Genomic DNA, 72,089 nt, shown 5'->3' with positions numbered 1-72,089 from the left:
TTTTCACTCACACCCAGTCAGACTAACTGGTGCACCCATGAGGTGGATACTGGTGACAATCTGCCTGTGAAGAATAAGATCTACAGGCAACCTGACCATGTCAGGGATTGTATAAAGGCTGAGGTGCAAAAGATGTTGGAGCTTGGAGTGATTGAGCCATCAGAGAGCCCATGGGCTAGCCCAGTGGTCCTTGTGCCAAAACCTCATACCAAAGATGGGAAGAGAGAAATGAGGTTTTGTGTGGACTACAGAGGTCTCAATGCTGTCACTAGGACAGATGCTCATCCCATCCCAAGAGCAGATGAGCTCATTGATAAATTGGCTTCTGCCAAGTTTCTGAGCACATTTGATTTGACAGCTGGCTACTGGCAAATCAGACTAGCTGAAGAGTCAAAAGCCAAAACAGCATTCTCTACCCCTAGTGGACATTATCAGTTTGTGGTAATGCCCTTTGGTTTGAAGAATGCACCTGCCACTTTCCAAAGGTTGGTGAACCAAGTCCTTGCTGGGTTGGATGACTTTTGCGCAGCATATCTAGATGATATTGCTGTCTTTAGCTCCACCTGGGAGGATCACCTGATCCACCTGAAGAAGGTTCTGGAGGCCCTGCAAAAGGCAGGCCTGACTATCAAGGCTACTAAGTGCCAGATAGGGCAGAGCAAGGTTGTGTACTTGGGCCACCTAGTAGGTGGGGGTCAAGTTCAACCACTGGAGAGCAAGATCCAGACCATACAGGACTGGACTCCTCCAACTACCCAGACACAAGTCAGAGCCTTCTTGGGCCTGACTGGGTATTACAGAAAATTTGTAAAGAACTATGGGTCCATTGTGACACCATTGAATGACTTGACATCCAAGAAGATGCCCAAAAAGGTTCAGTGGACAGTTAGCTGTCAAAAGGCATTTGATGACCTGAAGAAGGCCATGTGCTCTGCACCTATCCTGAAGAGTCCTGACTACTCCAAACAGTTCATTGTACAGACAGATGCTTCTGAGTTGGGGGTGGGAGCTGTGCTTTCACAACTTAATCAAGATGGTCAAGACCAGCCCATTGCTTTTATTAGCAGAAGGCTGACCCCCAGGGAGAAACGTTGGTCAGCTATTGAGAGGGAGGCCTTTGCTGTGGTTTGGGCCCTGAAGAAGTTGAGGCCATACTTGTTTGGTACTCACTTCCTAATTCAGACAGACCATAAGCCCCTCTTGTGGCTAAATCAGATGAAGGGTGAAAATCCCAAACTGCTCAGGTGGTCCATTTCCCTACAGGGGATGGACTTTACAGTGGAGCACCGCCCAGGGACTGACCATGGTAATGCAGATGGTCTCTCCAGGTACTTCCACTTAGAACATGAAGACTTATCTGGTCAAGGTTAAGTTTAATGTCCCTGCGTTTGGGGGGGGGTTATGTAGGAGAGTAGGGTCTGCTATCCTATGGTCACCCCAATTTTTGCTTTTTGCTTCACTGGTTTTCGACTTACTGAGGCTGTGGGCCTGCTAATCAGACCCCCAGCCTGCTGTTCTCTCTCTAAATTTATAATACATGTGCTATAGGTACATACCACAATTGGAAATGGACTCCTTGTCAGCCCCTGTACCATGCACTATAGGTGCCCAGGGCATAGGTGCCACCAAGGCCTACCAGGGGCTGAAGCATAGCTTTTGCCACCCCTGGCTGGTTCTTAAATTGACACAACTGGCTGATCACTCAGCTGGGGCAAGTGGGTGTAATCACCCCTTGCTTAGATATAGTATACCTATATCTAAACCTATATCTGGACACATATATAACCTGTAAGCCACTCCTATGGAAGGCCTCATCAATCCTGGAGGCAGAGTGCGTGGTTTTATGTGAGATGGTGCTCTGGCATGAGCTGAGCCTGTCTGCAGCTGTCGGGAACAACTCCCTAAGCTGATCCGGGATAATGCCATACCATATACTCTTAAGCGCCTTATAATCCTCGCGGTTATATAGCAACTTTGGTTTGGCTTTATCAAAACATGTCGTGTAAGGTGTCATACGAATTGGAATACTACCCCCTCGCCAGTTCTGGCGACGGGGGTAGCATTCCACCCTTCTAGAGGGAGAAGACATGTTACTTTACTGAAACGCGGTTGATTTAAAATGAGCCTCAGATCCACAAAATGGATGCCCCTGCCACAGACACGGGTCTGACCTCCTGCTGCTGACCGAAACCCGGCAGAGGAGGCCTGGACAAAGAGTTTCCTGTCACAGGGCGGTGTCAAACCACCCCAGACAGGAGATAGTGGATTGGAGTAGGGAGGTTTCAAAGAAACCAGACACTGCCTGGGGAGCACAAGGCTGCCCCTTGCAGGATCCGGCCAAACCGGTTCTGGGGCCTCCCAGCCCCTGTCCCAGCGCAGCCAGGATCAAAGGAGAGGGGTGTAACCACCCCCTTCCTGGGTCCCACCCATAGGAGGGGACCTAGCAGGATGTCCAACCCCCGAGATTCGAATAAGAGGGGGAGCAGTCCCAACGGACCTCAGATCATCCTGAAGAAACATAAGAAACGAAATCTGGACCCTTCGACTTTCTACACGACGTGAGAAGACTGAAGAATCTCCCTTGTGGTCAAGGAGTGACCACCCTGTGCAAACAGGCACCATCCAGCCCTCGACCCTTGCTTTGTTGCAGTTCCCGCCGGAACTCGAGCGACAGAGATCGACGAGATCAAGCTTGCCTGCCTTCTACCTGCCCGATCCACAGTCCCTGCAGAGCTGAGACCCGTGGAGGCGACCGGAAGCGTGGGGCACGCCATCTTGAAAAGGCCACGAGACGCTGACCGTGCGGCCCACGAGTGACCCTCGAAGCTGTACACCGGGGTTTGAGAAGCCCCAGCCCCGAGCTCCACTTGCACCAAAGCTCACCCCTCCACACTCGACGAGTGCTGCGTGGGGCCCTTCTGCTTGTGTGCGCTCGACGCGTTGGCCCGGTCACTTGCCAGCTGGCTTGTGGCCCCTGTGCCGACGAACTTTGAAATCCGACTTGCTTTTCTGGTTGCTCCAGATCTGCACCAGCTCCTGTGAAAAGGAGCACCCACTCTGACCCTCCTGGTTCGAGTGATAAGCAATCTCCCGGTTCCGCGTGGATTGCTTTTGCCAAGTGCTGTTTGCTGCAATCTTGAAGCCGACGGTGCTGACGGCGAGAGCCTACGTGGGACAGATCGTGACCTGCTCCTGGACGTCGCAGATGCCCCAGAGCCCACGTGACAGCGGAGAGAAGCCTATCGACAACCGCCTGATTGCGCCCGACATTGCCTGGTTCCGTCCTGGTTCCACCCTGGTCACTGCTGAGTGACCCAGACTCTGTCCCCTCTGCTTTCAGGTACTTTTCTACTTCGATCCACCCTTGGATCGCACCGGACACTTCTGCTTCACAGCGCCTGCAGCTGCAACAGCTCCAAGCACCAAGAACCTGCGTGACAGAACCCGACGCCACTTCGACCCTGTGCACCCACGGCCTGTGGGTGAGGTAACTTTGCAACGCCGGTGTCTTTACACTGGTACACACCTCTAGGGTCTGTGTCTAAAGTTTTGTGTTCCTAGGTTCAGCGGAAGTATCTTTTAATTCACTTTAATTGACTTTTACGCACCATTGACAGTGCATTGGTGCGCGCTGCACTTTCCGTGCTGCACCCGTCTCCTGTGGGCTACTCCCGACTTCTTCATTGCTTGTCCTGACTGCTCCCAGCGAATCTTTAGGCCCTAGGCCTAACCATTGTTCGATAAGTGTTACTTATACCACTTTTTTAATATATGGTCTGAGTGGCCACCCGCCCTCATCCATAAACGTGCAACTTTATATGTGTAACAGTGCTTTTGATTTAACGCTTGTGCCCCTTTCCTCATAAAGAGTACTGGGGAGTAATTTAGAAATAAATACATATATTTTTATAATATATACTTGTGTGGTGTCCTTTCATTTGATTACAGGATTGTATGTGGTAAAACAGCTCGCTTAACACGACCTCTTAAGTTAAGCCTTTAAGGCTGCTTAGTCCATGCTACCACTAGGATAGCTTGTCTACAAGGTTGACTTACAACCTGACATCTTTGGGGTTTGTTTGGACTGATACCCAGTGGTTCCAGAATTGGAAACACTACATATCAGGCCAACTTCTCACATCTCCTCCCTCAGCAGCTCCCCTGGTCCCTTTGCCCTGGTCTCATCCCTCAGCAGCTTCCCTGATCTCTTTGCCCTGGTCTCGTCCCTCAGCAGCTGCCCTGGTCTCTTTGCCCTGGTCTTGTCCCTCAGCAGCTGCCCTGGCCTCTTTGCCTTGGTCTTGTCCCAGCAGCTGCCCTGGTCTCGTCCCTCAGCAGCTGCCCTGGTCTCTTTGCCCTGGTCTAGTCCCTCAGCAGCTGCCTTGGTCTCGGCCTTCAGCAGCTGCCGTGGTCTCTTTGCCCTGGTCTTGTCCCTCAGCAGCTGCCATGGCCTCTTTGTCTTGGTCGTGTCCCAGCAGCCTTGGCCTCTTTGCCCTGGTCTCATCCCTCATCAGCTGCCCTGGTCTCTTTACCCTGGTCTCATCCCTCAGCAGCTGCCCTGACCTCTTTGCCCTGGTCTCATTCCTTTAGCAGCTGCCCTGGTCTCTGTGCCCTGGTCTCGGCCCTCATCAGCTGCCATGGTCTCTTAGCCCTGGTCTCCTCCCTCAGCAGCTGCCCTGGTCTCTTTGCCCTGGTCTTGCCCCTCAGCAGCTGCCCTGGCCTCTTTGCCTTGGTCTTGTCCCAGCAGCTGCCCTGGTCTCTTTGCCCTGGTCTCGTCCCTCAGCAACTGCCCTGGTCTCTTTGCCCTGGTCTTGTCCCTCAGCAGCTGCCCTGGCCTCTTTGCCCTGGTCTCATCCCTGAGCAGCTCCCCTGGTCTCTTTGCCCTGCTCCTGTCCCCCAGCAGATGCCCTCGCCTCTTTGCCCTTGTCTCATCCCTCAGCAGCTGCCCTGGTCTCGTCCCGCAGCAGCTGCCCTGGTCTCCTTGCCCTGGTCTCATCCCTCAGCAGCTGCCCTGGTCTCGTTCCCCAGCAGCTGCCCTGCTCTCTTTGCCCTGGTCTTGTCCCCCAGCAGCTGCCCTGGTCTCGTCCCCCAGCAGCTGCCCTGGTCTCGTCCACAGCAGCTGCCCTGGTCTCTTTGCCCTGGTCTTGTCCTCCAGCAGCTGCCCTGGCCTCTTTGCCCTGGTCTCATCCCTCAGCAGCTTCCCTGGTCTCATCCCACAGCAGCTGCCTTGGCCTCTTTGCCCTGGTCTCATCCCTCAGCAGCTGCCCTGATCTCGTCCCACAGCAGCTGCCCTGGCCACTTTGCCCTGGTCTCCTTCCTCAGCAGCTCCCCTGGTCTCTTTGCCCTGGTCTCATCCCTCAGCAGCTGCCCTGGTCTAGGCCTTCAGCAGCTGCTGTGGTCTCTTTGCCCTGGTCTTGTCCCTCAGCCGCTGCCCTGGTCTCGGCCTTCAGCAGCTGCCGTGGTCTCTTTGCCCTGGTATCATCCCTCAGCAGCTCCCCTGGCCTCTTTGCCCTGGTCTCATCCCTCAGCAGCTGCCCTGGTCTCGTCCCACAGCAGCTGCCCTGGCCACTTTGCCCTGGTGTCCTCCCTCAGCAGCTCCCCTGGTCTCTTTGCCCTGGTCTTGGCCCCCTGCAGCTGCCCTCGTCTCTATGCCCTGGTCTTGTCCCTCAGCAGCTGCCCTGGTCTCTTTGCTCTGGTCTCGTCCCTCAGCAGCTCCCATGGTCTCTTTACCCTGGTCTTGTCCCTCAGCAGCTGCCCTGGTCTCCTTGCCCTGGTGTCATCCCTCAGCTGCTGCCCTGGTCTCATCCCCCAGCAGCTGCCCTGTTCTCTTTGCCCTGGTCTTGTCCCCCAGCAGCTGCCCTGGTCTCGTCCCCCAGCAGCTGCCCTGGTCTCGTCCCACAGCAGCTGCCCTGTCCTCTTTGCCCTGGTCTCCTCCCTCAGCAGCTCCCCTGGTCTCTTTGCCCTGGTCTCATCCCACAGCAGCTGCCTTGGCCTCTTTGCCCTGGTCTCATCCCTCAGCAGCTGCCCTGATCTCGTCCCACAGCAGCTGCCCTGGCCACTTTGCCCTGGTCTCCTTCCTCAGCAGCTCCCCTGGTCTCTTTGCCCTGGTCTCGTCCCACAGCAGCTGCCCTGGTCTCGACCCTCAGCAGCTGCCCTGGTCTCTTTGCCCTGGTCTCGACCCACAGCCGCTGCCCTGATCTCTTTGCCCTGGTCTTGTCCCTCAGCAGCTGCCCTGGCCTCTTTGCCATGGTCTTGTCCCAGGAGCTGCCCTGGCCTCTTTGCCCTGGTCTCATGCCTCAGCAGCTACCCCGGTCTCTTTGCCCTGGTCTTGTCCCTCAGCAGCTGCCCTGGTCTCGGCCTTCAGCAGCTGCTGTGGTCTCTTTGCCCTGGTCTCGTCCCTCAGCAGCTGCCCTGGACTCTTTGCCCTGGTCTTGTCCCTCATCAGCTGCCCTGGTCTCTTTGCCCTGGTCTCGTCCCTCATCAGCTGCCCTGGTCTCTTTGCCCTGGTCTCGTCCCTCATCAGCTGCCCTGGTCTCTTTGCCCTGGTCTTGTCCCTCATCAGCTGCCCTGGTCTCTTTGCCCTGGTCTTGTCCCTCATCAGCTGCCCTGGTCTCTTTGCCCTGGGCTCGTCCCTCATCAGCTGCCCTGGTCTCTTTGCCCTGGTCTTATCCCTCTGCAGCTGCCCTGGTCTCGGCCTTCAGCAGCTGCAGTGGTCTCTTTGCCCTGGTCTTGTCCCTCAGCAGCTGCCCTGGCCTCTTTGCCTTGGTCTTGTCCCAGCAGCCTGGCCTCTTTGCCCTGGTCTCATCCCTCAGCAGCTGCCCTGGTCTCTTTACCCTGGTCTCGCCCCTCAGCAGCTGCCCTGGCCTCTTTGCCCTGGTCTCATCCCTCAGCAGCTGCCTTGGTCTCTGTGCTCTGGTCTCGTCCCACATCAGCGGCCCTGGTCTCTTAAACCCTGATCTCGTCCCTCAGCAGCTGCCCTGGTCTCTGTGCCCTGGTCTCCTCCCACATCAGCTGCCCTGGTCTCTGTGCCCTGGTCTCGTCCCACATCAGCTGCCCTGGTCTCGTCTAAGTGAGCTGTGTGGCACAGTGATCAGGTTACCCATGTCCAATCAGAACCCCTTAAACTTAAGGGAAGCGTCCGCTGCAACAAACACAGTGACAGCGGAAATGCTTGAATGAATCTGACCCCTGTGATCACATGGGGCTGCACCAAGCCAAATTTGCATATGGCTGGACTCTGTGTGCAGTGGCATAGGATATAAAAAACAATGGAGTGGAATGCGCCCCCGAGCAGTCACCAGTGGCCTGGATCAAACCTTCACACTGTGCTCTGATTATCCAGGCAGCAGAATCCTGTAATGACCCCTCCTAGGGGAAAGCCTCGCTCAATTTCTGCCTAATAAGCTGCGAGCGTGGCTAATTAGGGCGCTTTTGCCCTGGTCTCGTCCCTCTGCAGCGGCCTTGGCCACTTTACCCTGGTCTCCTCCCTCAGCAGCTCCCCTGGCCTCTTTGCACTGGTCTCATCCCTCAGCAGCTGCCCTTGTCTCGTCCCACAGCAGCTGCCCTGGTCTCTTTGCCCTGGTCTTGTCCCCCTGCAGCTGCCCTCGTCTCTATGCCCTGGTCTTGTCCCTCAGCAGCTGCCCTGGTCTCTTTGCTCTGGTCTCGTCCCTCAGCAGCTCCCATGGTCTCTTTACCCTGGTCTTGTCCCTCAGCAGCTGCCCTGGTCTCCTTGCCCTGGTGTCATCCCTCAGCTGCTGCCCCGGTCTCATCCCCCAGCAGCTGCCCTGTCCTCTTTGCCCTGGTCTCCTCCCTCAGCAGCTCCCCTGGTCTCTTTGCCCTGGTCTCATCCCACAGCAACTGCCTTGGCCTCTTTGCCCTGGTCTCATCCCTCAGCAGCTGCCCTGACCACTTTGCCCTGGTCTCCTTCCTCAGCAGCTCCCCTGGTCTCTTTGCCCTGGTCTCGTCCCACAGCAGCTGCCCTGGTCTCGACCCTCAGCAGCTGCCCTGGTCTCATTGCCCTGGTCTCGTCCCTCAGCAGCTGCCCTGGTCTCATTGCCCTGGTCTCGTCCCTCAGCAGCTGCCCTGGTCTCATTGCCCTGGTCTCGTCCCTCAGCAGCTGCCCTGGTCTCTTTGCCCTGGTCTCGACCCACAGCCGCTGCCATGATCTCTTTGCCCTGGTCTTGTCCCTCACCAGCTGCCCTGGTTTCTTTGCCCTGGTCTTGTCCCTCAGCAGCTGCCCTGGCCTCTTTGCCATGGTCTTGTCCCAGCAGCTGCCCTGGCCTCTTTGCCCTGGTCTCATGCCTCAGCAGCTACCCCGGTCTCTTTGCCCTGGTCTTGTCCCTCAGCAGCTGCCCTGGTCTCGGCCTTCAGCACCTGCTGTGGTCTCTTTGCCCTGGTCTCGTCCCTCAGCAGCTACCCTGGTCTCTTTGCCCTGGTCTCGTCCCTCAGCAGCTGCCCTGGTCTCTTTGCCCTGGTCTCGACCCACAGCCGCTGCCCTGATCTCTTTGCCCTGGTCTTGTCCCTCAGCAGCTGCCCTGGCCTCTTTGCCTTGGTCTTGTCCCAGCAGCTGCCCTGCCCTCTTTGCCCTGGTCTCGTCCCTCAGCAGCTGCCCTGGTCTCTTTGCCCTGGTCTTGTCCCTCAGCAGCTGCCCTGGCCTCTTTGCCCTGGTCTCCTTCCTCAGCAGCTCCCCTGGTCTCTTTGCCCTGGTCTCGTCCCACAGCAGCTGCCCTGGTCTCGACCCTCAGCAGCTGCCCTGGTCTCATTGCCCTGGTCTCGTCCCTCAGCAGCTGCCCTGGTCTCATTGCCCTGGTCTTGCCCTCAGCAGCTGCCCTGGTCTCTTTGCCCTGGTCTCGACCCACAGCCGCTGCCCTGATCTCTTTGCCCCGGTCTTGTCCCTCACCAGCTGCCCTGGTTTCTTTGCCCTGGTCTTGTCCCTCAGCAGCTGCCCTGGCCTCTTTGCCATGGTCTTGTCCCAGCAGCTGCCCTGGCCTCTTTGCCCTGGTCTCATGCCTCAGCAGCTGCCCTGGTCTCTTTGCCCTGGTCTTGTCCCTCAGCAGCTGCCCTGGTCTCGGCCTTCAGCAGCTGCTGTGGTCTCTTTGCCCTGGTCTCGTCCCTCAGCAGCTACCCTCGTCTCTTTGCCCTGGTCTCGTCCCTCAGCAGCTGCCCTGGTCTCTTTGCCCTGGTCTCGACCCACAGCCGCTGCCCTGATCTCTTTGCCCTGGTCTTGTCCCTCAGCAGCTGCCCTGGCCTCTTTGCCTTGGTCTTGTCCCAGCAGCTGCCCTGCCCTCTTTGCCCTGGCCTCGTCCCTCAGCAGCTGCCCTGGTCTCTTTGCCCTGGTCTTGTCCCTCAGCAGCTGCCCTGGCCTCTTTGCCCTGGTCTTGTCCCAGCAGCCCTGGCCTCTTTGCCCTGGTCTTGTCCCTCATCAGCTGCCCTGGTCTCTTTGCCCTGATCTTGTCCCTCATCAGCTGCCCTGGTCTCTTTGCCCTGGTCTTATCCCTCAGCAGCTGCCCTGGTCTCTTTTCCCATGGTCTCGTCCCTCATCAGCTGCCCTGGTCTCTTTGCCCTGGTCTTGTCCCTCATCAGCTGCCCTGGTCTCTTTGCCCTGGGCTCGTCCCTCATCAGCTACCCTGATCTCTTCGCCCTGGTCTTGTCCCTCTGCAGCTGCCCTGGTCTCGGCCTTCAGCAGCTGCAGTGGTCTCTTTGCCCTGGTCTTGTCCCTCAGCAGCTGCCCTGGCCTATTTGCCTTGGTCTTGTCTCAGCAGCCTGGCCTCTTTGCCCTGGTCTCATCCCTCAGCAGCTGCCCTGGTCTCTGTGCTCTGGTCTCGTCCCACATCAGTGGCCCTGATTTCTTAAACCCTGATCTCATCCCTCAGCAGCTTCCCTGGTCTCTTTACCCTGGTCTCATCCCTCAGCAGCTGCCCTGGCCTCTTTGCCCTGGTCTCATTCCTTTAGCAGCTGCCCTGGTCTCTGTGCCCTTGTCTCGTCCCTCATCATCTGCCCTGGTCTCTTTGCCCTGGTCTCCTCCCTCAGCAGCTGCCCTGGTCTCTTTGCCCTGGTCTCGTCCCTCAGCAACTGCCCTGGTCTCTTTGCCCTGGTCTCATCCCTCAGCAGCTGCCCTGGTCTAGGCCTTCAGCAGCTGCTGTGGTTTCTTTGACCTGGTCTTGTCCCTCAGCAGCTGCCCTGGTCTCGGCCTTCAGCAGCTGCCGTCGTCTCTTTGCCCTGGTATCATCCCTCAGCAGCTCCCCATGTCTCTTTGCCCTGGTCTCGTCCCTCAGCAGCTGCCCTGGCCTATTTCCCCATGTCTTGTCCCAGCAGCTTCCCTGTCTCTTTGCCCTAGTCTCATCCCTCAGCAGCTGCCCTGGTCTCTTTGCCCTGGTCTTGCCCCTCAGCAGCTTCCCTGGCCTCTTTGCCTTGGTCTTGTCCCAGCAGCTGCCCTGGTCTCTTTGCCCTGGTCTCGTCCCCAGCAGCTGCCCTGGTCTCGGCCTTCAGCAGCTGCCCCGGTCTCGTCCCACAGCAGCTGCCCTGGCCTCTTTGCCCTGGTCTCCTCCCTCAGCAGCTCCCCTGGTCCCTTTGCACTGGTCTCATCCCACAGCAGCTGCCCTGGCCTCTTTGCCCTGGTCTCATCCCTCAGCAGCTGCCATGGTCTCGTCCCACAGCAGCTTCCCTGATATCTTTGCCCTGGTCTCGTCCATCAGCAGCTGCCCTGGTCTCTTTGCCCTGGTCTTGTCCCTCAGCAGCTGCCCTGGCCTCTTTGCATTGGTCTTGTCCCAGCAGCTGCCCTGGTCTCGTCCCTCAGCAGCTGCCCTGGTCTCTTTACCCTGGTCTAGTCCCTCAGCAGCTGCCTTGGTCTCGGCCTTCAGCAGCTGCCGTGGTCTCTTTTCCCTGATCTTGTCCCTCAGCAGCTGCCATTGCCTCTTTGTCTTGGTCTTTTCCCAGCAGCCTTGGCCTCTTTGCCCTGGTCTCATCCCTCATCAGCTGCCCTGGTCTCTTTACCCTGGTCTCATCCCTCAGCAGCTGCCCTGACCTCTTTGCCCTGGTCTCATTCCTTTAGCAGCTGCCCTGGTCTCTGTGCCCTGGTCTCGTCCCTCATCAGCTGCCCTGGTCTCTTTGCCCTGGTCTCATCCCTGAGCAGCTGCTCTGGGCTCGTCCCACAGCAGCTTCCCTGGCCACTTTGCCCTGGTCTCCTCCCTCAGCAGCTCCCCTGGTCTCTTTGCCCTGGTCCTGTCCCCCAGCAGATGCCCTCGCCTCTTTGCCCTTGTCTCATCCCTCAGCAGCTGCCCTGGTCTTGTTCCCCAGCAGCTGCCCTGGTCTCCTTGCCCTGGTCTTGTCCCCCAGCAGCTGCCCCGGTCTCGTCCACCAGCAGCTGCCCTGGTCTTGTCCACAGCAGCTGCCCTGGCCTCTTTGCCCTGGTCTCCTCCCTCAGCAGCTCCTCTGTTCTCTTTGCCCTGGTCTCACCCCACAGCAGCTGCCCTGGCCACTTTGCCCTGGTCTCCTCCCTCAGCAACTGCCCTGGTCTAGGCCTTCAGCAGCTGCTGTGGTCTCTTTGCCCTGGTCTTGTCCCTCAGCCGCTGCCCTGGTCTCGGCCTTCAGCAGCTGCCGTGGTCTCTTTGCCCTGGTATCATCCCTCAGCAGCTCCCCATGTCTCTTTGCCCTGGTCTCGTCCCTCAGCAGCGGCCCTGGCCTCTTTGCCCTGGTCTCATCCCTCAGCAGCTGCCCTGGTCTCGTCCCACAGCAGCTGCCCTGGCCACTTTGCCCTGGTCTCCTCCCTCAGCAGCTCCCCTGGCCTCTTTGCCCTGGTCTTGTCCCCCTGCAGCTGCCCTCGTCTCTATGCCCTGGTCTTGTCCCTCAGCAGCTGCCCTGGTCTCTTTGCTCTGGTCTCGTCCCTCAGCAGCTCCCATGGTCTCTTTACCCTGGTCTTGTCCCTCAGCTGCTGCCCTGGTCTCCTTGCCCTGGTGTCATCCCTCAGCTGCTGCCCCGGTCTCGTCCCCCAGCAGCTGCCCTGTTCTCTTTGCCCTGGTCTTGTCCCCCAGCAGCTGCCCTGGTCTCGTCCCCCAGCAGCTAGCCCTGGTCTCGTCCCACAGCAGCTGCCCTGTCCTCTTTGCCCTGGTCTCCTCCCTCAGCAGGTCCTCGGTCTCTTTGCCCTGGTCTCATCCCGCAGCAGCTGCCTTGGCCTCTTTGCCCTGGTCTCATCCCTCAGCAGCTGCCCTGGTCTCATCCCACAGCAGCTGCCTTGGCCTCTTTGCCCTGGTCTCCTCCCTCAGCAGCTCCCCTGGTCTCTTTGCCCTGGTCTCATCCCACAGCAACTGCCTTGGCCTCTTTGCCCTGGTCTCATCCCTCAGCAGCTGCCCTGATCTCGTCCCACAGCAGCTGCCCTGGCCACTTTGCCCTGGTCTCCTTCCTCAGCAGCTCCCCTGGTCTCTTTGCCCTGGTCTCGTCCCACAGCAGCTGCCCTGGTCTCTTTGCCCTGGTCTCGTCCCTCAGCAGCTGCCCTGGTCTCTTTGCCCTGGTCTCGACCCACAGCCGCTGCCCTGATCTCTTTGCCCTGGTCTCGTCCCTCACCAGCTGCCCTGGTTTCTTTGCCCTGGTCTTGTCCCTCAGCAGCTGCCCTGGCCTCTTTGCCATGGTCTTGTCCCAGCAGCTGCCCTGGCCTCTTTGCCCTGGTCTCATGCCTCAGCAGCTACCCCGGTCTCTTTGCCCTGGTCTTGTCCCTCAGCAGCTGCCCTGGTCTCGGCCTTCAGCAGCTGCTGTGGTCTCTTTTCCCTGGTCTCGTCCCTCAGCAGCTACCCTGGTCTCTTTGCCCTGGTCTCGTCCCTCAGCAGCTGCCCTGGTCTCTTTGCCCTGGTCTCGACCCACAGCCGCTGCCCTGATCTCTTTGCCCTGGTCTTGTCCCTCAGCAGCTGCCCTGGCCTCTTTGCCTTGGTCTTGTCCCAGCAGCTGCCCTGCCCTCTTTGCCCTGGTCTCGTCCCTCAGCAGCTGCCCTGGTCTCTTTGCCCTGGTCTTGTCCCTCAGCAGCTGCCCTGGCCTCTTTGCCCTGGTCTTGTCCCAGCAGCCCTGGCCTCTTTGCCCTGGTCTTGTCCCTCATCAGCTGCCCTGGTCTCTTTGCCCTGGTCTTGTCCCTCATCAGCTGCCCTGGTCTCTTTGCCCTGGTCGTATCCCTCAGCAGCTGCCCTGGTCTCTTTTCCCATGGTCTCGTCCCTCATCAGCTGCCCTGGTCTCTTTGCCCTGGTCTTGTCCCTCATCAGCTGCCCTGGTCTCTTTGCCCTGGGCTCGTCCCTCATCAGCTGCCCTGGTCTCTTTGCCCTGGTCTTGTCCCTCTGCAGCTGCCCTGGTCTCGGCCTTCAGCAGCTGCAGTGGTCTCTTTGCCCTGGTCTTGTCCCTCAGCAGCTGCCCTGGCCTATTTGCCTTGGTCTTGTCTCAGCAGCCTGGCCTCTTTGCCCTGGTCTCATCCCTCAGCAGCTGCCCTGGGCTCTGTGCTCTGGTCTCGTCCCACATCAGTGGCCCTGATTTCTTAAACCCTGATGTCGTCCCTCAGCAGCTTCCCTGGTCTCTTTACCCTGGTCTCATCCCTCAGCAGCTGCCCTGGCCTCTTTGCCCTGGTCTCATTCCTTTAGCAGCTGCCCTGGTCTCTGTGCCCTGGTCTCGTCCCTCATCATCTGCCCTGGTCTCTTTGCCCTGGTCTCCTCCCTCAGCAGCTGCCCTGGTCTCTTTGCCCTGGTCTCGTCCCTCAGCAACTGCCCTGGTCTCTTTGCCCTGGTCTCATCCCTCAGCAGCTGCCCTGGTCTAGGCCTTCAGCAGCTGCTGTGGTCTCTTTGACCTGGTCTTGTCCCTCAGCAGCTGCCCTGGTCTCGGCCTTCAGCAGCTGCCGTGGTCTCTTTGCCCTGGTATCATCCCTCAGCAGCTCCCCATGTCTCTTTGCCCTGGTATCATCCCTCAGCAGCTCCCCATGTCTCTTTGCCCTAGTCTCATCCCTCAGCAGCTGCCCTGGTCGCGTCCCACAGCAGCTTCCCTGGCCTCTTTGCCTTGGTCTTGTCCCAGCAGCTGCCCTGGTCTCTTTGCCCTGGTCTCGTCCCCAGAAGCTGCCCTGGTCTCGGCCTTCAGCAGCTGCCCCAGTCTCGTCCCACAGCAGCTGCCCTGGCCTCTTTGCCCTGGTCTCCTCCCTCAGCAGCTCCCCTGGTCCCTTTGCACTGGTCTCATCCCACAGCAGCTGCCCTGGCCTCTTTGCCCTGGTCTCATCCCTCAGCAGCTGCCCTGGTCTCGTCCCACAGCAGCTTCCCTGATCTCTTTGCCCTGGTCTCGTCCCTCAGCAGCTGCCCTGGTCTCTTTGCCCTGGTCTTGTCCCTCAGCAGCTGCCCTGGCCTCTTTGCATTGGTCTTGTCCCAGCAGCTGCCCTGGTCTCGTCCCTCAGCAGCTGCCCTGGTCTCTTTACCCTGGTCTAGTCCCTCAGCAGCTGCCTTGGTCTCGGCCTTCAGCAGCTGCCGTGGTCTCTTTTCCCTGATCTTGTCCCTCAGCAGCTGCCATTGCCTCTTTGTCTTGGTCTTTTCCCAGCAGCCTTGGCCTCTTTGCCCTGGTCTCATCCCTCATCAGCTGCCCTGGTCTCTTTACCCTGGTCTCATCCCTCAGTAGCTGCCCTGACCTCTTTGCCCTGGTCTCATTCCTTTAGCAGCTGCCCTGGTCTCTGTGCCCTGGTCTCGTCCCTCATCAGCTGCCCTGGTCTCTTTGCCCTGGTCTCATCCCTGAGCAGCTGCTCTGGGCTCGTCCCACAGCAGCTTCCCTGGCCACTTTGCCCTGGTCTCCTCCCTCAGCAGCTCCCCTGGTCTCTTTGCCCTGGTCCTGTCCCCCAGCAGATGCCCTCGCCTCTTTGCCCTTGTCTCATCCCTCAGCAGCTGCCCTGGTCTCGTTCCCCAGCAGCTGCCCTGGTCTCCTTGCCCTGGTCTTGTCCCCCAGCAGCTGCCCCGGTCTCGTCCACCAGCAGCTGCTCTGGTCTCGTCCACAGCAGCTGCCCTGGTCTCTTTGCCCTGGTCTTGTCCTCCAGCAGCTGCCCTGGTCTCGTCCCACAGCAGCTGCCCTGGCCTCTTTGCCCTGGTCTCCTCCCTCAGCAGCTCCTCTGTTCTCTTTGCCCTGGTCTCATCCCACAGCAGCTGCCCTGGCCACTTTGCCCTGGTCTCCTCCCTCAGCAGCTCCTCTGTTCTCTTTGCCCTGGTCTCGTCCCACAGCAGCTGCCCTGGCCACTTTGCCCTGGTCTCCTCCCTCAGCAGCTCCCCTGGCCTCTTTGCCCTGGTCTTGTCACTCTGCAGCTGCCCTCGTCTCTATGCCCTGGTCTTGTCCCTCAGCAGCTGCCCTGGTCTCTTTGCTCTGGTCTCGTCCCTCAGCAGCTCCCATGGTCTCTTTACCCTGGTCTTGTCCCTCAGCTGCTGCCCTGGTCTCCTTGCCCTGGTGTCATCCCTCAGCTGCTGCCCCGGTCTCGTCCCCCAGCAGCTGCCCTGTTCTCTTTGCCCTGGTCTTGTCCCCCAGCAGCTGCCCTGGTCTCGTCCCCCAGCAGCTGCCCTGGTCTCGTCCCACAGCAGCTGCCCTGTCCTCTTTGCCCTGGTCTCCTCCCTCAGCAGGTCCTTGGTCTCTTTGCCCTGGTCTCATCCCACAGCAGCTGCCTTGGCCTCTTTGCCCTGGTCTCATCCCTCAGCAGCTGCCCTGATCTCGTCCCACAGCAGCTGCCCTGGCCACTTTGCCCTGGTCTCCTTCCTCAGCAGCTCCCCTGGTCTCTTTGCCCTGGTCTCGACCCTCAGCAGCTGCCCTGGTCTCTTTGTCCTGGTCTCGTCCCTCAGCAGCTGCCCTGGTCTCTTTGCCCTGGTCTCGCCCCACAGCCGTTGCCCTGATCTCTTTCCCCTGGTCTCGTCCCTCACCAGCTGCCCTGGTCTCTTTGCCCTGGTCTTTTCCCTCAGCAGCTGCCCTGGCCTCTTTGCCATGGTCTTGTCCCTCAGCCGCTGCCCTGATCTCTTTGCCCTGGTCTCGTCCCTCAGCAGCTGCCCTGGCCTCTTTGCCATGGTCTTGTCCCAGCAGCTGCCCTGGCCTCTTCGCCCTGGTCTCATGCCTCAGCAGCTACCCCGGTCTCTTTGCCCTGGTCTTGTCCCTCAGCAGCTGCCCTGGTCTCGGCCTTCAGCAGCTGCTGTGGTCTCTTTGCCCTGGTCTCGTCCCTCAGCAGCTACCCTGGTCTCTTTGCCCTGGTCTCGTCCCTCAGCAGCTGCCCTGGTCTCTTTGCCCTGGTCTCGACCCACAGCCTCTGCCCTGATCTCTTTGCCCTGGTCTTGTCCCTCAGCAGCTGCACTGGCCTCTTTGCCTTGGTCTTGTCCCAGCAGCTGCCCTGGCCTCTTTACCCTGCTCTCGTCCCTCAGCAGCTGCCCTGGTCTCTTTGCCCTGGTCTTGTCCCTCAGCAGCTGCCCTGGCCTCTTTGCCCTGGTCTTGTCCCAGCAGCCCTGGCCTCTTTGCCCTGGTCTTGTCCCTCATCAGCTGCCCTGCTCTCTTTGCCCTGGTCTTGTCCCTCATCAGCTGCCCTGGTCTCTTTGCCCTGGTCTCGTCCCTCATCAGCTGCCCTGGTCTCTTTGCCCTGGTCTTGTCCCTCATCAGCTGCCCTGGTCTCTTTGCCCTGGTCTTGTCCCTCATCAGCTGCCCTGGTCTCTTTGCCCTGGGCTCGTCCCTCATCAGCTGCCCTGGTCTCTTTGCCCTGGTCTCGACCCACAGCCGCTGCCCTGATCTCTTTGCCCTGGTCTCATCCCTCACCAGCTGCCCTGGTTTCTTTGCCCTGGTCTTGTCCCTCAGCAGCTGCCCTGGCCTCTTTGCCATGGTCTTGTCCCAGCAGCTGCCCTGGCCTCTTTGCCCTGGTCTCATGCCTCAGCAGCTACCCCGGTCTCTTTGCCCTGGTCTTGTCCCTCAGCAGCTGCCCTGGTCTCGGCCTTCAGCAGCTGCTGTGGTCTCTTTGCCCTGGTCTCGTCCCTCAGCAGCTACCCTGGTCTCTTTGCCCTGGTCTCGTCCCTCAGCAGCTGCCCTGGTCTCTTTGCCTTGGTCTCGACCCACAGCCGCTGCCCTGATCTCTTTGCCCTGGTCTTGTCCTTCAGCAGCTGCCCTGGCCTCTTTGCCTTGGTCTTGTCCCAGCAGCTGCCCTGCCCTCTTTGCCCTGGTGTCGTCCCTCAGCAGCTGCCCTGGTCTCTTTGCCCTGGTCTTGTCCCTCAGCAGCTGCCCTGGCCTCTTTGCCCTGGTGTTGTCCCAGCAGCCCTGGCCTCTTTGCCCTGGTCTTGTCCCTTATCAGCTGCCCTGGTCTCTTTGCCCTGGTCTTGTCCCTCATCAGCTGCCCTGGTCTCTTTGCCCTGGTCTTATCCCTCAGCAGCTGCCCTGGTCTCTTTGCCCTGGTCTCGTCCCTCATCAGCTGCCCTGGTCTCTTTGCCCTGGTCTTGTCCCTCATCAGCTGCCCTGGTCTCTTTGCCCTGGGCTCATTCCTCATCAGCTGCCCTGGTCTCTTTGCCCTGGTCTTGTCCCTCTGCAGCTGCCCTGGTCTCGGCCTTCAGCAGCTGCAGTGGTCTCTTTGCCCTGGTCTTGTCCCTCAGTAGCTGCCCTGGCCTCTTTGCCTTGGTCTTGTCCCAGCAGCCTGGCCTCTTTGCCCTGGTCTCATCCCTCAGCAGCTGCCCTGGTCTCTTTACCCTGGTCTCGCCCCTCAGCAGCTGCCCTGGCCTCTTTGCCCTGGTCTCATCCCTCAGCAGCTGCCCTGGTCTCTGTGCTCTGGTCTCGTCCCACATCAGCGGCCCTGGTCTCTTAAACCCTTATCACGTCCCTCAGCAGCTGCCCTGGTCTCTGTGCCCTGTTCTCGTCCCACATCAGCTGCCCTGGTCTCTGTGCCCTGGTCTCGTCTAAGTGAGCTGTGTGGCACAGTGATAAGGTTACCCATGTCTAATCAGAACCCCTTAAACTTAAGGGGAGCGTCCGCTGCAACAAACACAGTGACAGCGGAAATGCTTGAATGAATCTGACCCCTGTGATCACATGGGGCTGGACCAAGCCAAATTTGCTATGGCTGGACTCTGTGTGCTGTGGCATAGGATATAAAAAACAATGGAGTGGAATGCGCCCCCGAGCAGTCACCAGTGGCCTGGATCAAACCTTCACACTGTGCTCTGATTATCCAGGCAGCAGAATCCTGTAATGACCCCTCCTAGGGGAAAGCCTCGCTCAATTTCTGCCTAATAAGCTGCGAGCGTGGCTAATTAGGGCGCTAATTAACGCCAGGCTTCAGCACAGCAATGCTGTTCATATGGCACTGCCCAGGAGGGCACAGAGGCCGCGTTCGCGCAATGTGCCAGCATTCATTATAGATGGAATGCAAAGATGCTATTCAGCCAGGCCTAAGGATCCATGCAGGCGGGGGTGATGAGCTCAGACCGGGGGAGGGCGCAGCGCTACCCTAGCGCTTGGGGAGATATGCAGCGCTGTAGGAGCGCTTGAGCAATAGAATGTAATCCTAGCTATGCAACGCTACAGTAGCTGTTGGACTTGGCCCTTCTGGCAGGTTCACCCCTAAACCTTTTGCTTTTAATTGTGACTTGGTGTTAGTGATTTTTGGCTTCTGCTCACTTTACCACTGTGTCCCAGGGTAAAGTGCGTGCGCGTGAAGGTTGGCCTGCCCTCCCATAGGAATGCATGGGGAATGTATGTGTCCATGTTAGTTCCTGATGTGTGGGGAGTGCAGGGTTGAGTTTGGTATGTGCGGACTCATGTGATTAAATGCTGCACGATGATGTGTGCGGCGTTATGGTACCTAGTGTGGAAGTGCCACTTCTAGAAGTTGGCATGTCTGTGTCATAAATGTGAATTGACTGTCTGGCTTGTGATTGGTTGGAGCTGGCTGGTGTGCGTGGATCCAGGAGTCGGGATGGGTCTTCAGGTGGTGAGTGGAGAGATCTGCATGATTAATGTGAGGAAGGAGTGCACCTGGGACTTGAATAGGGCTGGGCTTTCCCCACACAATCTGGCTCCGCCCCCTGTGGTGCGACTGATGACCCTAGCCTGACTAGTGAATGGTGAGAGGGGCTGAGAACACCAGAGTGCTCCAAAACCAGCTGCGACTGGTTTTCCCCCCACCTTGCAGACACAGACAACGGATTTAAGTGTATAAAAAGGGGCTGGGACCCCATGTAAAATGTCTTTCCGATCCTAACTTGAGGAGGGCCTGCTTCTGCTGCTGTGTGCCAGGAGAAACCCATATTGAAAAGGTTGGGTGTAAAACAGAAATTTCATGCAGTCTTCCACCCCCAATCTGCAGGCCTAGTAGAACGACATAACGCCACACTGAAACTTACGCTAGCGAAGATAGTTGCCACCGCAGGACTGAAATGGCCAGACGCCCTCCCACTGGCGTTGCTATCAATGCGCTCCACTCCTACCAAACACCACCTGACTCCATACGAAGTTGTCTTTGGCCGACCCATGAATATCTGGGCCGCGCCGAAGCCAACATCCATCCATGATGTCCCGGACATCCTAATGTCTGATTATCTGCATAAATTAACAAAAACGCTAACTGTTATCCACCAACAGGTGCAGGAAGCCATACCAGACGCATCCAGGTGGCCCGGACATGACATCCAGCCCGGCGAATTTGTCCTGATCCGAAACTTTCAGAGAACGAAGAGTCTGGAACCCAGGTGGACGGGCCCCTGGCAAGTCTTGATCACCACCCGGACACTCCGAGTGGAAGGGAAAAAGAATTGGCGGCATGCACATCATTGCAAAAGGATATCACCAACCTGGGAAACAAACGAAGACGTGGACACCCAAGAAGAGCTCTTGAACAAAGACAGACCAGCCCTGAGTTGCTACCCTGACACAGAGACACTCGAATTGGCAGAATTTCCAGATCCCACTGTGCCATCCAAAAAAGGGTACAACTTGCGGCGAAAGGATTTATTTATTTATTTATGCAATTTTTAAAGCGCTGCAATTACCCATGGGTGTCTCGTCGCTATGAGCTAGGACTAGTGCCAGTATTTTAGAGATCTAGTGCAGTATTTTTATGTTTGCTGTTGCTGATTAAGTCATTGAGAAAATAACCATGTCTTTAGTTGCTTTCTAAAGATGATCAATGTAGGACTAGATTTTATATTAAGAGGAAGGGAGTTCCATAGCTTTGCAGCTGCAATGATAAAGCGTCTATCTCCCCAGTTAACTTTCCTTGTTCTGGGGATTTGAATCAGGTGAGCAGTGTTAGAACGTAGCGTTCTGGGGGCTGGTAGAGGCTTGAAGGAGTTTCTGAGAAATTTGGGTCCTATGTTGTTTACTGCCTTATACACAATGCATAAGGACTTAAACTTAGTACAACTCCTAACCGGAAGCCAGTGCAGTTGAGCCAGGTGATTGGAAACAGAGGTAAATTATGGAATGCCCAGTAGAACTCTAGCTGAGGTGTTTTGAATCATTTGAAGTTTGGAGATAACCTTCTCTTGCGCATTGAGGAAAAGGGCATTGCAATAGTCAGTGCGAGAAAACACCAATGTTGAAATTAGGGTTTTGCCTGTAGTGGTGGGAAGATATGGCAGAAGTTTCTTAATTTTTCGCAAGATGTTAAATGATGATGAAACTACAGAGTTCACGTGGTGATGAAAAAGGAGTTTATCATCAAATATTACTCCTAAGTTTCTGACTTTGCTGACCGGTTCAGGTGGAGTGCCCATTTCCTCCGGCCACCATAAGGGAGACCAAACAGGCTGAACCTTACCGAACAACATTACTTCGGTCTTTGAAGAGTTCAGTTTAAGACAATTGGAAGCCATCCAACTGCTGATGGCCCGCATGCCGTCCTTGAAATTGGCCACTATGGTGGAACCTTTTTTATGTATGGATAATACCAACTGGGTGTCGTCAGCATATGTGGTTAGGTTGATATTGTATGCTTTTATTACCCTCGCTAAGTCCGAAACATAGATGTTAAAGAGGGTCGGACTTAGCGAGGAACCCTGTGGGACACCGCAGGGGAGGGTGAACGTCGGAGAGGTGAATGAGCCCAGCTTAACTGCCTGTTTGCGATCGGCCAAGAAGGATGCAATGAGATCCCTGGCCTTGTGTTTGATACCGATGGCCTCGACACGGCCGATCAGAGTAGAGTGATCGACCGTGTCGAAAGCCGCCGATAGATCCAGCAGAATCAAAACAGCCTGTCCATCGTTGTCCATTATTGTTCTTATTTCATCAGCGGCCTTGATCAGAGCAGTTTCTGTCCCATGACCTTGTCGGAAGCCGAACTGTGTGTCATCTAGTAGGTCATTACTTTGAATATAGTCAGACAGTTGTTCGTTCATGACGGATTCAAAGATCTTAGCTGGAAATGGCAAGGATGCAATAGGACGGTAGCTGGAGGAAATAGATGGATCAAGCAATGGTTTTTTTAGGAGCGGTTTGATTATGGTGAGAGCGCCTCGACCAAGCAGACCACTAGCTAAGTCAAAAATCTCAGAGAGGTAACTAACACTACAAAGGTTACCGGGAGAGAAGCTAGACGAGGTATGTGGTCCTGCCAGTCATCGAGCCTCTTGAAGGTGATGGAAGCTCCCGGCATGAAGGTGATGGAAGCAACCGGACATCCGAAGATCCACCGTAAAGACCCCAAGACTGAAACGCTGCATAGCACAAAGACAATTGCCCTCTTCATTGCTTTTCTCTTCTGCCTCCTTCTCATGGCCACCTTCTGGGTCGTGGAAGAAAGCATACCCGCCCATGAGACTTTGATACCCACTGTACAACCCACCACCAAGATAGAACACTATCTCATTTCATTTTCACCCCAGCTCCGAGAAAGATGCAAGGAGTTCTGGAACAATTCATTCGTACATTTGCTGCACCAACACAACCTTGCTGCCAATGCCACAAACTGCTGTATCTGTGGGCTGCTACCACATGCAACTGAGCATTCTATCCCCTTCATCCCTTCGCCTTTCTCCATTCATGGGTCCTGCCTCGCCTAGCTGATACTCTTGCAAGAGAGTTACAAGGACAATGCAACATCTGGCGAAACTATTTCACACTTCTACAATGGGTTCTGGCTGAACAAAACCGGAAAAACCTCTGCTCCCTTTTGCCCTTTGACATCCAACACCACCTTTCAAATGAACATCCCTGCAAAGGAACGAATCGAAATGCAGGTGTTCAACAATCCAGCCAGACCCACCTTCTCCTACCTCCGGAAGCGAACTGCCGCCACACTAACTGTGGCCCTATCTGTGGTGAACGTTTCAGGCCTTGTCTGCATTAAAGGCCATGGGACGAAATCAGTGGGTCACAGCTCCTGCCACATCACAAAGACTTTGGGCACAACTGATCCTCCCTCTTTTGTTGCCTCCCCGAATATGTACTTCATCTGTGGGACCAAAGCCTACACCTGGCTCCCAAAGGGCTGGGAAGGCACCTGCTACATCTCTTTTGTCATTCCTCCTACATATGTGGCACCAGCAAACCATCACAGGCAAAAGCGAGAAAAGGACATTGAGCAAGCAGACTCCACTGCATCACAGTTCCTCAATGCAGTAAAGGGACTTGTTCCATTTTGGGGTCCAATGGCAAACAGCCGTGCCATCCGACATCTGACCCAGGCAGTCGAAACAACTATGAACATCACAGCCGGCATCCTCACGAACAACACAGCCGAGCTTCAGGCGGTCCGCCTGGTGGCTCTCCAGAACCGCCTTGTTCTAGACGTGGTTCTAGCGGATCGTGGAGAGGCATGCCGCATCATCGGAACTAGCTGCTTCACTTTCATACCAGACAACTCAACCTCAGTCTAGAAGGCGATCGAACACCTCCACAGACTTTCCTCAGAGGTTCATCAAGAACAAGAAAGATGGTCGCTTGGGAGCTGGTTCTGGAGTACTTTAAAAGACTGGGGTTGGAAGTTACTAATGATCCTACTAGTGCCGGTTTTGATAATATGTGGTTGCTGCCTGGGTACACAATGCCTACCACCTCTATGCTCTCTTTTTGCAAACTGTATCTGCCCTAAGACTTTGGACTTTGAAACAGAACGTATGAAAGCTTTATATGAATTAGAGATACATAATATGATGGGGATCGATATAGAATGACAATCTGGCTAAATAATGTTCATAGGGCGGACTGTGGAAAACTAGTTTGCAGCGTGAACATTACCAGCGCCATCTTGTCCCTTCCTAGGTCTGTATGAGCATGTAAACGGCAGCCATTTTAGACACTATGGCCTCTCCACGCATTTCCAGTCGCCTGCACGTCTCCCTGACCTCGCTAGCATCCCCCGCACCCTGACAGCCCCCAAACTCGCTTGCCTGGGCCATAAACGCACCTTCGGCGCGACCCTGCCTCGGAGCCACATCCCGTGCCGAACCCACATACACTTTCATCCTTTTCATGCACGCAGGCCCTTTGATAACCCCTTCCTCCATGCCCGATTGTCTGAGCTGATCCCAGGCCATCACCTAACCCTGCGGATGCAGTTTATTGCCCCCTACAGTAGAAACTCGCCTCTCTTCAAAGGAGCTGAGATTAATCAATGTCTCCACCCCACAAGATCCGATCAATTGCACACATTTCTATTCCCGGCGGAATGTCCAGCTGCGCAATAGCCATCACCTGCTGAAATTAGGGTGGGGACTTCTACAGTAGATATGTGTGGGAACGGGCCTGAAGCGGGGATTCCGAGGATGTCTTTCCGAAACATCAAAGTATTAACAAGAATGTGTTATATGCAATAAAGCAATAAACCTGTGTATAAAAGGCCAGGCCACAGAGATGCGGGTAGAGCACCTCGAGACGATACCCTGTTTGTCCGATCTGACGTGTTCTGCTCCGGAGAGAATTAAAACCTGTTTCCTGCTTTCCAATTACCAGCGCCTGCCTCTTTATTTGATAATCATCGGATGGTTTAGAGGCGACTAACGCCAAGCAGTGATAGAAAAGGTTATTCAGACACTGCTCTTTTACACAGGGTGGGGGAAGAACCAGTCACAGCTGGTCTGGGAGCACCCTTGATGTGCTCAGCCCCTCACTGCGTGGTCTGATTAGGTGCACTCTAGTAGCCAGGAGCTGGCTGGAACCCTTAAACAATGTTGCCATACCAGCCTGCCAGCCTGCCCATAGCTAGAATGAGGGAAGCTCCTGGAACCTTCCAGAATAGGGGAGGGACCAACTGCCATTTCAACTGCCAACTGACACTATATAAGGAAAAGGAGGGAAACTTTCTAGTCAGTTGGGGCATCACTGACCTGGGGAACCCACACAGGAGTTTAGGCGGGAGGGCCTAGTGAGGAATTTATGCTACTGGGAGTGACAGGATTTAGGTGCTGCCTCTTAAGCTGGGTGAGGTGTCCTAAGCTTGCCCCCTGATCTGGCCCAGTGGTAGGGAACCCCAGGGTCCATCTGCAGTGACTGAGGAAAAACCCTTCAAGCCTTCAACTCATCACCCCCCCCCCCCCCCCCCCCCCCAGTAACTTCAAGTAACCAGCAACCAAGGGCCAGAGCCATCCAAGCGCCAAGAAGACTGCTTTCTGGGATCAGGTACTGGACTGTGCTGCCCTGCGCATCCCCTGCCTACAATTGGGCTGACCTGTATTCCCCTGACTAAACTGTGGGCGAAGCGCTGTGAAGTAAATGCCCCTGTCAAGCGCTGTGAAGTAATTGCCCCTGTCAAGTGCTGTGAAGTAATTGACTCTGCCAAGCGCTGTGAAGTAATTGACTCTGCCAAGCGCTGTGAAGTAATTGACACTGCGAAGCGCTGTGAAGTAATTGCTCCCATCCTGCTTGCCCTGAGCTAACTGTGGCCTCGAGACTCTAGCGCTGAAGTCCTACTGGGAGGCACTGGCATTTTAAAGCGCTTCTCCCCCTCAGGAATCATCCGGTCAGCGAGGCGCTGCATCTGCCCTAAGCGCTCACCTGCTGTCTGAGAGCGCTGCGATCGCCTGACGCTGTCTGCCCCTGGCCTGAAGCCAGCTTGTTGTCTCCGTCACGTGACGAGGGCGATCGGCCTCGTCATCTGCCGCGCCCCGTCTCCCGGTATCGTGAGTGGTCCTGCGGCCCAGCCCACACTGCTCCTGCCTTGCCCGATACCACGGGCCCCGTTGACACGGCCCGGCGGCTGGAGAGAGCTGCATTTCCCTACAGAGGGGGCGCTGAGCCTGAGAGCCCCCTCCGCTTGCCGCCCCAAACGCGGGCCCAGCTCGCCAGCTTCGCCCCGGCGCCAGGGCTTCAGAACTGCCCCCGCGTCGCACAGGGCCGGAGCTTCTTGCCCCTCAAAAGCGGATACTTCGCAAGGGCCCCTGAGGGCCAAAGAACACAAGGTAACCCCCTGGGGAGGAGGGCGGTAGGCCGAGGGAGGCCCGAGGTCGCCACTCCCCCGGGGTTAACTGAGACTGGGCCCTGTTGGCCCCCCTTCGATTGTGCCTCAAGAATATGGAGGTTGAAGCCTGAAATGTTTATAGTGCACCGTATTTACAAGCCTGTACTGTTCAGAGAGCACGTATTTACAAGCCTGAAATGTTTGTAGTGCACCGTATTTACAAGCCTGTAAAGTTCAGAGAGCACGTATTTACAAGCCTGAAATGTTCATAGTGCACCATATTTACAAGCCTGAATAGAGAGGGAGATTCACTTCACTGTACTGAATTTTCTTGCAGAGGTGGGCTTCCATAGAATTCTGATGATCTAATCTAGGTCGCAAGCCGACCCACAGTTACAAGAAGAAAGGCGTGTCACAAATAACTAAAGGTTGTGTTCTTTGGAGTTCCTTGTTGGACTGATGAGTACTTGCCGATATGTTTTATTACCTTGAAGGAAAAGCATCCATGAGAGGTTTGATGTGATATGTAAACGCATTACTATAGTCGCTTCCTGTAGGATCCTCCAGGTTACTACAGTTACCCCGTTGCCTGTCAGAAAGGTTGATACGACAGGCGGGGACAACTAGTGTTTCACTGCTAGATGAGCTGTATATGATTTTAATGAAATGTTTACCCATTTATGGGAAATGTAACCTGAATGCGATTCATGAAATGTCTCAATGAAATACTGTTATGTTATGTTATGTTATATAATTTGTAAAGCGCTCAGCTGCCTCAGCAAAGTGGCGTCCCGGCGCTATTGGACAGAATAACACAACCAGATGGAAATACCAGACAAAGCTAAAGGAACAGATTAAACTAGTGGGAACAAAAAAGTTTTGATAGCTCTTCTGAAAGGCAGTAAATCCGGTATGGCACAGATATCAACGGGTAAAGTGTTCCAAAGACTCGCTGCCAGGACACCAAAGGAGCGGCCACCAACTCTGGCCTTCCTGAAGCGAGGAACACAGGCCAGAAATTGACCCGTCGAACGTAAAACTCTAGAAGGAATGTAGTAGGAAATCGCTGTGCAAGAATGGGGGGAGATGAAGCCTTTAAGATCTTAAAAACCAGGCACAAGGCTTTGAACTTGATCCTCTGCCCAACGGGCAGCCAATGTAGGTCATAGATTATACGCCTGGCGGAACAGAATTTAGGCAGGCCTACCAGCATTCTGGCAGCCGCGTTTGGCACACGCTGGAGGCGTGTAAGTTCAGCTTGGTTAACGCCCAGAAGAAGCGAGCTGGCGTAATCCAATCTAGAGAGCACCGTAGCTTGGACGATGAGTTGCCTGGTGGGGGCATCAAAAAATTAAAAAATGGGTCTAAGGCTCTGAAGAACACCAAACCAGGGACCGGCAACTCTTTTAGTATGAGGGATAAAAGACAAGTTGGAATCAAGCCAGACCCCAAGGTTCTTTACCTCTGTCACAGGAATGGGGGCTTGGCCTAGCTCCGGTGGCCTCCAACGGTCTCCCCAGAGATGAACCTGTTTGCCCAGAATTAAGAGCTCTGTCTTCGTTGCATTAAGTTGGAGACAGTTGTCCGTCATCCAACTTGCCACCTCCTTTAGGGCAGTCTGGAATTTAGGGGCATCGACCGCAGAGTCCCCATTTAGTGCAACCGCTAGCTGGGTGTCTTCAGCGTACGACACCATAGTTAGACCCCATCTCTTAGCGACAGCAGCTAGCGGTTGCACATACAGGTTAAAAAGGGTTGGGCTGAGTGCCGAACCTTGCGGGACCCCTTGGGAGATGTTGCGGGGGGCAGATTCAAATGGAGGGGTGGATACTTTGAAGGTACGCCCTGGTAGAAAGGAGCGAAACCATTCAAATGCTGTATTCTCCACACCGGCCTCTCTCAGACGTTGAAGAAGGATGGAGTGGGAGACAGTGTCGAAAGCGGCACTGAGATCCAAAAGGATCAGTGCCGCCGTCTGTCCTGAGTCCAACATCCTCCTCAAGTGCTCCACCATCGCCAACAGGGCAGTCTCCGTGCTATGGCCTGCGCGGAAACCATTCTGAGATGGATCTAGGATGCCTGAGTTTTGAAGATGGCAAGACAAGATTTTGTTGACGTGTGCCTCCGCAAGTTTGGATACCCATGGGAGGAGAGAGATGGGACGGTAGTGTTCAGGTTTTGATGGGTCCAGGGTGGGCTTCTTTAAAATGGAATGACCGTAGCCTGCTTCCATTTACTGGGAACAGTCCCGGACTCAAAGGATAACCCAATAAAATCGTACACAAGGGGAAAGCAAATCTCAGCGGATTCTTTAAATTGTATAGGTCTTAGTGGATCCGCCGGCGAGCCCGATTTGACTTTCGTAGCAAGAGATTTAAACTCTTCCTGAGAAGGCTTACGTAGTGACGAAAGAGACCTTGAGGTCACAAGAGTGCATCCTAGGTTATTAGCAGGCATAGTTTGAGGGGGGAATGTTCAATAGATTGCCTCGACTTTCTCCACAAAGAAAGCCGCTAGCTCTTCACAATGGGTCAGGGAGCGTTTTTCCATTGCCGCAGTTTCCTTGCTAGTAAGATCTTTACAAACCTTAAAGATGAGTTTTATGGGGTTAGGGCTGTTCTTAAACTCCAAGGAGTAAAATGTGGCTTGGGCTTTGCAAATGGCTCGATGGTATAACTTAATACTAGCCAGATAGATCTGCTTGAGGTCAGGATCGTATGCCTTACGCCAGGCTCTTTCAGCCCGTTTACATGCAGTCTTAAGAAGCCTGAGGGAATCATCATACCACGGACTAGAGGGGCCAGACCGGACTTTACTCCATCCCGCAGGGATTAAGGTGTCCAGGGCTTGGGTCAACCACTCACAGAAGTGGTCATATCCCAGAGAAACATCTTTAGGGGGGTCCGGTGGATGTAGTGACAGAAGCTGATGGAAGTCGACCAGTCTCAATTTCCTCCAGGGGCGCTTAAAAACCGCCGGAGTAGAGCTCTTAAAAGGAGAAATATTCGACATAAGCCGAACTTCGATCAGGTGATGATCTGTCCAGGCCATGGGTTTGGGTGGAACGTGATAGCATTATGGAGATTCCTCAGAAAGGGATCTAGAATATGTCGGCCCACATGAGTCTGATGGTTGATAAGCTGATGAAGTTGTAAGGCCTCAAGATCTGCGAGGAAACTACTGACAGCAGAGGAAAGGGGAGTATCCAGGTGGAGATTGAGGTACTGAAGAGTTAATAATGCAACGCTCTATTTGAAAGTATATATAAAAGATCTTGATTCTTTCAAATACAACTACTGGTGTGGTCTCCATTATTGCGCCACTGTGTAGAAAATTAGAAATATTGATGTACATAAGCAACGTTCATTTCCCTCTTCCCACTCCTCTCCATGCGCGCACCATGAATACCGTAAAGCATTGACTGCATCCCTCTGCCAGAAAAGGCCTGTACCCATGTGTACATGACAGCCATTTTAGGCACCCTGGCCTTTTGCCCGCCTAAGATTAGAATCACCGGCTTCCCTTCTGCGTGTATTTGAAACCCCCCCCCCTCTCTCTCACATGCATAAACCATGAAACCCTCTCCCTCTGCGCGACCCTGCCCTGAAAGGCAGCCCTTCTGCTTGACCCACGCAAACCCCCCCCCATTCCCTCTTGAAGAGGCATCCTTCGCCTTAGCTGACATAGCCCTCCCCAGCTGCACCTGACTGCCCCCGCTCTCTCATGTACGGGTCATAAGATCTCTCTCTCTCTATGCGACTCTGTCCCTGTGTCCACCCTGGCTCCCCCTCCCTTCTCCTCACATGGGCAAGTCATAAACCTTCTTCTTCTGCAAGACCCTGTCCTTGGGAGTCACGGCCGCGCCTGACCAGCACCTCCTCTCCTTTCATGAATAACCCCTCTGTTAGTAAACCCTCCCTCCGCGATTGACTGTCCACACATGTCTGAGGTCATCGCCTAAGCCAGGAGATGCTGTTTACTGCTTATTGTATGGAGTCACTCCTCTTCAAAGGACCCACTATTGATCCTGGCCACCCCACCCCCGGGGCTATGATCAGGCGCACACATCCTAAACAGTTGACGGAACACTCAGCTGCGTGATTGCCCTCCCCTCTTATCAACAGGTCAAGGGTCCCTATTGTGAACACATGTGGGGTAGGATTGACACGAGGATTATGGGGATGTCTTTTCCTTGTTTCACAATATCGTGATTGTAATGCCAAGTGTTTTGTAAAGTATAAAAGACGGAGTCTCAGCTCACTTGTTAGAGCACCTCCCGATGACATCTTGTTTCGTGTCTGAAATGACAGGCTCTCCTCATGAGAAATAAACTCTGTTCTTGTGATTCCTGCTCCCAGCGCCCGTCTCTTTATTTGGTAACTATTCAGAATGGGAACTAAGAGGCGACTTGCGCCAGCAGCCTGGGCATCGATACTAATATGGGCTCCTGTTCCACAATTGGCGTCCCAACGCGGGGTCCATCAGTGACATAAGGTCCAGTAAGAGAGATCCAGACGATGAGGTGAACATCTAAATGATCGGAGTATACCTGCCTTGAGAGGGCCCTCGCCCGGCTGCCGATTGAATGAACTTCACCGATTCTGAACGGACCTCTCTCGAGTGACCTACTGTCCTGACTGGAATCCCACAGGACTGCTGCGGTAAAATCATGGAGTAAGAGAACGATCGGGCGCTGGAAGGAGGAAGGCGAAGAACTGCCCACACGGTCCGGTCAGGGTAAGGTCGCGTAAATGCGACAAATTGTGAAATGATTGTTTTGGATAATACTAGTATTACGCTTTGTTGAACCCTCTGGAGATTCACCGTCTGCAAACGGAGAAACAACAGGCTCTCTCTTTGCAAACAGTGAAGGATAGGTAACGCAGACTTTTGTCCCCGTTGTAATCCGTCGTGCCTATCTTCCTCCCCCACTGTTTCCCGAACTGTCGTTCGTGGATTATTGTCTGGAGATTCTTTGTCTACAAACAGGGAAGAACAAGGTCTCTCTTTGCAGGTAGAGAAAGAGTGGGTAACGCAAACCTTTTCGCACCCACTTATTCTCCCCACTGATTGTTTGATTGACCGTACATTAAGTGTTCGGTATTGGTTCTTTTGAGGTATTCACCGCCTGCAAACAACGGAGAATAGAAATATTCTGTCTAGTCTTTGCCCGCCGTGATAAGATAGGTAGTGCAGACTTTTGTCCCCGTTGTAACCCGTCATGCCTATCTTCTCCCCACTGGTTGGTAGCCTGTTTAGCCCGGACCGCTTATTAGAGATGAACCATCCAGCTCCACTGGAGGGCACACCTAATAAGGACATGTTCATTAAGTGTGGACTAGTCGCTATAGCTTATAATAGGTTATGGCATAAAAATACAAGAAAAAGAGTTGAGCGAAATCAGTAGGCCACTGATGAGTTATCAACTTCGCTAAAAATAAAATAAGAAACGTTAGAAATAACCTGCAATAAGAAACATAAAAATGGCGAGGGAAGACAAGCTTGACACCAAGGCAGCCACGAGGTAGCTAGGTTCCGTTGCCTATTCCTGCCCCAAACATGTCTGCCTCATTGCCCACCACGCCCAAATAACGGTCACATGAAATAGATACAAAATCAATAGGTACCTACCCCCATTCCGGAAGCTCCCGAAGTGCAACAGGTCCGCGGTTACGCCCATCCGGAAGGCGAGGCCTCGAGGCATGCGAGGCTCGCCTGGCCGCGGTCAGAAGGAGAGGCTGTTGGGCAGGCGGCCCAAAGAATAATAAGGACCTCTCCATTTCTCCTCTCTTCTGCTGCCCTGCAGGCCACGGGGGGGGGATGTCTTGCCTCAGCCACCGACCCCCCCCCCCATCTTCAATAGCCGGCACGGCCAATACCGAAGCGGTGGAGCCGGGGAACGGCGCGGGGTCCCTGGAAGGGGGAGGCGGCGCAAACGAGCCTCCCCCACCTCCCTCCAGGTGGAGGCTTCCAGCGGCACCCCAACGCTCTTTGCTTAAAGAGGGTCCACATCGAAAAGCGGTCTTTTTGCCCGGGACGAGCGCACGCCCCATGCCTTCTCTCCTCAACTTTGAAAATTCTATGAGAGCCGGGGGGCCCCCCCGACCCCTCTGCATGGGCGCCCCCGTCCCCCTCACTGGGACCTGCGACATCGACGCACTCCTGCCGGCGCCAGCCTCAGTTTGGAAAAGGCTAAAACACAGCCAAGGTACAGACTTGTTCAGTTCCGGGGGAACACCAGAATGACCCGGTAGGAAAATTGTTGTTGCCCTCCCCACTCTTTGACTGATGTTAGACTGTTACCACATTGCGCAAAACTTTTTGAACTACCAACGGAAGGTTCTGGTCCAACCACGAGTCGTTGGAGACATTCTGACTATGCTGGAACCTGCCTGACCTCGCCCAAAATGGCGCCGATACACGAAACAAAACTTTCAAACTCCCTGTTCACCCGGATTGCTCGAATCTTGATGCTCTGAGATACGTGTGCATTTTTGGACAATGAAAGTCGATAAGATGGATAGTGATTATGTGCTTAGAGAAGAAAGCAATACGGATATTGATCATATGTTTGGACAATGAACTGACTTAGGGTGGTACTAATTTTGATTTGGAAAATGAATTGGTGTAATTTAGACAGTGAATGAGCATTTGGATAATGAATTAATGAATCAATTGAAAAACTGAATTCTTGACATGCATCATGCTTGCTCTGTAGGGAAGTTTAATACGATTTTATTGCACTGCTGCACTTTATACAATGAACTGCCACCAACTTCGTTCTTCTTATGTACAGTTCCAACCTGCTCCGTGGCCGGTCCACTGGGTTGTAGGCCTGTATTTATACATCAACACTTTTTATTAAAAGTATTTTGAAAAAGAAAGCATAGTTGTAGCGGTTGCATTAATGAGTTTTGGATGTTTTGCTACTGTGAGCGAAGTAATAAGTATGATGAAAACTGAAGGTTAAAAAGGACCAGATATTTAGCAGCTACATTATGTGTCACAGGCAGCCGGAAAAGTGTTTTAGACGCCCTTAAAACGACACCACAGAAATGCCACCTGACCGCCACCCTTGCACCCAACAAAAGGGGTTGCGACCAAGTAACTCATGTAGATGCGCGGATCATCAATGATTATCTATCTGACATTACTGGTCCCTCTGGGCTTAAACGCGGAGATGGTAAAGAAATGCAGTACGTGGAGATAGGTCGAGTATGTGGTAGGTAAAAACATTTTCGGACTACTGCATGCTGATGTGCTTTGAATGCTGCCCCCCACCCCTTCTTTCTCCTCCCTTCTGCAGGTCACGTCAGAACGTCGGCTGAAGTGTGGGAGAGCGATGGTCGAACCACCGACGAAAAGGGAAGGAGGGAATATGTGCATAGTCCTTATGACGATAAGTTTTTTAAAAAGACGTAGACTTAAACATGACTGTTCCTCCTTAGAACATAGCGACTGGGAGGATGGACTGACATAGAAACTTGACGGGTACTGTATGACGAAAATTGACTAGAAATAACACGTTAGATAATGTAACTAGACGTTTGACTAGGTAGGGAAAGGACAAAGAAAAGTGTGTGGGTAAGGGTTACCACGGCACCACCCGTCTGGGAAGTTAGAAATGTTGCTGATGTTCAAAATGCACTGCCCCCTTTCTCACACTCTTATAGATATAGCCAAGCTGTCCGACTGTTCTCCCGATCAATACTTGCCGTTGCCTCAGCCTGGAGAACTTCCCACCAAAGGAAGAAACTGAAAAATGGTTTAAGATCCAACCATGGGTAAATAGCGCGACCAGGTTAATTTCTGATCGACTAACCGAGGTGTAAGTATTGGCAATTGAGAACGCTCGCAGAGATAACAAGCGAGAGGGAAAAGGAGGGAAGGGTAAAAAGAGCTAAGCACGTAGATAAATAGGATAGTAAAGATACGTAGGATAAAAATAGATCTTGTTGGCCAACTATTGTTTTCTGTTTTGTCGTGAATGTCTTATATATATGTAATACATGTACTGTCTTCCTTCGTCTGAGTTTGTGTGTGTGTACTGTAGGGATTTATGTCCTCCCTCTGTTTGCGTCTCTCCGTTACCTGACCCCCCCCCCTGTTGTTCTGTGTTGTGAACGCACTAAATGACCCATTTTTGTACACGTCTCCCTCTTTCTCTATCTTTCTCCCTTTTTCCTATATCTGTCTGTCTCTGTCTCTGTCTGTCTGTCTCTATCTCTCTCTCTACATGTCATACGTGTACCAAATGGCTCGTTTAGATTGCGGACGACTCTCACTCTCTATGAGAGTCTCCCTATTTCCTCTTCCTTTTTATGGTAAAACCGTGCCTCGCTGGCACCAGTCTGATTGGATACTTATTGAACGCGAAGGTGTTCAGCGAAATTGACCGAAACTAAAATGATCGTATCTCGCCATATTACTACCTCTCCTTTCTGCAAAATGAATGAACTCGAATTGGCTGAGAAGGAAAGGACAGGTAAGACGACTAAGGTCCCCCAATCTGGCCATTTATAGGGGAACTGTATGTCAATGGCACCTTATTTCTGTTCATCAGAGACGAACGCCAACGTCTAGATTGACCCCCAATGCCCAGATGACCCCACCCCCTTTTGCACCCAAGCGCGAGCGCCCGAAGCATCCCCGCCCCATTTGATAGACCCCAGCTGCTGTCCCGGATATAAACATGATGACCATGAGTAACTGTCGTCCCTCGAGAAAACCCTGTTTTACCTGACTCTCGATGATGGCACCCCCGCCCTGTTTGAAAAGGTTAGCCAGCCTTGAAGGGAAATGCTCCGAAATGTTGAATATGATGAAATGCACAGTTGATGGGAATCTTATTTATCCTCACTTGAGTTATAAATAGGACGATGAATAAACTTGGCATGAACTCAGTAGGAATGCCGACATATGCACTGCTTGGTAATAGACCTCTGACTGTGACCGATGAGCGTATCTCCCAAATGCGTAGGATTGAGGGAGGAATTCACATGCATAGATGTCTTCTTCTGCCAGTTCTCTAAAAAATTTGTTTTGTACTTATTCAAAGATTCACGATCACCGGAGGAGAAGGGTCGGACGTGACGTACAGCCTGGCTGCAGATCTTGGGACACGTGTGACCTTGACCAAAGGTGGAGCTGCAGAGCCACTAGATACGGGACGAGACAGCAATTCCAAACGTGGAAAATGAAACTTGACGGGCTGCCCTGAAGCCCTCCGCCTGCTAACCCACGTGTGCCTGGAGTCTCCGTTCCCCTTCTTTGGGCCCGATTGATGGGCCTGCCTGCTTGTTATGCTTTGCTCCCTTGGTCCCTTTTGTGTGTCCCAGGAACTCTGACCCAACTCCGCTCTCCCTCTCTCTCCTATCGACTATTTGAACCACACACGCCCTCTTTTCCACGTGACTTATTGCCAAAAGGAAGAACTGCATTCAAGTGGGAATAGGGTGTTGCCACGGAAATATAGGTGCCGAGCGTAAGGTGCCGCTAAACGGATTGTTTAGGGAACAGGACTGTGGTCTAACAGCAGAGGACTGACCGCACCCTGCAACGCGTAAGGATAGAACCGAGCTGGACCTATAGCTCCACCGCCGGTGCTCAACAGCGCCAACGAAAGTACACGGACTAGAGCCTACCAGTGATGGCTCACTACTAAAAGACACTGTGACGAAGAGATCTTGTGTATTGAACTGAATTCCACTGTCAAACTACTTGGTCAAAATGTTCATTGGTCACATTTTTTAAGTCAGAAACATTTATGCTATGTAGTGTTTTGAAATGATAGGAACTCGACAAATGCAATCTCCTATGTACTGCATTCTGCCAAACACATCAACTGTCCATGATTATGTGCCATATGCTAGTATTGACAAATGCTAATTCTGCGACCGCGCCTGTTTATATGTACCCTCATCGACTACGAAAATGAACTTTTGCTATGTAAAAAGGGGCGACTGTAGAAAATTAGAAATATTGATGTACATAAGCAACGTTCATTTCCCTCTTCCCACTCCTCTCCCTGCGCGCACCATGAATACCGTAAAGCATTGACTTCATCCCTCTGCCAGCAAAGGCCTGTACCCATGTGTACATGACAGCCATTTTAGGCACCCTGGCCTTTTGCCCGCCTAAGATTAGAATCACCGGCTTCCCTTCTGCGTGTATTTGAAACCCCCCCCCCTCTCTCTCACATGCATAAACCATGAAACCCTCTCCCTCTGCGCGACCCTGCCCTGAAAGGCAGCCCTTCTGCTTGACCCACGCAAACCCCCCCCCATTCCCTCTTGAAGAGGCATCCTTCGCCTTAGCTGACATAGCCCTCCCCAGCTGCACCTGACTGCCCCCGCTCTCTCATGTACGGGTCATAAGATCTCTCTCTCTCTATGCGACTCTGTCCCTGTGTCCACCCTGGCTCCCCCTCCCTTCTCCTCACATGGGCAAGTCATAAACCTTCTTCTTCTGCAAGACCCTGTCCTTGGGAGTCACGGCCGCGCCTGACCAGCACCTCCTCTCCTTTCATGAATGACCCCTCTGTTAGTAAACCCTCCCTCCGCGATTGACTGTCCACACATGTCTGAGGTCATCGCCTAAGCCAGGAGATGCTGTTTACTGCTTATTGTATGGAGTCACTCCTCTTCAAAGGACCCACTATTGATCCTGGCCACCCCACCCCCGGGGCTATGATCAGGCGCACACATCCTAAACAGTTGACGGAACACTCAGCTGCGTGATTGCCCTCCCCTCTTATCAACAGGTCAAGGGTCCCTATTGTGAACACATGTGGGGTAGGATTGACACGAGGATTATGGGGATGTCTTTTCCTTGTTTCACAATATCGTGATTGTAATGCCAAGTGTTTTGTAAAGTATAAAAGACGGAGTCTCAGCTCACTTGTTAGAGCACCTCCCGATGACATCTTGTTTCGTGTCTGAAATGACAGGCTCTCCTCATGAGAAATAAACTCTGTTCTTGTGATTCCTGCTCCCAGCGCCCGTCTCTTTATTTGGTAACTATTCAGAATGGGAACTAAGAGGCGACTTGCGCCAGCAGCCTGGGCATCGATACTAATATGGGCTCCTGTTCCACAATTGTGTCTTACATTGGATGTGTGCGTTAAGTAGCTGCTTTAAACACAAGCCCCTGGCTGCCTTGCTGCTCGCGCCATGCTACCCCCTTGAGAGCTGGTGACCCCAGGTCTCACAATGCTTATACCAGGCACACACACCACCAGCCGTCATTTCACGCTTCCACCAGGCACACCACCGCCAGCTGTCATTTCACGCTTCCTCCAGGCACACACACCACCAGCCATCAGTGCACTCTTCCACCAGGCAGACACACCACCAGCCGTCAGTGCACCCTTCCTTCGGGCACACAACACCACCAGCTGTCAGTGCACCCTTTCACCAGGCACACACACCACCAGCTGTCAGTGCACGCTTCCACCAGGCACACGCACCACCAGCCATCAGTGCATGCTTCCACCGGGCACACACACCACCAGCCATCAGCGCATGGTTCCAACAGGCACACACACCACCAGTCGTTAGTGCACGCTTCCACCAGGCACACACACCACCAGCTGTCAGTGCACACTTTCACCAGGCACACACACTACCAGCCGTAACACACTACCAGCCGTTGGTGCACGCTTCCACCAGGCACACACCACCAGCCAACAGTGCACGTGCTCACCAGGCACACACACAGCACCAGCGGTCGGTGCATGCTTTTACGGGGCACTCGCACCACCAGTAGTCAGTGCATGCTTTCACCAGGCACACACACCACCAGCCGTCAGTGCACGCTTACACCAGGCACACACACACAGCCAGCCTTCAGTGCACGATTCCACCGGGCACACACACCACCAGCCGTCAGTGCACGCTTCCACCAGGCACACATACCAATAGCCATCAGTGCACGCTTCCACCAGGCACACACACCACCAGCCGTCAGTGCATGCTTCCATCAGGCGCACACACCACCAGCCGTCATTTCACGCTTCCACCAGACACACACACCACCAACCATCAGTGCATGCTTTCACCAGGCAGACACACCACCAGCCATCAGTGCACCCTTGCACCGGGCCGACACACCACCAGCCATCAGTGCACGCTTCCACCAGGCACACACGCCACCAGCCATCAGTGCACGCTTCCACCAGGAACACACACCACTAGCCATCAGTGCATGCTTCCACCGGGCACACACACCACCAGCTGTTAGTGCACGCTTCCACTATGCACACACACCACCAGCCATCAGTGCATGCTTCCACCAGGCACACACACCACCAGCCGTCAGCGCATGGCTCCAACAGAAACACATAACACCAGTCGTTAGTGCGCGCTTCCACCAGGCACACACACCACCAACTGTCAGTGCACACTTTCACCAGACACACACACTACCAGCCGTCACACACTACCAGCCGTTGGTGCATGCTTCCACCAGGCACATGTCGTAAATAATATTTACCAGAACATTTTTCTATACATTAAATATCAATATGGATAGCTCATAAAATGAGAGGCAGAGTCCGTGGTGTCTGAGTTCAAAAGGGCTTTATATCAATGGATCGAGCCAGGGGAGAATCGGGTTCCATCACCACTAAGGTTCAGGAAGGGATATCTAACGTTTTATTCACAGAGTACAATATATATAGTCAAACCTTACATTGAGTTCAATCAAAGAAAAGGCGGATCGCTCCAGGCGGAGCAAGAGAGAGATAAGAGCACATGAGCGTAACAGAGGTGTGAAAAGAGGTGTTCACTAGATGTGTCAGAGGTGTGTCATAGGTGGGTGGGTGCATAGAGGGGGCCTGCATGGGCAGCTGGAACCTTTAGCCTACTTATGCGCGCAAAACTGGTCATGACGTGACATTGACGTGTAACCGAGGAGAGCTGGGGGGCGCTGACTTCTAGCACTAGTAGGAGAGTCTAGGATGTCAGAGCGACCTGTACTTTTGGCATTATCTGGTATCTTATGTTTGGAGTACATGTTGCTTGACTTAAAGGCCGCCAGGGCAAAGGCTGCTCATCACTGAAGGCTGGTGTACGCATATATTTCTTTATGTATTGCGTGGGGCGATGGATCTTCTATGGAAACTGGTTCAGTAAATCACTTGCATGGAGACAGAAAGACTGGGCTCTATCTTCTGCAGGCAGGATATGTTTATCCTGTTCGTTAGCTAGGAATGTGGATCCGCGGAGCTGAACAGATAACTTGTAGGCAAAATACTGTCTTGGCAGGCAGGCGGGCTAGGCCGGGCACCTCTCGGCTGGAAAGAAGTGGGGGATAGGTCCGGGATGCATACCTAAACTGCAGCTTTCAGAGTCAGAAGAGGCTCGGAGCCTGAATTCAGGGCCTGGCTCGACTGGGCCACAAAACGGGTGCATCTTTAAACGTGCACCATGTAAAGACGTTGGCAACATAGGCCTAAGAGCCAAATTAACATTGCTTTCATGGAGGACTGAATAACTGACATGTTAACGTTGGACGCAAATGCAAATGCGTCTTCATTTTTTGGCCATGGAGGGAAAATGCATGGATGTCATGCACATATACTACACGTTGGGGTACACGTAGGGGACACATAGACCATTAAAATTCCATTTTCCTCATTCCCTCCTTGTCCCCTACGTTCCCTTCAGGAAACTTCAATATTCATGAGACCATCTATATGCTCATGCAGCATCATTTGTTCGTCCTTTGTCATTCGTGGACGTGAACGTGGACGGGGAATACAGGCAGTGGAGCATAAGCCGCAAATCGCTGGACCACATTGTAAACAGAGACAGCAACTGAATATGATCAATAGTATTATTCCTAGGAATGACAGTACTTTCCATCCCCATGCTGATATTACACTCCAGAGCCAACCGGACCAAGTCCATGTGCCTGGATTCTGGTGTATCTCGTGAGCTATCTTATGGAGTCTTGTTATTGCTGCATACACGGATGGTGCGTTATTAGGAATAAACACACAACAACTGGATCCGATGACTCTACAAGCTCCACCCCTATCTGCCAGGATGACGTCAAGAACAAGGCGGTTCTGAAGAACAACAAGTCTCATAGCAGACTGTTCCTCGGTCAGGTTACCTAGAGCAGAAGTAGTCTCATTCACTACTGCTTCCAAAGTTCTTGTTAATCTACGTATTAATTTACTGTTTTGAATAGGACCTATGAACCAGAAATATCCTTTAATGAAATCTGTAAATTGTTCCCAAGCTGTCTCAGTCTGATCGACAATTGGGGATTCGATTTTTCTCTTATGTCTAACATGTACTAGTCTGGAATCTCGATGATAATGGGATGGAGCTAGGAAAACAGGTGGCAATAGAAATGCTATATAACACGTTCCACCCCAGTCTAAGGGCAGACGTACATAGGCTGTCTGACCACAAATAAAATATGAATGACGGGAAGCTTGGAAAGTAGACTTTCCTTTATCATTGAACTCGATCACAGTAGTACAATCACTGTGTCCTAAAGGTACTGATCCTTGTTTACTAACGCATAATTCACCTTTTACTGGTAGAACTGATATAAATGGCGGTCCTGCTCTTTTCTCTGACTGGACATTTAAAATCATAAAATTAAGGGACGCATTTCCTTGTTGGTACACCTCATTTTCTAGATCTGATCCTTTCCTCTGGGGAAAACCATCTATGTCTGGATAACATGCTTCATTCATTACTTTATTCAAATTGCCATATATCCATTCATCCTTGTTAACTACGGAATGTCTATCTAGAGATATCATTAAAGCAAACCATGCTCCGCACGAACCATTGTGCGAAAACGGAAAAGGAAGGAGAGGCAGAACTCCCTTCATTTTCTGATAAGGGGGGAGTCGGCCACATACCCAGCAATTCGTTACATTGCTGGCCTGATGAGAATGATGTAACATACGAATAAAAGTATTATTTCGCAGTGCTAGTCGATATGACAATTCATGGGGTGGCAGGTCACTGAAGGTGTGCTCTACAGTGTCATTGAAGGGAGAATGTATGTGGGAACCAAGAGGAGGAAAGAAAACATGTAGCGTCATGCTTATACATATAATCGACACACTAAAGAAAAACAATATGATTAGAGTTATTACACATCTGCCGGGTAGGGATTTGCAGTATTGTACTTGTTTGGCTCTCTGTCTATCTCTCTGTCTATTTGGGTCTACTGTCTTATACATGTCAGGAACCTGTCTAACCGCTTCACCCGAGGGGGAATTAAACAATTAAACTGTCTGACTTACTAGACCGCAATTTTAACTTATACTCCTGATGCGGAGTTTTCTCTAGCAAAGGGGGCTTAATGTCAATGTTCTTGTTCTTGGAACAGTTCTAAGAGTTCTCAGAGTCTTTTATTGGACCAAATCCATGGAATCTCTTCACATGATGGGCATGGAGCCATCCTTTCCTCAATCTTCACTGCCGTCCTTGTTGTTAGTAACACGAGTTTGGGCGCACGCCAGCGGGGCTCCAGAGGGCTTGAACGGTCGAAGTTGCGGACCAACACCAGGTCTCCGGGAACGATTGCATGCGTTTTCACCTGGGTGTTGTCCGGGAAGGCAGCTGCAACCTGTGAACGACAAGATAGGAGTGCAGACATCAAGGAAGCCAGGTAATCTGTCAGCATATTACTGTCGACATCAGTTATACGTTTAGGCATGGGCGTACCCTACATGTTTGGCGGTCTCCCAAAAATGACCTCATAGGGAGACAATCCTGTTCTGGAATGAGCTACCATTCGCATGTAAAAGAGGGCAACCGGCAAGGCTACCATCCAATCCACGCCTTTTTCTGCACAGACCTTCGCTAACCTAGTCTTGAGAGTCTGATTGTGTCGCTCTACAAGACCTGCTGCTTCGGGGTGTCGTACACAATGGAACTTCCATTGGTACCCTAACAGAAGTGATACCTGTTTCATCAGCTCAGAAGAGAATGGCTGACCGTTGTCGGAGTATACGACACGGGGCAAGCCGTATCGCGGGAAGAATTCACGAACCAACTGCCTGGCAGTGGTTACAGCAGTGTAATCTGGGACTGGGTACGCTTCTGTCCATCTGGAAAGTGCACATACAATAACGAGGACGTATTTGTATCCTCGACATCTGTCCATCTGAATATAATCCATCTGGAGGACTTCGAAAGGGTGGTCAGGAGGATGAAATCCACCTTGTTCCACGGGAATACCTTTGCCTGGATTGAACTGGCAACAGATCATACAGGTGCGTACTTTCTGTTTTGCTGCTGCACGCAGATGCTTGTTAAACCAAATGTTCTGTATGCTTTCTAGCATAGCTTTTTCTGCTAAATGTGCCGGACTATGTGCTGTATTTATGATAACTTGAACCATTGAATCTGGTAGGAACCATGTAGTTTTGCCTTTTGTCATCCAACCCTGGTCTGTCTGGACCCCTCCTTGTTCAGTCCATTTCTTTATTTCGTCTGAAGTGGCATGTGTCTGTATGTCGAGTACATCTTGTGAGGGATCCCTAACTGTCATGCAATTCGTCAGTGGCTGTACTTCAGTCTTTGTCATGTCGGTTGGAATATCTGTTTGCATCTGAGCTGTTAGTTTTGCTGTTCGATCTGCCAGGTCGTTACCCTGAGAAATAATGTCGGTGACTTTCGTATGTGCTTTGCACTTCATGATGGCTATGGCTGTAGGCAAATGTATTGCATCTAACAGGGCTTGAATGAGGGGACCATGCTGAATCTTGGCTCCGTGAGAGGTCAGAAAACCTCTCTCTTGCCAGAGGACTCCGAAGTCGTGTACGACTCCGAATGCATACTGTGAATCTGTGTATATATTTACTTTCATGTTCTTGGCTCGTATGCATGCTCGTGTCAGAGCGATGAGCTCTGCTGCTTGGGCTGACAAGGTGTCAATTCGATGTGTCTCTATGACTTCGGTATCAGTAGTCACTGCATATGCGGCCACTAACTCTCCTGTGCTTGTTCTCATGCATGAACCGTCTACATAGAGTGTCAGGTCTGAGTCTGGTAGTGCAATGTCTGTCAAGTCTTGTCTTGGCTTGGTGACGGTATTAACCACTTCCACACAGTCGTGTGGTACAAGGTCTGTTGTGCTCGAGGGCAAGAGTGTAGCAGGATTTAAGGTACTACATCGTCTGATCTCTATGTGTGGCTGGAATAATGTCAGTTCATAACCTGTCAGTCTGGCTATAGTCAGGTGTTGAGTCTGTGTTCGGTTCAAGAGAACTTCCACTGCGTGTGGGACCTGTACTGTCAAAGGATGGCTTAACACAATAGAGTCGCTTTGTCTGATTGCAAGTGCTGTCGCTGCAACTGATTTCAGGCACGCAGGCAGAGCCTGGGCCACTGGATCGAATGTACTAGAAAAATAAGCACAAGGCTTGTGTTTTCCTGCTTGATCTTGTGTAAGGACAGATAATGCTGTGCCATCACGTTCAGTAACAAAAAGTGTAAAAGGCTTGCTGTAACAGGGAGTCGCTACAACTGGTGCTTGACATAGTGCTTTTTTCAATTCGTCAAATGCAAGTGTATGTTCCTGAGTCCATGGGAGGACAGTCGAAGTCGCTGCCTCCTGTGTTGTCAACTGTATGAGTGGTTTAGCAAGATATGCATACTGGGGAATCCATTGTCTGCAGTAAGAAGTGAGGCCAATAAAAGCTCGTACCTCCTTTTGTGTCTTGGGCTGTGGAAGGTGTGCAATCAACTGGATGCAGTCTGGTGTAAGCTGTCTCCCCCACTTGGACAGCAAGGGACCAAGGTAAACAACTTGCTGGACACAGAATTGTAACTTTGAAGGCGATACCTTATGTCCCTTTTCTGCCAGGAAGTATAAGACTGTTAGTGATGCACGTTCACAATCTTTTTCTGTTCGTGCAGTGATCAAAAGATCATCAACGTATTGGAGCAGGGCAGTGTCAGTAGGCATGTGAATACTGTCAAGTTGTCTCTTTAATGCTTGGCTGTAAATACTAGGACTTTCTGTGAACCCTTTAGGAGCCCTCGTAAATTTGAAGCTTCGTCCATTTAAACTGAATCCGAATAAGTACTGGCTCTCCGGATGTATTGGGACACTAAAGAAGGCGTTCTTGAGATCGATTACAGTGAAGAACGTCGCTTCAGAATCAATTGCGGTCAACAATGAGGAAAGTCTGGGACTACTGGGTACTGTGGTATTATGCACTTATTTAATTCTCGAAGGTCGATCACTAATCTGTAGACTGGAGGTGCATTCGGGTCAGTTCGTTTAAGAATAGGGATAATAGGCGAATTACATACATTGGAGTCAGTTTCTACAACCACTCCTTGTGCAATAAGCTCGTCAACAATTTTCAATAATGCTACTACGGCATCAGGTGGTAACTTGTATTGTTGGATTCGTGGCAGTACAACTCCTTGTCTGAGAGTAACACGGTGTGGCGTGATGTGCATGCAACCTACGTCAGTCGGACCTTGTGCCCATAAATGCTGTGGTACATTCTGGAGTCTGGGATCAAAATCTCTCAACACATAATGTCCTTTAAAATCACGTAAAAACAATCTCACTCCTTACGGAGAACAACAAATCACCGCTCCTAGTACTTTCAATGTCTTTATACCAAGCAAGTTCTCTGGGCATGACTTAGTAAGTAACAAGTCTGTAGTACGGGACAATGGACCAACTTCTAGGGAAACTGGCTTTGACACTTCGTTAACAATAGGCTGTCCTGAAAAACCAAGGGCAACGTTCTGTGAGCCTGAAAGGGGTGCCCCTGGAACCTCGTCATGACTGATGGTAGTCCTGCTTGCCCCTGTGTCAATCAGAAATTTACTGTCTTTTCCCAATACACGACTATGTACATAGGGACCCTCTTGATCTACAGGAATCTCAATAAGGGGCAAGCCAACCTCCCTCTCTAGGCTATTTCATGAGTACTGTTGGTATTCTGGGTAGTCTGACTGGGCGTACTGGTACATTTGCTGAGTGACCTGTTGTGTAGCAGCTATAGGTTGAGGCACTGCTACTGTCTGTTGCGAATTCTGTGACTGTTGGGTGTTCTGCGTGTTGTTATCCTGTCTAGGAAGACGCGGTTTTGTCTTGCCTGTAGCTATGTTATGTTTCAGGACTGCACACTCATTCACATAGTGACCTGGCTGTTTGCAGTAATTGCAATTTCCCTTAACAGGTGCCGTGCCCATTTTATGGCCATCTGCCGGTACTGATTGAGCCACTAGCACTTTCATTTTCGTGTCTTTCAAACGTCTCCTTTCATGTTCCTGTTCCTCTCTAATTCTGTTCTGATGGTATTATAACATTTGCAACATTTGGGAAGGGCTATTTGCTTGCCAAGTACTCTCAACCTTCAGTACTCTATTCTTGATCGGGGGTGATGAGTTCTCTACTAATTTGCTTACAAAAAGATGTGGGTATGATTCACTACTTGGCATAAGGCCACTGTTAATAGAAAAGCATTTCTCGAATCTGGAACAAAAATCACTAGTATCTTCATCTGGTTTCTGTTTACAGGCCGAAATAGCATCCCAATCCTCCTTTTTAGTAATCAATAATCTTGGCAGGACCTGTATCAGGAGTTCAGGTAATCCTTTAGCTAGATCCCCAAGACCTGTACCAGGGAGCCTCCCTTTATCCTCTGTTTCCAATAATGCCCAATTAATCTTTTTCTCCCCCAATTCCCAGTCTTTTTCTTTAAGCTTTTCATAAATACCAGCAGGTAACAGTACTTTGAGTAGCTTAATAATATCAGCGTACGTGTAATCCCCTATGCGGAGAATGTCCTTTAATTCACGATGGAATCCCCCTGGGTCCTTATCATGACAGGGCAGCATCTTTTTCATTTCCAATATTTCCATTTTCGTTAGGGGTGTGTAAACAAATACTCGTTTGTAGCGTTCTCAGTAGCTTGGAACAGATTTTCGAGAGAAAACCGTTCTTTTATAAGGGGTCCCTTCTTGTGGTAATCAAGACACATGGGCCTGTCGAATGGTCTTGCTCTACCTACATAAGCAATTCTATCGGGATTCTTGGTGTCATCCTCCTCTGAGGTTGTATCTTCTTTCTCTTCGGCCTCTTTCTGATGTATTTTTAAAATCTCTTTTCGTATTTTCCTATACATGCAGTCTGTCTTTCCCACTGTATCATGTTTACAGGCAGATATGTTGTCACTCCAATCAATCATACTTCTAGTTGCTCCTTTTCCTGGCTGGTCTTGTTCCCTGATCAGACAATTTATAAAAAAACGTAGAATCATGTTTTTGACCTCTACCTTTCTATGTTTCATGGCGTTCTCTATACTCTCTGATCCTTCCCCCGTTCGAATGAAACGGTATATATTGTCTAAATGTTCCTTCATGTCTGGCAATGGTAATAGATAATCTGTAGCTCGTCTTAGTCGGATTGAGTTCACTAACAGGGAACCTGTGCCTGGTACGGGATCGTATATACACTGTGATATTGGGACAGACATAGTCCTATAGGGTGATGTCATTGGCGGGGGCGTCCGTAAGTCCTGCACTGATCGTGTTGGTGGCGGTGTTCGGGGTGCCACTGCCCCTCCCACTGCCCCTTGTCCTGCGTCATCTCTAACTGTCCCTACGGTCTGATGAGGTAGCGTCGGTGCCACAAGAGGCAACGTCTGGGTAGGCTGTGTTGGTGTGGGCTGAGTCTGTGATGCGGGCGGAGGGAGAAAAAAAGGATTGTTCGGATTGTTAACGGGACGAGGAGGTGGGGCTGCTGCGTAATCCGGAGCAGGCTCTGCTAGATAGGAAGAAATAAATGCCTCAGCTTCTGTCTGTTTATGCTGACGTACTTTGGTCGGGATCAGGGGTGGTGGCAAATTACTAGGTCCTTCCGGGGTCACCTTAGGTAGACCCTCGGCGAGAACGGGGTACATGCCTGTGATAAGGGCGTTTCTTTCTCGGTCTACTTGTTCTGCCCTCACTCGTTCGCCTTCTTCTTTTAACTCTTTTTCTCTGGCTTTTTCCCCTGCTTGTCTAGCTCTATCTGCTTTATTTATTTATTTTTCGGTTCTCCTATGCGCTTCCTTACGCCATAATTCAATGGCATTTTTCTGGGACTGTCTTGATTTCTTTTTCCATAGGGCTTCCTCTATTCTCATAATACATTCGGGATCCCATGTTCCTGAGGCAGGCCATCTATACTTTCCATCCAGATCTTTAGTGTAGTCCACCCATAAGTCTAAAAACAGAATGGCATCCAGCCCGTGTTTTTGATACATAAAATGACCAGGAGTATCTCTGGGCGGGACGGGAACGGCCTCTTCAAGTATCCCTTTCCTGGTCCCTATCTGACGTAATTTCGAAAACAGTGGCATGTTAGAACTAGCTTTAACGATAATACAATATACACAAAAATAGACTGAGAACAACCAATCACACTACAACATTAAAACATTAGAACAGATAGATCCTGACTAGTACATAGAAATACACGTTCTTTGAAAAACTTAATTTACTTTATGCACTGCAAAAACAGCACAGCCATACCGGTCTCGTAAGGAGACACGTCTTTACCGCATCCACAAAGGTGGACCCGTCTTTACCGGATCTGTGTACCCAGATCCGTCTTTACCGGGCTCAAATAAAAGAACCCGTCTCTATGCGTTCCCAATAACGGTACTCACCGGGAAGCAGAACTGAAGGCCTCGGAAACTCGACTGGACTGGACTGCTACGACGTCTGATGCTGCGCATGCGCCTTGGATCAGGTGGGCCTCGGGATACCTCGGACCTTGCTCTCTCTTGCTTGGGCTCTGGTCGGGATGGTCCGCAATCCTCACCGCCTCGTGTGGATGCCTGGTCGCAGTCTCCGTCTCCTCCGTGGGCCTGAGGGAGTAGGCAGGAAATCCCGCGTCGTGTACACTTGTGCTCCGTCACGACTGTAGAAGGGGTAGGGGGCTCGACCTACATCACCGGCGAGTGGGGAAGGGGACTTGTTCCTATTCGGGCGCCAGAATGTCGTAAATAATATTTACCAGAACATTTTTCTATACATTAAATATCAATATGATAGCTCATAAAATGAGAGGCAGAGTCCGTGGTGTCCGAGTTCAAAAGGGCTTTATTTCAATGGCTCGAGCCAGGGGAGAATCGGGTTCCATCACCACTAAGGTTCAGGAAGGGATATCTAACGTTTTATTCACAGAGTACAATATATATAGTCAAACCTTACATTGAGTTCAATCAAAGAAAAGGCGGATCGCTCCAGGCGGAGCAAGAGAGAGATAAGAGCACATGAGCGTAACAGAGGCGTGAAAAGAGGTGTTCACTAGATGTGTCAGAGGTGTGTCATAGGTGGGTGGGTGCATAGAGGGGGCCTGCATGGGCAGCTGGAACCTTTAGCCTACTTGTGCGCGCAAAACTGGTCATGACGTGACATTGACGTGTAACCGAGGAGAGCTGGGGGGGCGCTGACTTCTAGCACTAGGAGGAGAGTCTAGGATGTCAGAGCGACCTGTACTTTTGGCATTATCTGGTATCTTATGTTTGGAGTACATGTTGCTTGACTTTTAAGGCCGCCAGGGCAAAGGCTGCTCATCACTAAAGGCTGGTGTATGCATATATTTCTTTATGTATTGCGTGGGGCGATGGATCTTCTATGGAAACTGGTTCAGTAAATCACTTGCATGGAGACAGAAAGACTGGGCTCTATCTTCTGCAGGCAGGATATGTTTATCCTGTTCGTTAGCTAGGAATGTGGATCCGCGGAGCTGAACAGATAACCTGTAGGCAAAATACTGTCTTGGCAGGCAGGCGGGCTAGGCCGGGCACCTCTCGGCTGGAAAGAAGTGGGGGAGAGGTCGGGGATGCATACCTAAACTGCAGCTTTCAGAGTCAGAAGAGGCTCGGAGCCTGAATTCAGGGCCTGGCTCGACTGGGCCACAAAACGGGTGCATCTTTAAACGTGCACCATGTAAAGACGTTGGCAACATAGGCCTAAGAGCCAAATTAACGTTGCTTTCATGGAGGACTGAATAACTGACATGTTAACGTTGGACGCAAATGCAAATGCGTCTTCATTTTCGGCCATGGAGGGAAAATGCATGGATGTCATGCACATATACTACACGTTGGGGTACACGTAGGGGACACATAGACCATTAAAATTCCATTTTCCTCACACACACCACTAGCCGTCAGTGTACGTGTTCACCAGGCAGACACACCACCAGCTGTCGGTGCACGCTTTCACCGGGCACTCGCACCACCAGCCGTCAGTGCACGCTTCCACCAGGCACACACACCACCAGCCGCCAGTGCACAATTCCACCAGGCACACATAACAAAAGCCTTCAGTGCACGCTTCCACCAGGCTCACACATCACCAGCTGTCAGTGCATGCTTCCACCAGGCTAACACCACCAGCCTTCATTTCTCGCTTCCACCAAGCACACACACAACCAGCCTTCAGTGCACACTTCCACCGGGCACACACACCACCAGCCATCAGTGCACGCTACCACCAGGCATACACACCACCAGCCATCAGTGCACCCTTCTATCGGGCACACATACCATCAGCTGTCAGTGCACCCTTCCACCAGGCACGCACACCACCAGCTGTTAGTACACGCTTCCACCAGACACACAAACCACCAGCCATCAGTGCACGCTTCCATCAGGCACACACATCACCAGCCGTCAGTGCACGCTTCCACCAGGCACACACACCACCAGCCGTCAGTGCTTGCCTCCGCCAGGCACACACACCACCAGCCGTTAGTGCGCGCTTCCACCAGGCACACACACCACCAACCGTAAGTGCACACTTTCACCAGGCACACAAACTACCAGCCGTCACAAACTACCAGCCGTTGATGCACGCTGACACCAGGCACACACCACCAGCTGTCAGTGCACGTGTTCACCAGGCACACACACCCCCTGCTGTCAGTGCACGCTTTCACCGGGCACTCCCACCACCATCTGACAGTGCACGCTGTCACCAGGCACACACAACACCAGCCGTCAGTGCACACTTCCACCAGGCACATACACCACCAGCCGTCAGTGCACACTTCCACCAGGCACACACAACACCAGCCGTCAGTGCACGCTTTCACCAGGCACACACACCACCAGGCATCAGTGCACACTTCCACCAGGCACACACCACCAGCCGTCAGTGCATGCTTACACCAGGCGCACACACCAGCAGCGTCAGTGCACTCTTCCACCAGGCACATACACCAGCAGACATCAGTGCACCCATTCACCAGGCACACACACTACCAGCCGTCAGTGCACCCTTTCACCGGGCACACACACCACGAGCCATCAGGGCACGCTGTCACTGGGCACACACAACACCAGCCATCAGTGCTTGCTTCTACCAGGCACACACAACACCAGCCGTCAGTGCACACTTTCACCAGACACACACACCACCAGCCGTCAGTGCACATTTTCACCAGGCACACACACTACCAGCAGTCACACACTACCAGCCCTCAGTGCTTGCTACCACCAGGCACACCCCACCAGCCCTCAGTGCACCATTCCACCGGGCAGACACACCACCAGCTGTCAGGGCACCCTTCCACCAGGCACACACACCACCAGCTGTCAGTGCATGCTTCCACCAGGCACACACACCACCAGCCATCAGTGCACACTTCCACCAGGCACACACACCACCAGCTGTCAGTGCATGCTTCCACCCGGCACACACACCACAAGCCATCAGTGCACGCTTCCACCGGGCACACACATCACCAGCTGTCAGTGCACACTTCAACCCGGCATACACACAACCAGCCGTCGGTGCACGCTTCCACTGTGCACACATACCACCAGCCATCAGTGCACGCTTCCACCAGGCACACACACCACCAACCGTCAGTGCATGCTTCCACCAGGCACACACACCACCAGCTGTCATTTCACGCTTCCACCAGGCACACACACCACCAACCGTCAGTGCACGCTTCCACCAGGCAGACACACCACCAGCTGTCAGTGCACCCTTCCATCGGGCACACACACCACCAGCTGTCAGTGCACCCTTTCACCAGGCACACACACCACCAGCTGTCAGTGCATGGTTCCAACAGGCTCACACACAACCAGCCGTCGGTGCACGCTTCCACTGTGCACACATACCACCAGCCATCAGTGCATGCTTCCACCAGGCACACACACCACCAGCCGTCAGCGCATGGTTCCAACAGGCACACACACCACCAGTCGTTAGTGCACGCTTCCACCAGGCACGCACACCACCAACTGTCAGTACACACTTTCTCCATGCACACACACTACCAGCCGTCACACACTACCAGCCATTGGTGCATGCTTCCAACAGGCACACACCACCAGCAGACAGTGCACGTGTTCACCAGGCACACACACAGCACCAGCTGTCGGTGCATGCTTTCACCCGGCACTTGAACCACCAGCCATCAGTGCAAGCTTTCACCAGGCGCACACATCACCAGCCGTCAGTGCACGCTTACACCAGGCACACACACAGCCAGATGTCAGTGCACGATTCCAGCAGGTACACACACCACCAGCCGTCAGTGCATGCTTTCACCGGGCACACACAACACCAGCCGTCAGTGCACGCTTCCACCAGGCACACATACCACCAGCCATCAGTTCACATTTACACCAGGCACACACACCACCAGCTGTCAGCGCATGCTTCCACCAGGCACACACACCACCAGCTGTCATTTCATGCTTCCACCAGACACACACACCATCAGCCATCAGTGCACACTTCCACCAGGCACACACACCACCAGCCATCAGTGCACGCTTGCACCAGGCAGACACACCACCAGCCATCAGTGCACCCTTCCACCGGGCCGACACACCACTAGCCATCAGTGCATGCTTCCACCAGGCACACACACCACCAGCGGTTAGTGCACGCTTCCACCATGCACACACACCACCAGCCATCAGTGCATGCTTCCACCAGGCACACACACCACCAGCCTTCAGTGCACGCTTTCACCGTGCACACACACCACCAGCCGTCAGTGCACGCTTCCACCAGGCACACATACCACCAGCCATCAGTGCACGCTTCCACCAGGCACACATCCCACCAGCCGTCAGTGCATGCTAGCACCAGGCACACACACCATCAGCTGTCAGTGCACACCACCACCAGGCACACACACCACCAGCCGTCACTGCACTCTTCCACAAGGCATACACACCACCAGCCGTCAGTGCACGCTTCCACCAGGCACACATACCACCAGCCATCAGTGCATGCTTCCACCAGGCACACATCCCACCAGCCGTCAGTGCATGCTAGCACCAGGCACACACACCACCAGCTGTCATTTCATGCTTCCACCAGACACACACACCACCAGCCGCCAGTGCACACTTCCACTAGGTACACACACCACCAACCATCAGTGCACACTTTCACCAGGCAGACACACCACCAGCCATCAGTGCATGCTTCCACCAGGCACACAAACCACCAGCCGTTAGTGCACGCTTCCACCATGCACACACACCACCTGCCATCAGTGCATGCTTCCACCAGGCACACACACCACCAACTGTCAGTGCACACTTTCACCAGACACACACTACCAGCCGTCACACACTAACAGCCATTGGTGCATGCTTCCACCAGGCACACACCACTAGCCGTCAGTGCACGTGTTCACCAGGCACACACACCACCAGCTGTCGGTGCACGCTTTCACCGGGCACTCGCACCACCAGCCGTCAGTGCAAGCTTCCACCAGACACACATAGCACCAGCCATCAGTGCACGCTTCCACCAGGCTCACACACCACCAGCTGTCAGTGCATTCTTCCACCAGGCACACACCACCAGCCTTCATTTCCCGCTTCCACCAGGCACACACACCACCAGCCTTCAGTGCACACTTACACCAGGCACACACACCACCAGCCATCAGTGCACCCTTCCACCGGGCACACATACCACCAGCTGTCAGTGAACCCTTCCACCAGACACACACACCACCAGCTGTCAGTACAGGCTTCCACCAGACACACAAACCACCAGCCATCAGTGCATGCTTCCATCAGGCACACACATCACCAGTCGTAAGTGCACGCTTCCACCAGGCATACACACCACCAGCCATCAGTGCTTGCCTCCGCCAGGCACACACACCACCAGCTGTTAGTGCACGCTTCCACCAGGCACACACACCACCAACCGTAAGTGCACACTTTCACCAGGCACACACACTACCAGCCGTCACAAACTACCAGCCGTTGATACACGCTGACACCAGGCACACACCACCAGCTGTCAGTGCATGTGTTCACTAGGCACACACACACCACCTGCTGTCAGTTCAGGCTTTCACTGGGCACTCGCACCACCAGCTGCCAGTGCACGCTGTCACCAGGCACACACAACACCAGCTGTCAGTGCACACTTCCACCAGGCACACACACCACCAGCCGTCAGTGCACGCTTCCACCAGGCACACACACCACCAGCCGTCAGTGCATGCTTCCACCAGGTACATACACCAGCAGACATCAGTGCGCACACTTTCACGAGGCACACACACCACCAGCTGTCAGTGCACACTTTCACCAGACACACACACTACCAGCAGTCACACACTACCAGCCCTCGGTGCATGCTACCACCAGGCACACCCCACCAGCCATCAGTGCACCATTCCACCAGGCAGACACACCACCAGCTGTCAGGGCACCCTTCCAGCAGGCACACACACCACCAGCTGTCAGTGCATGCTTCCACCAAGCACACACACCACCAGCCATCAGTGCATGCTTCCACCAGGCACACATACCACCAGCTGTCAGTGCACCCTTCCACCAGGCACACACACCACCAGCTGTCAGTACACTCTTCCACCAGACATACACACCACCAGCCATCAGTGCACGCTTCTATCAGGGACACACATCACCAGCCATCAGTGCACGCTTCCACCAGGCACACACACCACCAGCCGTCAGTGCATGCCTCCACCAGGCACACACACCACCAGCCGTTAGTGCACGCTTCCACCAGGCACACACACCACCAGCCGTCAGTGCACGCTTCCACCAGGCACACACACCACCAGCCGTCAGTGCATGCTTCCACCAGGTACATACACCAGCAGACATCAGTGCGCACACTTTCACGAGGCACACACACCACCAGCTGTCAGTGCACACTTTCACCAGACACACACACTACCAGCAGTCACACACTACCAGCCCTCGGTGCATGCTACCACCAGGCACACCCCACCAGCCATCAGTGCACCATTCCACCAGGCAGACACACCACCAGCTGTCAGGGCACCCTTCCAGCAGGCACACACACCACCAGCTGTCAGTGCATGCTTCCACCAAGCACACACACCACCAGCCATCAGTGCATGCTTCCACCAGGCACACATACCACCAGCTGTCAGTGCACCCTTCCACCAGGAACACACCAACAGCTGTCAGTACACTCTTCCACCAGACATACACACCACCAGCCATCAGTGCACGCTTCTATCAGGGACACACATCACCAGCCATCAGTGCACGCTTCCACCAGGCACACACACCACCAGCCGTCAGTGCATGCCTCCACCAGGCACACACACCACCAGCCGTTAGTGCACGCTTCCACCAGGCACACACACCACCAACCGTCAGTGCACACTTTCACCAGGCACACACACTACCAGCTGTCACATACTACCAGCCGTTGGTGCACGCTGCCACCAGGCACAAACCACCAGCTGTCAGTGCACATGTTCACCAAACACACACACACCACCGGCTGTCAGTGCACACTTTCACCACGCACACACACCACCAGCCGTTAGTGCACGCTTCCACCATGCACACACACCACCAGCCATCAGTGCATGCTCCCACCAGGCAAACACACCACCAGCCGTCAGCACATACTTCCAACAGGCACACACACCACTAGTCGTTGGTGCACGCTTCCACTAGGCACACATACCACCAACTGTCAGTGCACACTTTCACCAGACACACACACTACCAGCCGTCACAAACTACCAGCCATTGGTGCATGCTTCCACCAGGCACACACCACTAGCCGTCAGTGCACGTGCTCACCAGGCACACACACCACCAGCTGTCGGTGCACGCTTTCACCGGGCACTCGCACCACCAGCCATCAGTGCACGCTTGCACCAGACACACACACCACCAGCTGCCAGTGCACGATTCCACCAGGCACACATAGCACCAGCCATCAGTGCACGCTTCCACCAGGCTCACACACCACCAGCTGTCAGTGTATGCTTCCACCAGGCACACACCACCAGCCTTCATTTCCCGCTTCAGCTAGGCACACACACCACTAGCCTTCAGTGCACACTTTCACCAGGCACACACACCACCAGCCATCAGTGCACCCTTCCACCGGGCACACATACTACCAGCTGTCAGTGCACCCTTCCACCAGACACACACACTACCAGCTGTCAGTACACGCTTCCACCAGACACACAAACCACCAGCCATCAGTGCATGCTTCCATCAGGCACACACATCACCAGTCATCAGTGCACGCTTCCACCAGGCACACACACCACCAGCCGTCAGTGCTTGCCTCTGCCAGGCACACACACCACCAGCCATTAGTGCACGCTTCCACCAGGCACACACCACCAACCGTAAGTGCACACTTTAACCAGGCACACACACTACCAGCCGTCACAAACTACCAGCCGTTGATGCACGCTGACACCAGGCACACACCACCAGCTGTCAGTGCACGTGTTCACCAGGCACACACACACCACCTGCTGTCAGTTCAGGCTTTCACCAGGCACTTGCACCCCCAGCTGCCAGTGCACGCTGTCACCAGGCACACACAACACCAGCCGTCAGTGCACACTTCCACCAGGCACACACACCACCAGCTGTCAGTGCATGCTTCCACCAGGCAGACACACCACCAGCCATAAGTGCACGCTTCCACCAGGCACACACACAACCAGCCATCAGTGCATGCTTCCACCAGGCACACACACCATCAGTGCACGCTTCCACCAGGCACACACACCACCAGCCATCAGTGCACACTTTCACCAGGCACACACACTACCAGCCGGCACACACTACCAGCCGTTGGTGCACGCTTCCACCAGGCACACACCACCAGCCGTCAGTGCACGTGTTCACCAGGCACACACACACCACCAGCTGTCAGTGCACACCACCACCAGGCACACACACCACCAGCCGTCACTGCACTCTTCCACCAGGCATACACACCACCAGCCATCAGTGCACCCTTCCACCGGGCACACATACCACCAGCTGTCTGTGCACCCTTCCACCAGGCACACACACCACCAGCTGTCAGTATCCTCTTCCACCAGACATACACACCACCAGCCATCAGTGCACGCTTCCATCAGGCACACACATCACCAGCCGTCAGTGCATGCCTCCACCAGGCACACACACCACCAGCCGTTAGTGCACGCTTCCACCAGGCACACACACCACCAACCGTCAGTGCACAATTTCACCAGGCACACACACTACCAGCTGTCACATACTACCAGCCGTTGGTGCACACTGCCACCAGGCACAAACCACAAGCTGTCAGTGCACATGTTCACCAAGCACGCACACACCACCAGCTGTCAGTGCACACTTTCACTGGGCACTCGTGCCACCAGCCATCAGTGCACGCTTTCACCAGGCACACACCACCAGATGTCAGTGCATGCTTCCACCAGGCACACACACCACCAACCGTCAGTGCACACTTTCACCAGGCACACACACTACCAGCCGTCACACACTACCAGCCGTTGGTGCACGCTGCCACCAGGGACACACAACCAGCTGTCAGTGCACATGTTCACCAAGCACACACACACCACCAGCTGTCAGTGCACCTTTCCACCAGGCACACACACCACCAGCCATCAGTGCACGCTTCCACCAGGCACACACACCACCAGCCGTCAGTGCATGTTTCCACCAAGCACACACCACCAGCTATCAGTGCAAACTTCCACCAGGCACACACACCACCAGCGGTCAGTGCGCGCTTCCACCAGGTACACACACCACCAGCCATCAGTGCACGCTTCCACCAGGCACACACACCACCAGCGCACGCTTCCACCAGGCACACACACCACCAGCCATCAGTGCATGCTTTCACCAGGCACACACCACCAGCCATCAGTCCACGGATCCACGGGCACACACACCACCTGCCGTCAGTGCATGCTTTCACCAGGCACACACACCACCAGCCATCAGTGCACGATTCCACCAGGCACACATACCACCAGCCTTCAGTGCATGCTTCCACCAGGCACACACACCACCAGCCGTCAGTGCACGCTTCCACCAGGCACACACACCACCAGCTGTCAGTACACGCTTCCACCAGACACACAAACCACCAGCCATCAGTGCATGCTTCCATCAGGCACACACATCACCAGTCGTAAGTGCACGCTTCCACCAGGCACACACACCACCCGCCGTCAGTGCTTGCCTCCGCCAGGCACACACACCACCAGCCGATAGTTCACGCTTCCACCAGGCACACACACCACCAACCGTAAGTGCACACTTTCACCAGGCACACACACTACCAGCCATCACAAACTACCAGCCATTGATGCACGCTGACACCAGGCACACACCACCAGCTGTCAGTGCACGTGTTCACCAGGCACACACACACCACCTGCTGTCAGTTCAGGCTTTCACCGGGCACTCGCACCACCATCTGACAGTGCACGCTGTCACCAGGCACACACAACACCAGCCGTCAGTGCACACTTCCACCAGGCACACACACCACCAGCCTTCAGTGCACGCTTCCACCAGGCACACACACCACCAGCCGTCAGTGCATGCTTCCACCAGGTACATACACCAGCAGACATCAGTGCGCACACTTTCACCAGGCACACACACCACCAGCTGTCAGTGCACACTTTCACCAGACACACACACTACCAGCAGTCACACACTACCAGCCCTCGGTGCATGCTACCACCAAGCACACCCCACCAGCCATCAGTGCACCATTCCACCGGGCAGACACACCACCATCTGTCAGGGCACCCTTCCACCAGGCACACACACCACCAGCTGTCAGTGCATGCTTTCACCAGGCACACACACACCACCAGCCATAAGTGCACTCTTCCACCAGGCACACACACAACCAGCCATCAGTGCATGCTTCCACCAGGCACACACACCATCAGTGCACGCTTCCACCAGGCACACACACCACCAGCCATCAGTGCACACTTTTACCAGGCACACACACTACCAGCCGGCACACACTACCAGCCGTTGGTGCACGCTTCCACCAGGCACACACCACCAGCCGTCAGTGCACGTGTTCACCAGGCATTCACACACCACCAGCTGTCAGTGCACACCACCACCAGGCACACACACCACCAGCCGTCACTGCACTCTTCCACCAGGCATACACACCACCAGCCATCAGTGCACCCTTCCACCGGGCACACATACCACCAGCTGTCAGTGCACCCTTCCACCAGGCACACACACCACTAGCCATCAGTATCCTCTTCCAGACATACACACCACCAGCCATCAGTGCACGCTTCCATCAGGCACACACATCACCCGCCATCAGTGCACGCTTCCACCAGGCACACACACCACCAGCCGTCAGTGCATGCCTCCACCAGGCACACACACCACCAGCCGTTATTGAACGCTTCCACCAGGCACACACACCACCAACCGTCAGTGCACAATTTCACCAGGCACACACACTACCAGCTGTCACATACTACCAGCCGTTGGTGCACGCTGCCACCAGGCACAAACCACCAGCTGTCAGTGCACATGTTCACCAAACACACACACACCACCGGCTGTCAGTGCACACTTTCACCACGCACACACACCACCAGCCGTTAGTGCACGCTTCCACCATGCACACACACCACCAGCCATCAGTGCATGCTCCCACCAGGCAGACACACCACCAGCCGTCAGCACATACTTCCAACAGGCACACACACCACTAGTCGTTGGTGCACGCTTCCACTAGGCACACACACCACCAACTGTCAGTGCACACTTTCACCAGACACACACACTACCAGCCGTCACAAACTACCAGCCATTGGTGCATGCTTCCACCAGGCACACACCACTAGCCGTCAGTGCACGTGCTCACCAGGCACACACACCACCAGCTGTCGGTGCACGCTTTCACCGGGCACTCGCACCACCAGCCATCAGTGCACGCTTGCACCAGACACACACACCACCAGCTGCCAGTGCACGATTCCACCAGGCACACATAGCACCAGCCATCAGTGCACGCTTCCACCAGGCTCACACACCACCAGCTGTCAGTGTATGCTTCCACCAGGCACACACCACCAGCCTTCATTTCCCGCTTCAGCTAGGCACACACACCACCAGCCTTCAGTGCACACTTTCACCAGGCACACACACCACCAGCCATCAGTGCACCCTTCCACCGGGCACACATACCACCAGCTGTCAGTGCACCCTTCCACCAGACACACACACTACCAGCTGTCAGTACACGCTTCCACAAGACACACAAACCACCAGCCATCAGTGCATGCTTCCATCAGGCACACACATCACCAGTCATCAGTGCACGCTTCCACCAGGCACACACACCACCAGCCGTCAGTGCTTGCCTCTGCCAGGCACACACACCACCAGCCATTAGTGCACGCTTCCACCAGGCACACACACCACCAACCGTAAGTGCACACTTTAACCAGGCACACACACTACCAGCCGTCACAAACTACCAGCCGTTGATGCACGCTGACACCAGGCACACACCACCAGCTGTCAGTGCACGTGTTCACCAGGCACACACACACCACCTGCTGTCAGTTCAGGCTTTCACCAGGCACACACAACACCAGCCGTCAGTGCACACTTCCACCAGGCACACACACCACCAGCTGTCAGTGCATGCTTCCACCAGGCAGACACACCACCAGCCATAAGTGCACGCTTCCACCAGGCACACACACAACCAGCCATCAGTGCATGCTTCCACCAGGCACACACACCATCAGTGCACGCTTCCACCAGGCACACACACCACCAGCCATCAGTGCACACTTTCACCAGGCACACACACTACCAGCCGGCACACACTACCAGCCGTTGGTGCACGCTTCCACCAGGCACACACCACCAGCCGTCAGTGCACGTGTTCACCAGGCACACACACACCACCAGCTGTCAGTGCACACCACCACCAGGCACACACACCACCAGCCGTCACTGCACTCTTCCACCAGGCATACACACCACCAGCCATCAGTGCACCCTTCCACCGGGCACACATACCACCAGCTGTCTGTGCACCCTTCCACCAGGCACACACACCACCAGCTGTCAGTATCCTCTTCCACCAGACATACACACCACCAGCCATCAGTGCACGCTTCCATCAGGCACACACATCACCAGCCGTCAGTGCATGCCTCCACCAGACACACACACCACCAGCCATTAGTGCACGCTTCCACCAGGCACACACACCACCAACCGTCAGTGCACAATTTCACCAGGCACACACACTACCAGCTGTCACATACTACCAGCCGTTGGTGCACACTGCCACCAGGCACAAACCACAAGCTGTCAGTGCACATGTTCACCAAGCACGCACACACCACCAGCCATCAGTGCACGCTTTCACCAGGCACACACCACCAGATGTCAGTGCACGCTTCCACCAGGCACACACACCACCAACCGTCAGTGCACACTTTCACCAGGCACACACACTACCAGCCGTCACACACTACCAGCCGTTGGTGCACGCTGCCACCAGGGACAGACCACCAGCTGTCAGTGCACATGTTCACCAAGCACACACACACCACCAGCTGTCAGTGCACCTTTCCACCAGGCACACACACCACCAGCCATCAGTGCACGCTTCCACCAGGCACACACACCACCAGCCGTCAGTGCATGTTTCCACCAAGCACACACCACCAGCTGTCAGTGCACACTTCCACCAGGCACACACACCACCAGTGGTCAGTGCGCGCTTCCACCAGGTACACACACCACCAGCCATCAGTGCACGCTTCCACCAGGCACACACACCACCAGCGCACGCTTCCACCAGGCACACACACCACCAGCCATCAGTGCATGCTTTCACCAGGCACACACCACCAGCCATCAGTCCACGGATCCACGGGCACACACACCACCTGCCGTCAGTGCACGCTTTCACCAGGCACACACACCACCAGCCATCAGTGCACGATTCCACCAGGCACACATACCACCAGCCTTCAGTGCATGCTTCCACCAGGCACACACACCACCAGCCGTCAGTGCACGCTTCCACCAGGCACACACACCACCAGCTGTCAGTACACGCTTCCACCAGACACACAAACCACCAGCCATCAGTGCATGCTTCCATCAGGCACACACATCACCAGTCGTAAGTGCACGCTTCCACCAGGCACACACACCACCCGCCGTCAGTGCTTGCCTCCGCCAGGCACACACACCACCAGCCGATAGTTCACGCTTCCACCAGGCACACACACCACCAACCGTAAGTGCACACTTTCACCAGGCACACACACTACCAGCCATCACAAACTACCAGCCGTTGATGCACGCTGACACCAGGCACACACCACCAGCTGTCAGTGCACGTGTTCACCAGGCACACACACACCACCTGCTGTCAGTTCAGGCTTTCACCGGGCACTCGCACCACCATCTGACAGTGCACGCTGTCACCAGGCACACACAACACCAGCCGTCAGTGCACACTTCCACCAGGCACACACACCACCAGCCTTCAGTGCACGCTTCCACCAGGCACACACACCACCAGCCGTCAGTGCATGCTTCCACCAGGTACATACACCAGCAGACATCAGTGCGCACACTTTCACCAGGCACACACACCACCAGCTGTCAGTGCACACTTTCACCAGACACACACACTACCAGCAGTCACACACTACCAGCCCTCGGTGCATGCTACCACCAAGCACACCCCACCAGCCATCAGTGCACCATTCCACCGGGCAGACACACCACCATCTGTCAGGGCACCCTTCCACCAGGCACACACACCACCAGCTGTCAGTGCATGCTTTCACCAGGCACACACACACCACCAGCCATAAGTGCACTCTTCCACCAGGCACACACACAACCAGCCATCAGTGCATGCTTCCACCAGGCACACACACCATCAGTGCACGCTTCCACCAGGCACACACACCACCAGCCATCAGTGCACACTTTTACCAGGCACACACACTACCAGCCGGCACACACTACCAGCCGTTGGTGCACGCTTCCACCAGGCACACACCACCAGCCGTCAGTGCACGTGTTCACCAGGCATTCACACACCACCAGCTGTCAGTGCACACCACCACCAGGCACACACACCACCAGCCGTCACTGCACTCTTCCACCAGGCATACACACCACCAGCCATCAGTGCACCCTTCCACCGGGCACACATACCACCAGCTGTCAGTGCACCCTTCCACCAGGCACACACACCACTAGCCATCAGTATCCTCTTCCAGACATACACACCACCAGCCATCAGTGCACGCTTCCATCAGGCACACACATCACCCGCCATCAGTGCACGCTTCCACCAGGCACACACACCACCAGCCGTCAGTGCATGCCTCCACCAGGCACACACACCACCAGCCGTTATTGAACGCTTCCACCAGGCACACACACCACCAACCGTCAGTGCACAATTTCACCAGGCACACACACTACCAGCTGTCACATACTTCCAGCCGTTGGTGCACGCTGCCACCAGGCACAAACCACCAGCTGTCAGTGCACATGTTCACCAAGCACACACACACCACCAGCTGTCAGTGCACACTTTCACCGGGCACTCGCACCACCAGCCATCAGTGCACGCTTTCACCAGGCACACACCACCAGATGTCAGTGCACGCTTCCACCAGGCACACACACCACCAACCGTCAGTGCACACTTTCACCAGGCACACACCACCAGCTGTCAGTGCACATGTTCACCAAGCACACACACACCACCAGCTGTCAGTGCACGCTTCCACCAGGCACACACACCACCAGCCATCAGTGCACGCTTCCACCAGGCACACACACCACCAGCCATCAGTGCACGTTTCCACCAAGCACACACCACCAGCCGTCAGTGCACGCTTCCACCAGGCACACACACCACCAGCCGTCAGTGCACGCTTCCACCAGGTACACACACCACCAGCCATCAGTGCACGCTTCCACCAGGCACACACACCACCAGCGCACGCTTCCACCAGGCACACACACCACCAGCCATCAGTGCATGCTTTCACCAGGCACACACCACCAGCCATCGGTCCATGGATCCACGGGCACACACACCACCAGCCGTCAGTGCACGCTTTCACCAGGCACACACACCACCAGCCATCAGTGCACGATTCCACCAGGCACACATACCACCAGCCTTCAGTGCACGCTTCCACCAGGCACACACACCACCAGCCGTCAGTGCACGCTTCCACCAGGCACACACACCACCAGCCGTCATTTCACGCTTCCACCAGGCACACACACTACCAGCCGTCATTTCATGCTTCCACCATGCACACACACCACCAGCCATCAGTGCACACTTCCACCAGGCACACACACCACCAGCCTTCAGTGCACCCTTCCACCGGGCACACACACCACCTGCCGTCAGTACACCCTTTCACCAGGCATACACACCACCAGCCGTCATTGCACCCTTCCACCGGGCACACACACCACCTGCCGTCAGTGCACCCTTCCACCAGGCACACACACCACCAGCTGTCAGTGCACGCTTCCACCAGGCACACACACCACCAGCCGTCAGTGCACGCTTCCACCAGGCAAACACACCACCAGCCATCATTGCACACTTCCAACAGGCACACCTACCACCAACTGTCAGTGCACACTATCTCCAGGCACACACACTACCAGCCATCACAAACTACCAGCTGTTGTTGCACGCTTTTACCAGGCACACACCACCAGCCATCAGTGCACATGTTCACCAGGCCCACACACACCATTAGCCGTCAGTGCACGCTTCCACTAGGCACACACACCACCAGCCGTCAGTACACCCTTTCACCAGGCATACACACCACCAGCCGTCATTGCACCCTTCCACCGGGCACACACACCACCTGCCGTCAGTCACCCTTCCACCAGGCACACACACCACCAGCTGTCAGTGCACGCTTCCACCAGGCACACACACCACCAGCCGTCAGTGCACGCTTCCACCAGGCAAACACACCACCAGCCATCATTGCACACTTCCAACAGGCACACCTACCACCAACTGTCAGTGCACACTATCTCCAGGCACACACACTACCAGCCGTCACACACTACCAGCCGTTGGTGCACGCTGCCACCAGGCACACCTACCACCAACTGTCAGTGCACACTATCTCCAGGCACACACACTACCAGCCATCACAAACTACCAGCTGTTGTTGCACGCTTTTACCAGGCACACACCACCAGCCATCAGTGCACATGTTCACCAAGCACACACACACCACCAGCTGTCAGTGCACGCTTCCACCAGGCACACACACCACCAGCCATCAGTGCACGCTTCCACCAGGCACACACACCACCAGCCATCAGTGCACGTTTCCACCAAGCACACACCACCAGCCGTCAGTGCACGCTTCCACCAGGCACACACACCACCAGCCGTCAGTGCACGCTTCCACCAGGTACACACACCACCAGCCATCAGTGCACGCTTCCACCAGGCACACACACCACCAGCGCACGCTTCCACCAGGCACACACACCACCAGCCGTCAGTGCATGCTTTCACCAGGCACACACCACCAGCCATCGGTCCATGGATCCACGGGCACACACACCACCAGCCGTCAGTGCACGCTTTCACCAGGCACACACACCACCAGCCATCAGTGCACGATTCCACCAGGCACACATACCACCAGCCTTCAGTGCACGCTTCCACCAGGCACACACACCACCAGCCGTCAGTGCACGCTTCCACCAGGCACACACACTACCAGCCGTCATTTCATGCTTCCACCATGCACACACACCACCAGCCATCAGTGCACACTTCCACCAGGCACACACACCACCAGCCTTCAGTGCACCCTTCCACCGGGCACACACACCACCTGCCGTCAGTACACCCTTTCACCAGGCATACACACCACCAGCCGTCATTGCACCCTTCCACCAGGCACACACACCACCTGCCGTCAGTGCACCCTTCCACCAGGCACACACACCACCAGCTGTCAGTGCACGCTTCCACCAGGCACACACACCACCAGCCGTCAGTGCACGCTTCCACCAGGCAAACACACCACCAGCCATCATTGCACACTTCCAACAGGCACACCTACCACCAACTGTCAGTGCACACTATCTCCAGGCACACACACTACCAGCCATCACAAACTACCAGCTGTTGTTGCACGCTTTTACCAGGCACACACCACCAGCCATCAGTGCACATGTTCACTAGGCCCACACACACCATTAGCCGTCAGTGCACGCTTCCACTAGGCACACACACCACCAGCCGTCAGTGCATGCTTCCACCAGTCACACACATCACCAGTCATCATTGCACACTTCCACCATGCACACACAATACCAGCTCAGTGCACGCTTCCACCAGGCACACACACCACCAGCCATCAGTGCACGCTTCCACCAGGCACACACACCACCAGCCGTCAGTGCACGCTTCCACCAGACACACACCACCAGCCGTCAGTGCACGCTTTCACCAGGCGCACACACACTACCAGCCATCAGTGCACGCTTCCACCAGGTGCACACACACCGCCAACGGTCAGTGCACGCTTCCACAAGGCACACACACCACCAGCGGTCAGTGCACACTTTCACCAGACACACACACCACCAGCCGTCAGTGCACGCTTTCACCGCACACACACACCATCAGCTGTCAGTGCACTTTTCCACTGGGCACACACACTACCAGCCGTCAGTGCACGCTTTCACCAGGCACACACACCACCAGCTGTCAGTGCAGCAGGCAGACTCTTCTCAGAGTTTATTGGTAAATATGTGTTTGATGCCTGGGAGGGAATGGGTTGAGTTTCCTTAAACCATGCTGAGTATGCAGGTGCAGTGCATGAACTCCTGTGTGAGTGAGTCATGCTGCCTGGGCTCATCACTCCACACTTATAAATTGCGCCTGCACCAGGCCTTTTCTCCTTTGCAAAGTTTGGCGCATGCGCACAGCTAGGCAGCCCCCACACCCCGCGAATGACTGCTTCCTACAACCAGAATGGAAACAACATTCAGAAGAATGAAAACAAATTCATTTGATGCAAAGAACTGTTAACAAAAACCATGTCGAGCTATTGTAGATATGGCAACTTAAACAAAACAGCAACAAAAAACAAACAAGCATTGGCATAGCCAATAGGACTCGCTTTTTGGACCCTATAAGTATTTAGTTATGCAGCAGAATATCCATGGTGCAACAACACCAAATGTTGCATGGCTAAACACTTATAAGGTCCCAATTGCGAGACCTATTGACTATGCCAATGCTTAAAACTGGCAAATCTTTTCTGTTCTGTTCAGTCCCGTCCCTTGCAGTCAGCAAAGTCTTTTTTAGAGTTTGTCTCAGACGTCACTTCCCTAGAGTACAGTTGTTTTAATGCGCAGGCACATCGGTTCAACAATCATTGAACCGGTTTATCTTGAGTAGCAGAATATCTCTGCATTGCTGTTTCTTGTGGGGTTTCATGGGGTGTGTAAAGTTCCCTCAAGCACGGAGACTACGCGCGTCATTAACTGACTCTCAGGGGCCCATCCCTGCTGTTTCAAGCTGTTTCTTTATTTTTCCTGAAAGGCTCGTTTTGCCTTGATGGTTCCTTGGGCCCATCTCTTGCAATGGTTCTCTGAGAGGTTTCCGCTTTGTTACACCTCTCTCTGTGTAGTGGGAAAAGTTTCATTGCGCTTGCTCGGCTAACCGTAACTGTGGCCTACCCCAGCCATCTTTCATCGCTCGATCCATCCGTGCTTGCTGGCTGCGCCTCTTTCTCACTTTGAGGCGCCTTGCACCATGCACTTCAGACCTGCTATCTCAGCATCAGATTTGGACAGATTTTTAGACTCTCGACGCCCATTTCTTGGTTTCCATGAGCTCAGGTCGGGCACCGGATGGTATTCTTGGTAAGAGTTAGGTCATGTGAACAATACTTTGAATCTGTTTGTACAGCAGTACAGATGTGAGACTCTGCTGTACTCCAGAGCTTGCTTCCATGATGGTTTCAAGGCCGCCCGGTTGATTCTGTGATTCACAGACGATTCATTCTCTTTGTCAAAAATTCTTCCAAACTGAAGACGCACTAGAAGCCCTTGAATTCTATCTGGAGAGCAAAGAGCGACCACATCAAGTACTGCATATTTCATCCTAAGATTCTTCCTAAGACTCAATCAATCAATCAGAACATTTGTAAAGTGCACTACTTACTAGTGAGGGTCTCAAGGCGCTTGGGGGGTGGGGGGTGCTACTGCTCGAATAGCCAGGTCTTGAGGTGTCTTCTGAAGGTAAGCAGGTCTTGGGTCTGCCGTAGGAGGGTGGGGAGGGTGTTGCAGGTCTTGGCGGTGAGGTGGGAAAACGATCTGCCACCGGAGGTCACTCTTCGGATGCGGTGGACTGTGGCGATTGCGAGGTCGGGGGAGCGGAGCTGGCGGTGGGGGTGTAGAAGCTGAGTCTGCTGTTGAGGTACGCTGGTCCAGTGTTGTGGAGTGCCTTGTGTGTGAGGAGCTTGAAGGTTATCCTCTTGTTGCCCGGGAGCCAGTGCAGGTCTTTCAGGTGGGGTGTGATGTGGCTGCGGCAAGGGATGTCGAGGATCAGGCGTGCAGAGACGTTTTGGATGCATTGACGTTGTTTCAGGAGTTTGGCCTAGGCTCCTGCGTAGAGGGCGTTTCCGTAGTCCAAACGGTTGCAGACGACGGCCTGGGTGACAGTTCTTCTTGTTTCGGTGGGGATCCACCTGTAGATCTTGCTGAGCATGCGGAGGGTGTTGAAGCAGGAGGACGAGACAGCGTTGGCCTGCTTTGTTATGGAGAGAGTAGGGTCAAGGATGAATCCTAGGTTGCGTGCTTGGTTGGTGGGTGTTGGAGCTGTTCCCAGTGCGGTCGGCCACCAGGAGTCATCCTAGGCCAAGGGGGTGGAGCCTAAGTTAAGGACTTCCGTCTTGTCCAAGTTTAGCTTCATTGACACTAAAAAGGAACTGCTTCAAATTTCAGATTTTTTTTTCCGTCCAGATCAAGGGGACCGTGATGGGATGTCCCTTCGCCCCAGAAATGGCGGTGCTGTTTATAACGGGATTCGAGGATAAATATGTATATAATAACAAACCATTTGTCAATCACATATTACAATGGTATTAATATATCGACAACATTTGGTTGAAAGAGAAGGGTTATCCTGATAAACTACTTAAGCATTGAAGGAAAAGGGCCTGGTTTACACCCAGAGAAGAGCTGTTACTCTAAAAGTCTAAAACTCCAATGGAACGATTGGTATGCGTGTCAACATTTGGCCCTCACACAAATGCGTTCAAAAAGATCATTTGCTAGAATTGAAATCTCATTTAAGGAATGGATGATGGTTTTGATACACTTCTCTTTGCCTTAAAAAAGTACACAGTATCAGACAAACATAATCAGAGCCACAGACGAACAACAGAAAAGACCAGACAACTTTCGATCATTTCTGAATCTAAAACCCATCCAAAGACATCACAATTGTGGAAATTGTTCAGCTTGCAGTTCCGTCAATTCACAAAAAGATCCCTGTACCAAGGACAGATAGCATTGTCTATCTACTAAACATGTGTGTACACTGTTCTGGGAATATTACTACAATGTGCCAGAAACAACCCCCTTTCTCTTCACAGTGAGGTGTGTATTCTCTAATGTCTTGCTGTCCACAACAAACCACTGTTTGTATCTAAAAACCTAAAGTTTCAGGGTGGCAATCAACTCAACATGTCCAACGATGTCTGCCCTCAATCAGACAGTACATCCACCCACAATTAAACAGATGAAGTAATGAAAAAATGTGTGGTGGAAAGGAAGGCACCTCACGGGCGAACAACCCTCGGGGAACTTGGCAGATGTTACCAATTCTATGCCACTTTCTCATCATTGGTTGCCATTCCAATTCCAAAAGAAATGAGTGTACAAAACACAGAAAATGTACAACACAAAAGCAAAGATACGTGCAAAGAGGTGCTAGACAGAAAGCTTACAACAATTGGTAACATCTGCCAAGTTCCCCGAGGGTTGTTCGCCCGTGAGGTGCCTTCCTTTCCACCACACATTTTTTCATTACTTCATCTGTTTAATTGTGGGTGGATGTACTGTCTGATTGAGGGCAGACATCGTTGGACATGTTGAGTTGATTGCCACCCTGAAACTTTAGGTTTTTAGATACAAACAGTGGTTTGTTGTGGACAGCAAGACATTAGAGAATACACACCTCACTGTGAAGAGAAAGGGGGTTGTTTCTGGCACATTGTAGTAATATTTCCAGAACAGTGTACACTCATGTTTAGTAGATAGACAATACTATCTGTCCTTGGTACAGGGATCTTTTTGTGAATTGACTGATTAGAGTGGAGGGCGATCCCTTCTGTACCTTTTTGTTCCCTCTGGGCTCCTTTGTGTTATTGCAGCTTGCAGTTCCACCAATGAGGGATCTGTTTACACAAATGGTCCTGAACAATGGAAACAGGAATGTAGTTTGCGCCATCATCTGCCCATGCTCCAAAATGTACATCGGCAAAACCACCCAGGAGGTCAGACAAAAAATTGCGCCACAAAGCTCCAGAATAAAGAACAAAGTTATGAGTGCTCCCTTAGTGAGCCATTTCCAAGAATTGAATCACAAGGAGAAAGAGTTTAATTGGACAGTCTTTAGTGTCATCAAGCAAAACCCCAGAGATGGTGATCCTGAAATGTTATTAACCAGGAGAGAAGCCTATCTAATAATGAAATTCAATACTGCGGCTCGTGGTTTGAATGAAATGACAGAGATCAACAGACTGTGACAGTCATCCACAACTGTCACAAGAAGAGTCTATGCCACCGGTTAACTGAGGAGGAGGAGACAGTGCTTAATTTGAGCAGGTGGTTTCCAGTGCTCTGCACCAGCACTTAATTGTCAACACCAGCACTTATGACAGTCTGTCACATGGTGGCGCTGCTCATCTAATTTAGAGATGAGCACAACGATGGTTGTTTATATATACAATCTACATTAAAAATTACTAATTTCTGCCTCCCCAGCCATTCCTATGACTTTGGAGACCCGGTATAGTCCGATCTGTGACTCTTGCAGGGGAGAGAGATGGTTAGTAGTTGTTTTGGTGCCATCATTGGCTTTAATGACAAGGGCAAGGGGTGGTGCAAGCTGCGGTGGCCTCCTGGCCAGGGCCCTGGCACTTAATATTAGACAAATTAAGCAGAAAAAAAGACCCTGATATGATTCATTCCGTAAGGCAAGTACACAATCCACTGTGATAGGAATGTGACCAGCCCATCTTTGTAACATTTACGAACATGACCAGGAAGATACGATGTTTCGATTGTTTCAGACACGCCGCGCCGGTCTTTGAAACCACACGAGTCACCTGAGGAAATATAAATTTTTGGTCATGTTATGTTCCCTAGCGCGTACCCCACCGACTCCATGTACCAGCTTAAAGTGCATGTAACTTCCCTCCTGTGTCAGCTATGAAGACGCAAATACATTTGCGTCCAACGTTAACTTGTCCTCTTTTAGATCCACCCTGAATGGATTATATAGTCCGTTCCTAAGTATGCTATGCCACCGTCTTTTTGTAGTGTACTTTACATGTTTTCCTGCTCTGGCAGAGTAGGCCCTGAATTTCTGCCATCGAGCCTCTTTTGGCTCCTGACTCTGACAGCCTCTGCCCAGGCTACCTCTGTACCCGTGAACTCTGACTTACTTCCAGCGCGGCCCCTCGCGCTCAGCTCAGCCTGCTTTCTGCCAAGACTGACTATAACCTTTGAGTTATCTGTTCCGCTCCTCGAGAATGCATTCCTGCCTACTAGCTTCAGTAAACATCCTCCCCAGCTGCAGAGCCAAAGGGCCGACCTGTCTCAGTGCAAGTAATTCATAGCCTCTGTTACCATGCTCCCATGGAAGGCCCCGTGCCCCCACGCTTCTCATGCAGACACTTAGGCGCTTATACACGCATCCACAGTTAGCATAGAATAGCTTCTGCCCTAGAGACCTTTCCGCCCAGATAGTATGGTTCCTAAACATCAGATATCAGATATGATAGAAGTACAAGTTGATCTGACATGCCAGACTTCTGTCTCTTTCCGTCAGTGTAAATGTCAAGTCCCCTGCACCCCTTCAATCACACGTCATGCAGCTGCGCGCGCATCCAAGCTTCCGATTTCTGCTGACATTGCAACAATTCTGTTAGCACCACCCCTTGGTGCCACCCACTTGCGTCACCTATCAGTGACGTTTCTAACACACACCTCCAGTTCACGCCTAGTTCACGCCTCTTGATTACGTACTAGTACCACGTGTATACTGTTATCTTGTCTTCTCTCAGCTGTTACGCCTCTTGCACTATTGCTTATGATGTGAATCAAGTATATAAGCTATGTATTGACAATAAAATGTAGCGCGCTCATCTATCCCTTCTGACACCCCTGTGGTGTTCAGAATCCGATATCTTGGTCACGACCATTCCTTTTTGAGGAATAAAACCCTTAGAAACTCTAACACCACGGACTCTGTCTTTTTTCATCCGATCTGAGTTATTATTGATTAAGTACTTACCTGCATAGAAATTAAGAGAGTAAATTAATTATTTACGTCATTTTGGCGCCCGAACAGTGACCCCTCCCCCACCTCACGCGCCGGTTGGCGCATTGCAAGCTCTGTCCCCTGCCATCAGTTAGAAGGAACCTACGCGTACTGGCAGGATTTCCTGCATCTCCCTCTGGCCCACGGAGGTGACGAAGACTGCGATCAGTGCCCAGACGAGGCGGTGAGGAGTGCGGAGGATCCCGACCAGAGCCTAGCCGAAAGAAGCAAGGTCCGAGGTGTCAAGAGGCCCACCAGGTTTCCGAAGTTTTCCGAGGTTTTCCGAAGTTTTCCGAAGTTTTCCGAAGTACCGAGTCGAGTCCAGTCGAGTTTTCTGAGGCCTTCTGTTTCCGTGCTTCCCGGTGAGTACCATTGCTGGGACGTATCTAGACGGGTTTGGGTACACAAGTCCGGTCTGCACTGTTTTTAGGCAGTGTATCTGTACTGTTTAGCAGTATATCTAGTATTCCGAATTTCTGCACTGTTACACCAGTGTATCTGTACTGTTGAGCAGTACATCCAGTATAGGGGGGTAGTCATCTATGTCTTAAATGTTTTCTTATGTGATTAATGTCGTGGTATGAATGTGACCGTTTAATGTGCATTTTTGTGTTTCTTGTATAAAGTAGCTGTAACCAGTATTAAGTAGTAAGGATTGAGTATTCAGTAATAAGTAAGCAAAATGCCGTTTTTCAACAAGTTAAAGCAGATAGGAACTAGGAAAGGGATACTGGAGGAAGAAATTCCTATTCCCCCTAGGGACACTCCAGGTAACTTTATGTATCACAAACATGGCATAGACGCCA

The sequence above is a fragment of the Lissotriton vulgaris genome, chromosome 2_2 (assembly GCF_964263255.1).
Source record: "Lissotriton vulgaris chromosome 2_2, aLisVul1.2, whole genome shotgun sequence".
Lineage (NCBI taxonomy): Eukaryota > Metazoa > Chordata > Amphibia > Caudata > Salamandridae > Lissotriton > Lissotriton vulgaris.
Note: the sequence above shows the minus strand (reverse complement) of the source record.